Here is a 72,089-nt window from a genome sequence, read left to right on the forward strand (position 1 = left end):
GCATAGTACTCACTTCTCTGAAATTTCTTCCAGTAGTTCCATCAATTTAGCAGCCAGACCCAGCCGCCGAAATTCTGGTGCCACAGAGAGCGCAGTAACGTGTCCATGCCATTCTTCCCTAGCCACAGAGCCTTCTGCTTTACCCATTACTGTGAACATACAGAGCATCAGAGCAGTAGCACCTTTGGAATAATGAACCACCTACAGCCACACATCTTCACAAAAGAACCAAGCAGTATATAAACAAACACTGCAACGATTGTGGTAAAGGCTCAAACAGGGATGTCTATGGTATTACTCTGTGATTCAGCAACCACTAAAAATGTAATTTTGCTCAAGTACTGCAGTATTTTCCTAACTACTGTAAAAACCAAAAAAAGCCACTTTTCCAAATTCATTGCTGAAGGCATACTTTCCAAATACAAATTTGAAGCAACTCTCATGACTCTTTGAATGGAATTCGGGATCTGACTAAAATAAAGGAAGGAATGGAAGGCTAGAAGCCCCAGACTAACTCACCATCCTGGCAACTACTGAAGATTTTTGATGACTATGGGGAAAAAGAGCTTGGGAAGCTCTGCCAATCTTGCAATAGAAAGCTAAGGCCCTGCAAATATGCTATGTTTAAGGGGATAAAAAAAAAAAAAAAGTTGTTTTGGGGAGGCTCCTTTGTAGTTCTTACCCTTTCTACACAGAGCCAAACCAGTGTTAGTTCACTAATAAATATTCACACTTCCACATGGTACTCTTGTAAACATCAGTCACTGCTAATAAGCAACTGATGTGGTGAATATGGAGAAACCTTCTGTACAGTAAATGCTTTAAGCTTTACTATATTAAATACTTTATTTTCCAAGTCTCTGCAAAGACACTTATTCTGCCCTGTTCTCCCCCCCACCCCTCCCAAAAGAAGGGAAAAAAACCTGGCAGGAATAAACAAACCAAGAGTTCTACTTGGAACGGTTTCTAAAGACACAAATTTTGCACAGCAAATAAGCAAATGACATCTAGACCCAGCTCATTCATTCCCTTACATGACAATGCCAAACCCAAGCCCAGCACTTCTACTTACAGATGAGTGAGTGTGTGAGATCAGACCTGAGTACAGAGACTTAATTCCGGGATAAAAGAAATGCTTGTACACATACAGTCACCTGTATAAAACCTGGGAGGACGTTACCACAGTCAAGAGTCCTTGCCCTGCCAGGAACATCAAACTGAAAACTACTGCTGTGAGGTCTGTGCAATACCCTTTGGCACCTATGAAACGGGAAAATGATACATAACGTTCCTCTCCCCTGTTGGGTGTTTGGAAAACAAAAAAAGAGTAAGAAAAGCTCCCGCGTTCTACTATGACCACGCAACACATTATAAACACGAGATGCCGAGACGGCAACAGCCGGTGCCGCGGGGCCCGGCACACTCACTGTAACCCATCAGCTCCCCGCCGGGCGCCTCCGCGACAATGAAATACTCGGGCCAGTGCGCCAGGTACTGCAGGTAGAAGGGGATCCCGTACTGCGGCCGTGGGTTAAGGACCAAGCTGTCACCGCCGCGGCCACCCGCGCCAAGCTCCGCGCCTCGGCCCCGGCCTCCGCGGCAGCGGGAAGGATACGGTCTCCGTCAGCGGGTCCAGGTTGCTGCGGGGGAGAGCAACGCTCACCGCGGGCCCGGGCCTCGCCGGCCGAGGGTGCCCCGAGAGCCCCGAGGGAGGGGGCGGCGGCGCCAGGGGGAAGGGGGAGCCCCTCGCGGGCGTCCGCGGGCCGAGCGCGGCAGAGAGGGGACGGGGGGCGAGGGACGGGCGGGCGGCGCTCACATGTTGTTGAAGCGGAAGAGGTCGTCGCAGGTGAAGGCGCGGAGCGTCGTCATCCCGGCCCCGGTCCCGGTCCCTGGCGCTGCCACCGCCCCGGACGCGCTCCCGCCGCTCACGGGCGTCTTCCGCCACCGGGACCCGGCAGCGGAAGCCGCGCGCTCCGGCCCGCCCCGGCCCCGCCCCCGCCGCTCGCCTCCTCCATCGCCCTGGGACACCCGGTTCGTCTCTCTGCGCCTGCAAAAAAGGTACATCAAGTGACCTGGACGCTGACCCAATAGCTTCACAGCTCCGAACCGTCTTCTCTCCTTTTACAAATACCAAATAAGTTCCAACTACAGCCTGCAATAACAAAATAGAGAACGTTAAGCCCCGCACAGAAAAGCTCAGGCACATCCAAGATCCAAACCCGCTCGACCCCCGTGCAACCAGTCATTCCCAAAGGGCTCAGGTCCCCACTTCGACACCTGAGAAAAAACAAACACAGTGGGACCAACTCTGCACGACAGCTGCCAATAGCGACTGGTCACGAGATGGCCCCTATGGTCCCTGCCAAAACTAAGCAGATCTGCGGTAGCTGATCAGCCTGTTACTGCACCACCGTACCGCTACATTACCCCGACTGCACCATTGCTACACCCCCACGCAGGATAGCTCCAACCCAAACACGCACGCAGGCTGATGTGCACAGACACTACAAACAACATGACTGAAAGATGCGAGAAGATCACGTGTGAAAATGAAGGCTCCTGAAGGGAAGGCACTGCCGATCAGTGTACTAGTTTGAAAACAAACTAGTGGGAGACACCAAGTCAGAATAACAATTTAACAGGGAAATAAAAAGAGGGAAAAAAAATTATAAAGGCAGATAACACTGGGTTAAACTGACAGTCAGGATACAACCTGACACCCTGTTAATCGGGCTGGTGGTAGCAGTCCGGTGGAATGGTGGCTGCAGTCCCCCTGAAGCGTGATCCTGTAGAAAGAAGATCTGCTCTTCCTCAGATAGTCCAGTGGTGGCTGAGTAGCTCCTGTCCTCTGGAAATCCAGTGGAAAAGGAGAGTCTTTGGTATTCATAATCTGGATTATAACCAGGATGAAATGCTTGGTTCCTCCCTCTGGGTGGAGCATCTCACAATGGGATAATGAGTCATGAGGCCAAATGTTGATTAAGCTCAATAACAGAAGATGGTCCAGAGGGAGTTACCTCTGAGTTATGCTGCCTGGCATTGATGGGCCATTAACAGAAAGATAGTCTGGGGGGAGGAGGCAAGGAAACACTGCCCCACCTGATTTCAACAGCTCATGAGGCTGGTAATAGAATACCCTGCAACCCAGGACAATCAGGAAACCCTATGGTACTGCAATGGCATGGATGTTCCACAGCCACCCCAGAGAAAAATCTAATGCTACCGCACATGCAAGGAAGCCATTGTCAAAACAGGGGCCACAAATGTGAAGAGAGACAGGCTCTAAGACCCAAGACTATAAGGATATAAGGAAGAAACTCCTGTGAAAACAGAATTCTCAAGTGAAGAGCTGCTGACACAGCCTGGATTGCTGCCAAAGATAACTGTCCAGAAACATCTACAATGCAAAAGACACAAGACAGATCCACACTTTAAACGTCAAATGTAAGACAAAAAGTGGTTGATGGCCACATGGCAATGAGGCATTTGAGACCCTTGGGATGGCTACAGAGGTGCATGCTATGCTCCTTGAGCACAAAGAGCTACAGGGCTGCAAGACCTAGGGAAGGTGTAGGACACAGAACACAGATGTGCTAGGACACAGACACAGGCTGGAGCTGCTCACAACCATCTGTCCCCACTACTTCTACACCTCTTGAGTCATGGACGCCATCTCAAGCTTCCAGGGCAGCTGTTTCTCATCCACATGTTCTTTCATATCCTGCCCCCCAGTACCCCTCCTATTTGTCCTATACCAGGTAGCCAAGACATGTCATCCTAGTTTTCAGCAGCACACCCATTCTGACCTGCTCAGGCAGAGCAGAAGGCAGCGAAAAGGGTGTATTTCAACACAGAACATCAGGACACAGAGCACGACAGAAGCAGCAAGAAGAGACCCTGTGTCTGTGAAGAAAATCAAAGTGGCTTCAGTACGTGCTTGGAGGTGATCTGTGACTCTCTGTGCCCATGCCTGGTGCTCCTGCAGGAGAAGGTGCCTGAAGATGGTCATGTTGGGAGGTTGTTCCACAGAGTCTGTGGGGCTGCTGCAGGGAGTGAAGGGCTGTTCCAGGGTCTCTTGTACCATTGTAGGGTCCTTGGAGAACCACAGTGTTGTTCACGTTTCTCTGGAGACTTCCCCTTCTGCTCCTATAACAGGAAAGCTCAGCACAGTCCTCCTTGTAGCACCACTTCTTGCAGTGGCTGCCTTCCCAGCCCCAACCCAGGCAAAGCTACTGCTGCTAGGAGCACTCACAGCATTTCACATGCTCCCTGCGTGCCTTAACCCCACCCCTGTTGTTGATTTGGGACAGCCCCAGCCCCTGGTGACAATCGTGCCTGGTCCTACTAGAGATGGGAAAAAATGCTATCAAAGTAGACTCCGAAACATAAATTTCATTTGAGAATTTACTGTTTATTGAGAATGTATGTTCAGGAAGAGGTGCCAAGGCTAAATCATGCCTCATCTTTAGGTTTACATGCTTTTATACATAAGGACAAAGAAACCATACATGCTCTAGATAAGTGCAAAGTCATCGTTATTGGACTGGAGAACATCAACCTTGGAATAACATCAATATTGGAAAACATCAGTCTTGGTTAGTTGGTAACTAAGGATACTGCTCAGCATTAGTTTTGTAAGTGTACACATACTTCAGGTTACGATATGTCTTTGTGTGCTCTGCTTCCTGTCAGTTGTGTGGTCACCAAAATCGGGCATAAACCTCTCAACACCAACGTAGCATTGAGAAGCAGGCGTTTCTTTATTCAGTGGCGGGTGCAATGGGGGATGATTCCTCCTAACATGCACACACTAAACCAAAAGTTCATCCTTCATATACCTTAAAGACACAAATATTCATACATTTTCCAAGAAGTCTCTGCCTTTCTGCCTATCTACATTTACATCATGCTGGCATTGCAAAACTACACTACGCATGCGCGGGGGTCTCGGGTGGTTGGTGGTGGTGGTTCAGGGAGTTAGCCCCCTACTCCTTTTTCTCTTTTATGGTCACAAGTGTTACTGATTTTATTATCAATTGAAATGAAATTGTGTTTGATTTTAATATAAGTATAGAATTAATAAATATTTTAGTAAAAATAATTTATTTTATTGTATTTTGAATCTAGCAACCAACTGCTACTCTAAAATTCCCTGTACAGCCCCGTACCAAGGCCGAAGGGATTGGTCATAATCATTTGGTAGGAATGGTTAGAATCTAGGTAACAAAACACAGGATGGTTTGTAAACTGATTTATAATACATGTATAGGACTAGAAGAATGCAAGTAGTTGTCAAGGTCCAGGATTAATGGGAACTGAGGGAAGTAACTGTAACAGCTTGCAGGTACCTGCCAAGAAAACCGTGTCCTTTAGCAGAAGGTAATTCCGGCAGGGGGAGATCACGACCGCTGACCCACGGACCACCTGCTCCCATTACACCCCAGAGCCATTTCTAGACATTTCTAACCTCTACTGAGCAGAATCGGAAACAGGAGGAGAATATGTTAATGATTTCTTGGAAGTTGTGTGCTTATGTATGAAGACTTAATGAATACGTATGAGTAAGTTCTATAGAAGGTGTATGATTCTGGTGCCTGGCACGTGTTGTTGGTGAGAGCACTCCCCTACACGTCCGGCCGTCAGTAAAGAAGTGTCTGCTTATCTACATCAAATCGGTGTCAATAAGTTATTTTTATCCCGGATTTCGGTGACACAAGTGTTTTGAGGACAGTTTCTTCTCCCTGGATGTTTCCCAGCTCTGTTGCCCAGCCACGCTGTTCTTTCTTACCCACCTTGTCTGGGCAGTTCTGCCAGGATGCATCTGCTCTCAAGGTTAGGATGCCTTTGTGCACTTTAATCACTCAGGCCTCGTTAACTACAAGTTAAATATTGTTTGGTAAAAGAATTTCTCAACAACGTTGTCTGCCAACCCGGGAAGAGGAAGCTCTGCTGTTCCTGCCAAGGGTCGGGGCCACCCCCCGCTGGAAGCTGCCCCTCCCGGCAGGTGCCGGGGCGCAGCACGGCCGCCCCGGGGCCCGGACACTGCGGCCCCGCCGGGGCGGACGCTGCCCCGCGGCCGGCCCGGGCAGGGCCCCGAGGCGTCCCTTCCCCGCCGCCTTTCCCGCGGGCTCCCGGCCCGCCGCCCCGCGGGTGCCGCCGCGCTCGGGACGTTCCCAGGCGCGGGGCCCGCCCCGGCCCCCCCCGGCCGCTCCCAGCGCACCCCGGCCCCGTCTCCCCGACCGCGGGCAGCCGGCCCCGCTCCGCCCTGCAGCCCCGGGACACGGGGGCCGCCGCCGTCGGCCACCCGCACCCTCCTGCCCTGGCCCTGGCCCGCAGCAGCAGCCCCGGGGAACACGGGGCCGTGGCCGCCACCCAAAAGAGACACCCCGGTGTGCTGGGGCGGCAGAGGTGCCCCCAGATCCTGCCAGCAGCTTGCTGAACGCTAAAAGAGCCCGGGGGTGCACCGACAGGCAGAGTATTAAGGGGAGAAGAAAACAAATGCAGTGCTCTTGGGATGAAATAAACGGAAAACCAAGAAAATAGCAGGGGATGACAAGGGTAAGTAGAAGACCCTGGGTGCACAAGGCAAAGGGAAAGATGCACGGAAGGAGAAACGGCTGATCTTGAAGCACACCATAAAAACATCAGGAAAACTCGGAGACAGGAGAAAGCAGGAAACTTTGTGGCATGGTGCAAGACAAATGCACAGCTGGGGCACAGAGGAAGGCACTTGGAGGACTCTGGAACAACTCAAAATGTGAACTGAGGCACTCAGAGGGCAAATGGAGGGCTTTTGGGTACATCAAACTACAAATGAAGGACCAGGGCAATCCCCTGCAGCCCTGTGAACAACACTGGGGGTCTCCCAGAACCCCCAGGGACCCAAAGGCATCTGAGACACTTGGGGACCAGCCCCCATCCCCCTCAGACACAACGGGCATCCCCTTACCCTGCGCACTGTCCTCAGGCACTTTTTACTGAGTGCAGAGACTGCAGGAACTACAGCAAAGTGGTAGAGTGCAAAGAATAAGACAACTTTTAAATTAATGCACATAAGCACCACTCGGGAGTGACTGCCACAGCCCTCCAAATGCCAGCACCCTCTCCCTTCCCCTGACACCTTCAGAGCCATTACTGCAGTATCATTCCTCAGTTGCGTGGGTTCTTCAGCTCCTGCTGCTGCTCTTCATGTGACAACTCACCGAGTAACTTCGAGCCTCTCCTCTGCTTTTTCCTTCATGGAGAGGATTCAGTTCTGCTATCTGAGCAGAAAAAAGAAAACCCCTCTGATCATGCCTGTCTGCACTTCTGCGCTACCCCTAGAGCCCTGCAATAAACTTCCACAGTTCTCACCTCCCCACAACAGCCTGTCTCTGTGCACCACGGCTGCACTGCATCAAACCGAGCCACTGGATCCGAGCTCACAGCTGAATGCTGGGGCACAGGGGGAGGTTACGGCCAATATTCTGAACAGAAAAGTCACGTACAGTGAGGAGTTAGCAGTCAGCATAACCGTTTACCTCAAAAGGCGGAGGCCGGTGCTGTGCTAGGGCCTACGCTGGAAGTGCAGCAGAGCGGAACACACACACCAGAAACACTCTACGGTTGCTGACACAGGCTGGGTTTCGGCCGCCAGTCCTAAGTGACCGCATGCAGATGGCCCACGTCAAACAGACCTTGCTAGGAAGACCTATGACACAACAGCATTTCAGAAAGCAGAGGCAGATGCAGGCGAGTGCTGTGCACAGGTGAAAGAGGAGCAGAATGGGGCTAATGATACCAGTTTGTATTAAGAGAGAAATGTGGCTCAGTGACAGCATCACAATCACAATTCAAGACAAACTGGGTGGCAGTCCTGCCTAGGGGACAGAGGTCCAGGAAGCCTGGCAGAGGAATGTAAAGAGAAAAAGTGATGCAGAGCTAGACGAACACAGAGATGGATGAAGGGCTAGAAAAAGATAAGAATGTATAGCCAGACAGATGGACAGGGATACAGGTACACAAAGAAAGGGATGGAGGGCCAGAAAGATGAATGGAAGACCAGACAGAGGGACAGGGAGTGGAAAAGGGGAAAAGAGGGATGTAGAGGTGGACAGACAGATATAGGTCGAAAAAGATGGATGGAGAGCCGGGCAGGGGGTCAGGGAACTGGACAGACAAACTTGAGTGAGACAGAGAGGCGTACTGAGAGATGGGCAGAGAAAGGAAGGAATGGATTGCCTAACAGGAGACAGCAGGGACTGGGTGTGACAGCAAAGCATGAGGAGCTGACATAGGGACAGGGAATGGAAGAGAGGACAAGAGGGATAGCAAAGCAGAGGGATGGAGTGAGAAACAGATGAGGAGCTGAACAGAGGAATGGGAAGCATATTGTAAAATACGGAACTGAGTAGAGCTCCTATTCTGGTGCTAAGAACTGGTTTGACTAAATAAAACACGCAAGATTAAGTTGTGCTTGGAAGCAAAGATGGGCAAAATGTTGCTACAGAAAAAAATTAATGAAATTCTTGAGAATGAGGCAAGGGAAAATAACAGAAGACTCTGGAGGAGGATTGTAAACATGCCCAAGTAACTTGCAGCTAGTGTGCAGAAGATCACATACATCCTACTAATTGTTTAGTCTTGTGTGTTTGACAAGTAGAACATTTGTGTCTAGAGAACATATCCCTTGACAGACCCAGAGGCACTCTACTGACCGCGTTTGAGATTCCTGCCCTGCTGTGGGAAAGGTCAAAGCACAGTGGTGAGCTACGCCTGCGTGACTCCTTGGCATGCAGGCAGCCCCAGCAGGGCCAGGGATCCTCTAGCAAGGACCCAGCTCTGCAGTGCCTGTGTCCCCGCGTGTGTACCTCTGCCCAGGTGCTGCTCTGGGGATCCCCTGGTCACGAGGCAATGAAAGGAAATTTACTCTTTGCATTTCATCCATGGTTTTGAGGTTGTTCCTGCGTCCTGCCTGTGCCAGCTCACACAGACCTGGATGGCTTTCTGGTGATTCTGAAGGAAGATTTGCTCAGTTTGAGGTGATACTGTGGGTTCGAGTTTTGTCTTTGAAAATTCTGGATGGGATGCAGTGGAATGGGTTTAGATACATGTTTCGGGATAGTGAAAGATGCCTCTCTTGACCTGGAATTTGGAATCAGGAGATGCTGGCAAGGCTCAGGCAAACAGTGCATGGCAATGTGAGATATGTCAGATTTGTGATAATTCAAGGGACAGGGTTTTGGTAGGAGAAAGTAGATTCAAAGTTTGTCATGGCAGTGGAACTGTGATAAGGATTTCAGAGTTGCCAGGAGCAGGGTGCTTTTCAGGATGGTGGTGAAGCTGTGATGGGGGATATGAAAGTTGTTGGGGACAGGAACAGACCACTTTCAGGCTGGTGGTTCTCAGTCCTTTGAGGTGTTAGTAAATGGGGTATAAAGTTACACCAGTCTTCCATTTGAGATGTTCTTTTCCTGCAGACTCACAAGGATTATTTAATGACACACCCTTAAGAGGAGAAGCTCAGCTGCTCATTTGAATGCTGTGGTTATGACAGACTCTCCAACCAAACTGGACTTTGGACTGTTTTGCTGCAAGATCAAGCCTTTATTTCTGAAGTGCTAGACTAAAGGCACTTCTGTTACTGTGAGCAAAGTTGGTTCAAAAACTGGTTATGGTTACAGTAGGCCTTACTATGTATCAGATTAATTGCCAGTATTGTAGCCTAAGGCAGTATTGTCTATTCAGTAAGGTGTTTTTTTAATGATTACACATCAATACATAGTTCTCTTAGTATTAAAACTGTGAAGGTCAAGTCTTGGGTGGCCATCTCTGCTGACTGAAATACAGCTTGAAAATGTGTAGCCAAGTGGAAAGCAAATTTCAGAAGTAAATTTAGCCTTGGTCTTTCAGACCCAAGGGGGTGACAGTGAATTCTAGTGTCTTTTTGGTTTATGAGATTTTTGCTTTTTCTGCTTATCAATTGCTTTGTCCTTTTGCAGGCCTGTCCCTGCCAGAAATTTTGTGGAGGAAGAAATAAAGACCTTAGAAAGTGAGTGTATGTCTGTCTGTGTTGGCTTGGGACTCTCAATTCACACTCCAAATAACATTTCTTCTGTCAGGCAGCCTTGTCTCATAGACAGGTGGTGATAGCAGCCTTGGTTCTGGGGAAAGTCTGCATTGAAAAGCTGAAGTTAGTGCAGACAGTAAATGCACTGCATACTTTTCTAGGACAAAACGTCTACAGACTGTGCAAAATAGGAATCTTGTCAGAGAGGTGAGTGGTCTGTTGAAGTGTCGGGGCTTTGTCTGACAATGTTGCACACCTTTTGACTTCTACTGTCAGCTGCTGACCAGGCTTAGTTTAAAAGCTCGCTCTTTGTGTTTGTCACCGAGACTGGCACCTTGAGTGAGGAACTGCAGGAGCAAGAGAAGGGCATCTAAAAAACCAGCAATCTGACTTGCTACTCATCAAGTTGTGGAGAGGGGACAGGAAAAGACAAGCCTTCTGTCGCCCTCTGAGCTTTCTGCTTCCCTGCAATTCCCCCACTGTAAACTTCCTGAGACCCCCTTTGCTTCAACCAGCATTCTCAGATTGGCAGTGAAGCTCACTGTACAGCCCTCGGAGGTTTTTTCTTTTTTTTTTTTCTTTCTCCATGGAGTTCTGGACAGTGCTAGCAAAGACCCTAAAATTAAAGCCAATTTGTCTACTGAGGACTGTTTACAGGTGATGCAAAAATGAGTCTGAAAGTACCTGTATTATCTTTTTGTGTTCTGGTCCTGCTCCTTGGCATCCAGCTGTCATTAAAAGAAAAAAAAAAAAAAGCCTCCATATTTAAAATCTGTTTCAGGAGAGCAGTATGCAGAGCATTTGCACACACAGTCCTTCCTGACAGACTGACTGGAAGCAACCCAAAGTCTCTGAAATAAAGTGTGCAAAAGAGGGGAACAGTTCTGACAGGGTCAAACTACTCCAGACTCCCTGGCACGAGCCCCTAGCAGGGTCCTGCTGGGTGCTGTGGTGGCTGAGCCCAGGAGGGAGACACACAGCCTGTCCGGGCACTGCCCGAAATGTGCATCCCTTGCTGCCCGGCTCCTCTTAAGAAACCTGAATGCAAAATACTTTTTTCTGCCATGATCCTTACTGGGGTAGACAACAAATATGGTATTTTACTGATGGATATGAGTGATACAACTGGCAGCATTTAAGGCCTGAAGAGAGGGGAATTGTGGTTAATAGCTTAAATCAATAAAAAAGTAAAAAACCACAATGCACCCACTACAAATGTTATTCTGTTGCAGTGGTATGTTTACAAAGGTAGATACATTAAAAGGAAATATATATTATAACTATATATAAAAATCTATCTGTTGTTACAGATATTGCACTGTTGTGCATTACCCATTTTAAGATATATGCATAATAAACTATACACACATAATTTTTACAGATAAAATAAATATATAAGAACTCTTGGTCAAAGTTGATTAGTAGGAAGTGAGGAAAGAATTCCTTCAAGCTGGACTACATGGCTGTAGCCACTCAGTTAAGTTGTACTTAAAAAAAAAAAATCAAGGAAGGAGGATATTCAATTTTATTGATTTCCTGTTACTCACTTTCTAAACAAAAACTGACCAACAGTGTCAACACTACAGTAATTTGCTGTTACTGTGTTACAAAAAAAGCTATGGCTGCCCAGTTCTGGAGAAGCAGCAGTCCGGGACTGCCTACATTGTGCTGGATTAAATGTAATGACTGAGAGAGCCAGAGCCCTCCCTGAGCAGGGAACAGCAGGACTCAGGGATGCCCGCTCCCGAGTGCGAGAACAGCTCGCCTATGCAAGGCGGGCGGGAGGACTATCTGCTTCAAGGACTGCTTTTTGTTAAGCAAGATCTTCAGTACCAGATGTAAGAGCTGTAATACTGATACATCGCCTAGAAAATACTAAACATTACACAACTTTTTTGTCTCTAATCAGACATATAGTTCATTATCAGAAAGAACTGTGTTCCTTAGACAAAGTAAATGCTTTTATTTCAGGTATGTTTTGGGGTGAAAAACCACGAAGGATGTGGTCTTTCAGTAGTGAGTATAATTTAGATTAAGAATTTTAAAACATCAAAAATCGGTGTTTTCTAATACTAAGAAAAAAAATACAATAGTCTTTCAGTCACAAAAATCTGAGCAACAGCCTATGTTACACATCACTGTTGCTCATCATTTTGGCCAGGTGCAGGACAACTGGCTTCATACTTTTTCTTCAAGCCTTTCAAATATATACGTAAACTGTCGGGATCCAATCGAGAATTTCTGGCAGTCTGAACCAATCTCATTGCTAAATGGTATACAGCTCTCTGTTTCATCATCTCAGGAGTACTCTTCTGTCTGTGCTGTTCTTGAAAACATACACATGCATTAAAATATGAAATCAATTATGTTCTATTACTAAAACACTAGCATTAGCTATTTTCTAGCCTATTTCTGATCTCCTGATTCTTGGTTTGTACACCAACATTACAGCCAATACTCCTTAACCCTAAGAAATGCTTCGTGTTGTCAACGAACTGTGACTTTCAGTACAATCTTTTAGAAATGGTTCCAGAAATACCAATTTTAATTAAATCTATTTTCATAAAACCATAGGCAGTGCTTATCCTGTATCTTTTCAGAAACTGAAAATATGAGTTTTATAAAAACTGTGAATTACAACAGTATAATTTTCTACTACATACCAAAATTTGTTTTGTAATACGATTTGTGATTTCCTTTGCATCCAAAATTACAGATGATGGTAGGGAGGAAACTTCTGCAGCTTTTAATCCTAAACACATAAAACACAAATCAGAATTTCTGATGTAATTTTATTTTCCTGCCTTCCACACTATGTTTACCAGAATTAACTTAGTCTATTTTTTTAAAGGGTGAAGTTTTAATTTTTATTAAAATAACTTTGATATAGATTTTCTCTTTGTGTCTTTTTTTATTATTTTTTTCTTCTAATAATAAACAACATGGTTTTGAGAGTTACCAAATAAAATGTCTACTTTGTTGCAATGCTACATCTAAGATACACTTCCATACGGAGTTACTGCTGGTGCTAATACTGTAACTGGCCAGGATGAGACACATTAGAGGGTAGATGAAAAAAATGGCACAAAGGTGTTAACAGCCTTCTCTGTTTAGTTTTTTTAATTTGACAGGCTGGAAAATACTGAGGTTGTTCTAAATATGCTCTCCATTAAATTCTGACACCCAGCGGGTATGGATGTCATGTTCCAACTTCCACTCTGCTGCCAGTAGCCAAGCTGCCATATATTCAGGGCAAGAAAGAGATGTAAAATATTTTTTTCTGCCCTAACATTTTTTTTTTTTACTTCTTCCTTTGCCTGTGGCCCTGGCTGTCCTGAGGAGATTCTGTGCTTCATCATGTGCTTTAATACTGTAGGGTTAAAAATGAAAAAGGGTTAAGAAACACCCTTGCACTCTTTCTTAGAATCTAGCTCTGCTCAAGTAAAGTAAAGCCAAGACACCAAGTTACTAAAGGTCTCCTCTGAGAATACTCTCTAAACATACAGTTTTTCTGAGTTAATGGTGTTGTAGCATCTGAAATTGAGCTTGTGCTGCCAAAGGTAAAGAAACTTATTCTGAAATTCTGATAAAGACACATCTTAAATCCAGTTAATTGAAGCTTGACTGGGATAATTGGAGTCCTCAGTTACCACTAGCTTGCGAATGTCACGTGTAGCTAATTTCCTATTGATTAGATGTCACCTAACTCAAGGATCCAACTTCAGAATCCAGTATCTGGAAACATGGATTTCAGTAACTCTTTAAAACATGCAGCTATACCTTACTGTCACTCACCCATTTCTTTATTGACCCATAATCCATCAATCTGTACAGTCTTCAGTGTGATTTATTCTGAAGTTAGAGGATAAGTAAACCCACTTTCTAGAGAACACCGATTTGTTAGTGGAACCTCTCACAGCAGCCTTAGTCTGATACACAGTAAAATTCCTGTCCTTTTTTAGAGAAACTTGATTCATTTTTGCTAATCAAAAAGGACCAAGCTGCCATGTAACTGATACATCCTTACTTATGGCAGACACGTAAGAGTTTACATAACACAAACCTCAGAATTCACAGTTTTAAGTCTCTTCGAACTTTCACTCACTTCCGTAAGAGGAGATTAAATCAACTCAAGAACTGTGTGCTCAGAACGGCTCATCTCCTTCAAACAGAGGTGAATCAAGTATCTACTGGCATTACTAAAATCTTTTTTACTATGAAATTTCATATAAGTTCTTCATACTACCCCAAACTACTATCCCACTGCATGGTTACTTAAAACACACAAGAGGTTGGAACATGTTACAGATCAGCAGTTGTTACTCTATGAGAGAGATACAAACTCACCAGAAATCTGTCATCAGAAAAATATAGTTAGATGCCTAATAACTGAAATAATATCTTATACAATCTTTACTAAGTTGAAGTCATAGTCATAGTGGAATCCATTACCATAGTTCTTTTCCTCTGTATATCCTCTAGAGAGTGTGTAAGTGTAAGCAATTTTCTCCCTATTTCCAGCACTGCTTCTCACATGTTGCACTTCAAAATGGTGATTTTCCACATTGGGATACAAAGCATCTATATGACACAATTCCAGGAAATGTGTAGCAAACAATGTAAATGCCTAAATAAGGAAACAAGAAAGAAAATTTATTTTGGAAATGAACCTGGAATAAATGACAATAAATAAGAAAATTAAAAGTGATCTCACAGATGTCCAAGTTTTTCTCCAAAACATTGAAAAGCTGTCTTTAAATTACTAAAGCAAATTAAAATCTTTAAGTGGTAAGTTCTACCACTGGCAAGGATATTTCTCCCAACTGGGAATTCTCCCACTCCTTTATCAACAGAAGGAAAAGAATATCAGAAGTAACAGGAAATCCATGATGCTCACAAAATTTGACTAGGGTTAATTTGAATGACTGTCCAATGGTTGCATTAATACTCTGAAGGACTGTTTTGCCAAAAGTACAGGCTACAGAAAATATCTGAACTTTTCAAACCAAACCACAGAAGTACTCTGAATAAACTCTGATGAGAAACTGATCACCTAAACACTTATCTCAAAAAGCTGACAACAACTTGAGGTTGATCACATAACTAACAACAGAGGTGAAACTTCCAATCCATCTAAACCCATCTTCCACTCTTCTAAACAAGCCTCTACCCTCTGTGAGCAATTCCTAAGTTGTGTGACACCACCACTGTACTTTGGGAAGGTAACAGCCAGGTAAAGACATTCACCTTCAGCATTCAGGCATACAGAGCTGTGCTAAGCAAAACTAAAGAGACCCGGTTATTCTCTTTCCAGACAGAAACACAAGCTTGCAAGCAAGTTGGAAAGAGACTGGCTGGGATAGTCTTAATTTTCTTCTTAGCAGCTTGTGAGGTGCTAGGTTCTGGATTTGTCACCAAATCAGTGCTGGTAACACAGGGGTGTTCCCTTACTGCTTGCACAGCGCCAAGGCCTGTGCTGCTCCTCGCCCTGCCCTGCCAGCGAGGGGGCTGGGGGGGCGCAGCCCGGACGGCCGACCCCAGGGACATCCCACACCACACCGCGCAGCAGTAAGAGCTGCGGAGAAGGAGAAAGAAGAGACGTTCAGAAGGACAGTGTTTGTCTTCCCAAGTAATCACTTTGCGTGACGGAGCCCTGCTTTCCTGGGAATGGCTGAACACTCGCCTGCTGATGGGAAGGAGTGAATGAATTCCTTCTTTTGCTTTGCTTGTGTGGGTAGCTTTGCTTTACCTATTAAACTGGCTTTATCTCAGCCCACACATTTTTACACTTTTACCCTTCTAATTCTCTCCCCCATCCCACTGTGGGGGAAACGAGTGAGCAGCTGGGTGGTATTCAGCTGCCCACTGGGGTTAAACCACAACCACCAGTGAACAGAAGCGCAGGTTAGGCAGCATTTTTTTCTCTATCATTGTGATTTTTACTATTCACTAGTTATGAAAAAATACCATATTTAGGCAAGAAATATCTACAAAACTGAAGTTAAATTATGTAAAATACTGTATGACAAACTAATTATGAGGTTTCTTTTTTTTCAAAATAGAATTACCTTTAAATTCAACAGATATTCACAAGCAGCGTAACAAATGCCAATACCTTCTTCAGCACTGGTACCTCTACCCAGTTCATCAATTATGATGAGTGATTTGTCATTAGCATTTTGTATGATGTATGTTATCTAGGAAAATATTTAATATGTGTTATCAGTCCTATAAATACATTTTTTAAAAACCCAAATAGGAATACTGTTACTAATAGGAATACCTTGTGTTATGAAACAATGCATAAATTAAAAATCTTTGTCACATCCACAAATTTTACCTTTTCACAGCTTTCAAACAACTGTCATCTCTAATCAGGCAAAAAAATCACACTACAGCACTCTTTCTCTTTCCCATTGAACATATATCCCTTTCTCTCAAAATCGTAAGAGTTTGGGAGAGGCAACTGACAGGGCTTAGGCTCCTACAAATAATCATTTAAGGTCTAGGAAGTAACAAAATGTTGATACTACTATTCAACAGAGCACTGGTTTTCACTTGTATTGGGATATCTTTTTATTTAAAATATGCCTGCCTTTCTGTGGTTTAGCATCAAGGTAACAGATGAAAACTGAATTTTTGACTGCTTTCTGAAGTACGCTCTTTCACTGGAAATATACTATGTAATTTCTATTAGCTTAGCAGTAAAAATAGGCCTTGGACCATGGATTAGCTATGTTAAATACCTCTTTCATTTCCTTCATGAATGTTGATGCATTTGTTTCTATATCATCATCCATACCTATTCTGGTAAAAATTTGCTCTGCAATTCGAAAAGAACAATACTCTGCTGGGACATAAGAACCTGCAAAACAAGTAAAGTATGAGTTTTCTCATATGGCTGTGACAAATGGCAATTTGCCTGACTATGTCAGCAGGGGGGAAAGAAAGAAAAAAATCACTTTTACACTTGGTCTTTATGCACTGTAGAGAATGCATCTTATTCTATAAAGTTTCACAAGATTACATTCTACCATTACTTTATAAGAAAAAATTATTATGTAGATACCATAATTAAAGAAGCTTACCAGTAAAACCTTAAGAAATCATATGCCTGAAGCTGTGTGTCAGTCTGAAGGGATGCAAAAGTGTAAATAAACACCAGGACTAATTTACATTTCTGTAGCCACTACATTACAAATCCCAAGGAATCTTAGTCTCCCCAAAACAAGATTATATTATATTGCCTTTATCCAAGTTTGAGGCGTATTAGTTTTATTGAATAGAACAGGAAAACTGCCAAAAGATGTTACAGTCTCCTTTATTCATATTAAACTCATGTTTTTGCAGGCAATTCCTGAAGAACTTGCAGTTGTTGGGGACTGGACCAACAAACACATGGTGGACAAATTTTATTCTCCACTGCTAAGCAGTTTCATTCTAGTAGAGTTAGGGTCAGCCTTCTGAGGACTTTTTCCTGTGCTACCAGACTTAATTTATCTTCAAGGTAAAAGTCATGAGGAATTCCTGAGTATAGGGATGAGTCTCAGTTAGACTTTACAAACATTTGTTTTACTTTTATAATTTTAGTGACAGAACCTTGAAGTATTTATTACTACTTTTATTTTAAGTAGTTGTTTATCTATTAATTCTACATGGCTGCAAGCATGTTTCTCTACATAACTGAGGTATGCTCAAGTTCATCTGTTCCTTTTGGATGACTAACACATACATAGCCCAGTGGGCATACTTCAAGGACACTCGCTACCAATCTAGCATAAGGTGCTCTAGAGAATTACAGCATACAGCTGTGCTTCTCCTAAAGACAGACTGGGGAGGCTTCCAGACACACAGACAGGGCGCCGTAAGTATCCAGTGGCAGACCCAAAACCTTGCAGTGCCCTCTGTCAGCAACACAAGAGAGCTGGTAGGAGCAAATAGACCAAAAATTGCCTGTTACTATTTAGACAAAATGTTATTCTAGAAGCCAAACCATTCAACCTCATCAACATTTTAAACTAGAAAACACTAAACGTGTTGTGGAAGATTACTAATATGGTACGCTCCTACTCACCAATCTGTGCCATAATTTGACAGAGAGCTATCTGTTTTAGATATGTTGACTTTCCACTCATATTTGGTCCTGTGATGATGACAAAATTGTTACCCTCTGTCAGATACGTGTTGTTAGACACAGGTTTTTCCACAGCTATCTTTTCAAGAATGGGATGCCATCCCTGCTTGATCGCTAAAGTATCCGTAAATTCTGGACGAACTAAATGAGAAGAAGGTTATAAAATATTGCAGAGTTAGTATGGAAACCTTTACATTATTAAACTAGTGTATTCTGAAGTTAAGTAATTCTTGCAGAGCAGAAATCAAACTCTGTGGTCCTGACTCCCTGATTTTTACTTTCATGTAGTGAGCCAGACTAATGTTCAGCATTTGGGAAGAATTACCAGCCACTTTCAGGCACAGATTCTGATTATATGCAAGTCTTCGTGATTTATTACTACAAAAAGAATCCCATAACTAACAATTTCCAAATTAACATTCTGTGCTTGTGTTCTGTAATAAGTAGGGTTATACTCCAGTAATAAAATACTAAGACCGAAACTTGAAAAGTAATTAAAACAGAAAACCTGCAAGCCAATTTCACAGTTAATATATTTTTATTAATTTATTTTTATACTGCTATGAGTATATAAAGTACAGGGGTCATGAACCCTGTTACTACTAAATATGTACCTTATTATATAAGCACGGGAAACAAGGAAGTAGGATTCCTTCTGTTTTTGTTACATTTCATTGTATTGATTATTTGGGTGTATACTATGCCTGGACAGATCCATTCAATACTGTGACTATCTGTATGTATTTCTGTCAGAATACAGTTACTTTCTGGACCTACTCCGTATGCCTCCTCTTTGTCTACCTCCATGGCAGTACCCCAGGCTAACAGAGAAGCATTGTTAAATGTGGTGGTCTGTTTAAATGGAGCAGCCTTCAAGCAACAAACGCCAAAACAGTTTTTCAGGTTTAAACATAGGGGAACTCTTAATTACCTGGTGTAGGTTTTAGTCATTTAATGATTTTGATGAGAGAATCAAGTGGCAACGAGGACTGAAAGCTACAAACAACAGTTCATTTCTTTTGGTGGACACACATGCATGCCTGGCTGTGCAAACTATAGGTGTAGATTTACGGGAGAAACTATGTGGCTTTGGTCTCTCTCTTACTGCTGAAGAAAACTTGTGCTCCGTTTCATTTGGTGGTTAAAGGTTGTGATGCCTCAAGCTCACCAGCTACTGTTCAGCTACATTTCAATTCACATGCTATGACTGGAACCATCAGTACGTGAAGATTCATAGGACATACTGCAAAGTGAACTGATCCTGCTCACAAACTGGAAATTACATTGCTGCATCCATAATGATGAGCTAATGTACCTCCTGAGATGGCTTCCAGATCTGATTTAGTATCTACACTGTACTGTACTGTAGATAAGTATCTCACATCAACATTAATTGAAGACAACGTGCTCATCTGTATATTGCAGAACTGGGCTAAGGAAGCCTGGGATGAACAATATGCAGGTAAGCACATGATTCTGGACTCCTTTGAACACTCTACTTCCAAAAACGTCTGAAAGTGCAACAGAAATTGAAGCAGATAAATAAACGTAGCCACACATTTTGTTTTACAGTATATAGTTAATGTTGATCTGCTTGTATTATTTTGTGCCCTTTCAGAACAGAAGTGTAAACTGAGAACGTTCACAGACTTCATGCTTTTAAAGAGAATATGCTTAAACGGGCTGTCTTGAAAAGACGGGCTGTCTTGAAAAGACGGGCTATGAAGGCTTACGGCAGCTGGATGTCAGAATGTAATTTCAATAAATGGAAGCAAAAAGAACATCAGCACAAAATGGGCAATGACAGAGCAGACACACCCACCTAAAGCCTACCAAGACCCAGAAAAATAAGTCACATGGGTTTCGCAATTGGAAAAGTAGAAAAAACAGCCTGGATATTCTCCAACAAGAGGGTCGTTACTTGGCCCATGACAGAATCAAGGAAGAAACTTACCATAATCAGAAAGAGTGCAGGCATGGGCAAACGAAAGCAGCATATCCAGCATTGACACGATGTCAGACAGCTTGTACAGGCAATGGACGTGTTCATAGATCTCGTTCAGTAGTTTACACACTACTCTGAAATAAGACACTGATTTAGTTGCTGCACAGTACATACTGTCATTTTGTACCACTTACAGAAATAAAGGAATAATGTTCATAATGCATACATTATGAGTTTAGTCCTAAAATGCAACCATCTCTACCAGATGCAAGCAAATGTATACATTTCTTTAAAGCAAATTAAGTTCTTATACCATCATCTCAGATCAAATTCTGCTATCAGATGCAAGACACAGAGCTCGAATACCAACAGCTCATAAGAAAGCTTCACATAGAGAATTAACTAAAAATATAGCTATGGAATCAAGTACATTTTATTAACATGTCAAATGTAACTAATTCCCTCAGGCCTTCATGTTAATAAAAACCCCACATGGTTTCTAGAAAGAACTTCCATAAAATTGAGATGCAACGTTACACTTAGTAAGTCTTCTGAAATAGAGAGCAGAGCAACATGACATGCAGCAAGGACAAAATACAGAAATAGACAGTTCTACTGTATAGGCAAGGAACTGATGGAAAGTAATGATCCTGCGTTACAAAACTAATGCATTGTGTCATTTTGTGTAGATAATTCACCCACAAAAATCTAATAAAGATGGTGGCCACCCTTATTAATAAATGCCTATGTATTTGTAATCACATTTAATCCAATACACATTTTGTCTCCAGAAGTACACTTGATCAGTGTCACTCGGGATTATTTCTGCAAGTAGCCATAACTTAACAGAAAGATAGCTTTAAGAAGACATGTAATGAGCTGTTACTTGGACAAAATAAATGTAGTTAAGAAATATTAAATACTTTTAAACAGTCTTACAAGTAGGTCATGTGATATATTTCTCTCAGAGACTCCTGACATCTCTCATTCATTTTTATTAAGTCTGCTGAAGTGAAGCTATATGTGTTTTTCATTTTAGTGATCTACAGGGAATTCAAACCAACAGTAAGAACTTGTTGTATTATCAGAAACAAAAATAGTTTCTTAAAAAGCTAACTGGAAACAATACAGTTCAAACAAAAAAACCCGCCTCATTTCATTCCTCCCATATAATTTTTTCTGAAAAATCCACATAAGAGAACGTAGTTACCAGCAAGATATACAACTTCGTATTTACACACAACGTAATTGTGTGTAATTGCACATTTCTGACTATGTTAAGTGTAAGTAGAAATAAGGCAGTTCTAAAAACACACCAATTATACCTTCATTTACTGCTAGGTATCGTCACTGAAATTATTTTAATTGTTGCTTAAATTACTGTATAATGTGTACTTTTAATGTATTACACATTTTATAGACATTAAGTATACAAACATATTATGAAAAAACATCTAGTACAGATACCTTTGTAAATTCTGAAGGAAGTTGGCCATTGGGTAATGTTGCACAATCAGCATTCATCTGGATAAAAAATCCACGGGCAGAGCTGAAACTTGTTTTCATTGGTAGGTTGTACTTTTCTGCGAGCTGTGTTATCATACCTACGTACCACAAATAAAGATTTGATCCAAATTACATATATTCAAGTGGATACACATACATACTCTTTCGTGCTGGTACAACAATGCCTACTGTTAATTGATTTATAGGCACTGAATGTGTCATCTAAGAGGAAACATGACAAGGCCTTAGAGGTGAGTGTCCACGGAGTTATTTAAATAACGTATTAATGTAACAAATCTGGCTGCATGAAGCTATTGGGAAAAAATTCCAGTGGGGAATCAGACAAATTCATGTGTTCTTTAAAGACAGTTCATGGATTTGACCAACTCCCAGGTGGGCCTAACTATGGAAAGTTTGCTCAAGCACTTAGTGTCAGTAGACAGAACATGAACTGTAGACTAGGGACTCAGTTTTTAACCAGTTCATGATTCTAAGCCATCTTCTTTCCCCAGACTGAGGGTAACACTCTACATTTCTAATCTGCCCCTTCTTAAGTCCATTTTGTTCCTAGCTGAGAAGATACCATATGTGGGTAACTGTTAGATGACAGAAGAATAGGTACTGTTAAATCATGGACATCATTCTCAATACTGCAAAGAGGGTAACAGAGTAGCACTCCTGTGATAAGAATGGAGTTACTCACTGGTGTCTCCCTGCTGCTCATTGCTCTAAACTTGCCCACCCTCATGTTCCAACCACTCACAATGTAGAGTAGCAACTTGGGACATTCTGGATATAGAATCACAGAATAGTTTGGGCTGGAAGGGACCTTTAAAGATCATCTACTCCAATCCCCCCTTCCACAGGCAGGAACATCTTTTACTAGATCAGGATGCTCTAAGCCATGTCCTACCTGACCTTGAATACTTGCAATGATCCACAACTTCTTTGGGAAACCTGTTCCAGCATCTCATCACCCTCATCATAAAACATTTCATCCTTACGTCCAACCTAAATCTACCCTCTTTCAGTTTAAAACCATTGCCCCTTATCCTGTCAATATGGGCCTTGGTTTAAAAAAAAAAAAACCCAAAACCAAAAAAGTCTTTCTCCCTCATTATGAGTCCTCTTTACACACTGAAAGGCTCCCCAGAGCCTTCTCTTCTCTAGGCTGAACAACATCAACTCTCTCAGCCTGTCCTTAGAGCAGAGGTGCTCCAGCCCTCTGACCAGTTTTGTGGCTTCTCCTGGACCCACCCTAACAGGTCCATGTCTTTCTTGTGCTGGGGAATCCAGAGCTAGAAGCAGTGCTCCAGGTGGGGTCTCAGCAGAGCAGAACAGAAGGGGAGAATCCTCTCCTTCGACCTGCTGGCCACGCTGCTTCTCACATAGGCCAGGACACGATTTGCTTTCTGGGCTATGAGTACACATTGCCAGTTCACGTTCAAGTTTTTTGCTCACCAGTATCCCCAAGACCTTCTCTTCAATCCATTCATCCCCCAGCCTATATTGATACTGGGGATTGCCCTGACCTAGGTGCAGGGCCTTGCACTTGGCCTTGCTGGACTTCAAGAGGTTCACACAGGCCCACTCCTCAAGCCTGTCATGGCATCCCCTCCCCCTAGTGAATCAACTCCAGCACTCAGCTTGGTGTTGTCTGCAAACTTGCTGAGGGTGCACTCAATTCCACTGTCTATGTGGAAGACATTAAACACTATTGGTCCCAGTATAGACCCTTGAGGGACACCACTCATTACTGGTTTCCCCTTGGACACTGAACCATTTGCTGTAGCTCTTTGCATCCAGCCAATTCCTCATCCATCTCATATCCATCTCTCATTCCTTACTCCATGCATCAAACCCGTCTCTCTCCAGTTAAGCAACAAGGATGCTGTGGAGGACCGTACCAAATTTTGGAAGGTTTAGGAAATAAAACCCAGCATCTGTACTTTTCACTGCGTACTATGTAGAATGGAAGACAAGAAAGAAACAGGAAGTTCACAACATATGACAGATGCTGCAGTTTCTGACACTCTTTTAAGTTTCCAATTATATAGTAAACTAAGAAGATGGTCCTTTAGCTACAAATCAATATTTTATACTTAAAAAAAAGGAGATCCATTCCAGAAGGTAAGTATTTTTCTTCTATTTTGACTTAATGACAAACAGGAAGGTTACTAAAACACAGTAACAGACATTATGCTAAAATTATTTTTGTTTGTATTTTCCAACTGTTAATAGCCTGGCTAAAAAGTAGTCCACAGATAGATCAAGTCTGCTTAAAATATAAAGAACAGGTACTTTAATTCAAGAAGCTAAACCAAAGATTTACACGTTTTATACAGAATGTTTTAGCTGGAATATTTCTGTTATGTTACTTTAACTTTTTTTACTTTTAGAGGATAAGGATAAGCAACAGAGTTTTAAATATAGGAATCACAATATAGTTGTTCAACTTGATTAAAATAAAACAGATTTTATCAACAAAATGAGAAACTCAAAAGTACTTCTGTTACTTATCAATGACAATCAGTTTATACTAAATACTTTTTACATATGAGAAGTTTATAATAAATATGCCTATATGGCTTCTATATGCCAGGTGCAATGTACTTTGAACTCCAAATAAATAAAAATATTGATTTAGAAATACCTGCTATGTCATCAACAATTTCTGTGTATGTCCTACGAGCTATGTCAAGGAATTCATTGATGTTAGGCTTAACAGCATAGCATTTCTGGGTCCTCATACTCAGACATCCTTTTGTGTATCTTGTATCATCATTAATTACAGTTGTAATCTTTTCAAGTATCGTTCCAAATCTGCAATATTAGTTGTATCATTAATTTGCTACATTATACTTTATGATTTTTATTTGCAATATCATCCCAAAATTACAAATAAGAGTATTACAAATAACTGAAGCAAATTATCTATTGTTAAAACCAAACACTAAATTTCATGGGTATTTTTGCCTCAAAATGAAGATGACTACACCCAAGTCTGACCAAAGATATCATTCAAATCTGTGGGAGATACAAATTATTTCTCAAATATGCAGACAACAGTTGATTTTTGCATTATTATGAAGACTCTAGGAAACCACTACTTTTGTCTTTTCAGAATTATTTCTAATGGAGTGCAGTTCATCAGCAATTGCAGCATCACAGATAACTTTCTGGTTTGCTTTTCTCCCTGTATTTGTTAGTTGAAAATTAGAATTTTTGACAATTAAAATCAGCTTTTACACAAAAGAATTGAGCTATACCTATAACTACAAATAAGTAAAGACACAACATATTTAATCTTACAGACATTCTGAAGAAAGATGAGAGTTTCTAACATACTAGCTAAAGTATTATGATAAATACCTTGTATCTTCAAGAGAATTGTAATAAGCCTTTAGCAGTGGTGTGTTACAGCTACTTAAAGCAGCCTGTTGAAAAAAATGGACATGAGCAGTTACTGCTTTTAGTAGCTCTTTTAAAGGACTGAAAGTTCTTAGATTCATTGAGGCCTATTAGTGGTTGCATAAGCATCTTACAGAATACAAGCAGGTGTTGCAGTTAAATGTTTGTTATAAAATCAATTATTCAGGTAATGGTAGGAATTCAGTTCTTAAGAGTATTAGACTCAAACATGTATTTTCAATTGACTTAAGAATTAGCAGACTATGTTGGCAGTGCTGTGTTCTGCAAGACATAAAATTTTTTTTTGGACTTGATGATCCTTATCAGCCCCTTCCAACTTGAGATATTCTAGTCTACAGTCTATGAAATTTAAAAAACTGCACTATAAAAAGACAAAACGGTCTGTACTTTATTAAAAAAAAATGACAGAGACAGCTTACTTTTAGAGGTTCCACAAGTTCTAGAGTATGCTTCAGGTAGATTAAATTAGTTATTTTTGATTCAGCAGTTTTAACCTGTTGGAAAATTTAACCAATATTGGAGTGTTTATATGTCTGCCTGTTTAAAAAAGTACTTAAGAACTAGCAGAACTCATACTGTTATTCGTAACTGGTTTATTGCTAAAATACTTTACAAGCTCACTTTAACAACTCGACATGTAACTGCATATAAAAATGTTTATCTAAATTTCATGTTGCCTACTGTGACAGTTTTCCCACCAGTAGCTCATATTTTCACAGGTCTGCCCTGATAACGGTTGACTCTGAGAACACTCTCCAAACCCGAACCATGAAAACTTCTTTAGATCTTCTACATACACATAGCTCTATACAAGCTCTACATAGCTTGTAGGATCTTTGTACATGCTGCATTTTAGGGTCAAAAGGAAAAAATTAATGAATACAACCATAGTCAGTAACTCTTCTATATAATGTTACTTCTTTATTATTCATTAATGATGACAATGAAAGCCTATCCTTTATTGCATTTGCAATTAATTTGTTGGCAGTCACTCTGATATGTAAAGCATGACGATTCAGAGAAGCAGTTGACTTTGGTTTTGTGCTAGAGACATAAGTCCTACAGATTTAAGTGCTATGGTCAGTGGATCAGCCCTAGTTTAACTTTTGTATTTCCTGGAAATGAATTTAAACCAAAAATACTGGTACCTCCTCTCTGTGAGAGAAGGAATCAATCTGTCACACATCTGGAACTTCATCAGGCAAGAATCTACTGAATTTTGTTCTTCAGATGGGTGACCAAGTAATCCAGAGCAGGCGGTCCTCGTTTCCACCGTAAGTTGGATGTTCATCCAACTTCTGAGGATCTTCCATGACTGAGACAAGAGGGTCTTTAAGGAAATCTGTGGAGGGTTTTTTAGTCCAGATACCTTTAATTTGCTTATATATACAGATTTCATGCTCGATTTTACTGATGACGTGATTTTTCAAGTAACGCATCTCAGTAAGATGGTCAGTTGACAGTCCTCCTTAGAATGAGAGAGTACTTACGTTGAACATACCACCCACACTTCTAGTGATTGAAACTGTAGACTTCCAGATGAGCGCCTCATCTGTTAACTGGTGGAACATTTTGCAGTGAAAATATTTATGGATAGTGGGAGGGGAACATACTGAATAGGTTAATCTAGCATTTGATAAAAGCAACTGAGTTAGCACTCGAATGAACACGTCTGTTGCATGCATAGTAAGCTCTGCTATACTAGAGCCAGTCAAAATTGAAAACACTGCAATTAAAAGTCTGGTGTACATGGTCCTGGGTAAAGGCATCCAGCCTGACAGTTTTAGTCACACAGCTGATGCTTCATTCACATTACAGATCTCTACAAGGAAAGCTGTGGGCAATAAGCATTCAGCTTTTTGGATATGGCGTTAAAGAGATTTATCTGCATTTACTACAGTCCTGGACTCTGTACCTGATTTCTTTAACTGGCATCAGAAAAGGAATTTATCTAAGCAGGTTAGTCAGCAGACAAGCATAGAGAGTCCTCAAAAGCACTAGTGGAAATATCCTACTCAAGTACAGTAGGCAAATGTAACTGATAATGGAATGGTTACAATATGCTTAGTAGAAAAAAGTTGAGGTTCAGTTATCTCAAGCTCATTGTGGTTAACTGTTGTGCCCCATCTCAGCCAAGATGCAGTAGTAAGTTACATGTATTTATCTGTTTTAATATTTGTTACATGTGTTAATGTACAGATTGAAATACGAGGCAAGGTCTGATTAAAAAAAGAATAAAATCTTTCTTTGAAACATGTTAATAGTCACTAGGAGAGAGAAAGCTTTTATACCACTTCTGCAATTTTTATTTACAGACTGCTTAAGAGCAGAGCTGACCTCCAGTCTAACAAAGACACCCTGGCACACTGAAGGAAGAGAAACCTTAGTTTAATTAACCACAACTATCTCCTGATTAAAAACGTTACAGTGTGATTTTCAAGGCAAAAGATTAAATCTATCTCGAGCTCCTAAAAGACTTCAAAGGGCAAATCCGCTACAAATGCTGAGGAGGAAAGGGGTTCTAAGGAACTTGAATCTGAAAGTACATTCAGTAATTCTCCCAAAGGTGAACTGTGATGGAAGCTTTCTCTGTTCATCGAGTTCCTGAAGGCACTCTAATGGATGCAACACGAGGCATAAGGCCCTCGCACAGACTGAAACCACGGCTGCCAATGTCCAGAGGGTAAGGGATAAAATACCTTCCTGCAGAAGCCTTAATATAAGCAGATAAAAGTACTACTTGTCTTTCAACTAAACAATGTTCTTGTAAGCATTTACAGCTTTATTGTCTACTTATGCTTTTATGCATAAATGCTTTTATCTGCATTTCCTTTTGGTCCACCTTGCAAGACATGTGACTTAAGGTAACAGATGAGAGCAGGGAACTCTCTTAAATCTGCAAGACAGGACCCTGAGAACATTTAATAGTAATCAATTCTCCAATACATTACTTATTCAAAGGTTAAGAGAGAAGCATGGCTCAAATTGAGAACTGGACACAGAAGGGACTTCCAGACACCATTCACAGCCCAGGTATCCCTCTGTGGGCTCGAGACAAAAGGTTCTCTGCTTATGGGAACAGTCAGTTCCAGGGAAACTTCTACCTCATTTGGTACTGCTTATGCTGTCAAGTGAGTATATTGTTTTCTATAAGATGGTGGTTGTTCACAGGAAATAACTCCCGCATGAGAGTGTTGCCCTTAGCTCATACAATGTCTGTGTTTTAACAGGTAAGTCCCATTTTCGGCTTTGCACATTTACACGATTGACTTAGTAACTGAATACAGATTTAAGCTGATCTGTATTATAAGCACAGCTAGAAAAGTCAGAGTGCTTCTTAAGAACCTTTTTCAAAATAATTTTTCAGGCAATAAAGACTGATTTTTATTGATTTGTATTACATGAAAACTAAGAAATTATTTCATTTCCAGTAGGAAAGACGCTCCAAAAATAAGAGAGTAAGTTTCTGTTATACACTTCTTCCTTTTATGCTGATGTGAAGAAAATCCCTCTCTCATCCTAGTACTGTCAAATAGGATGTACACTTATGAAGAATGAAGGTGGGGAGTGATGAAAAAGTAAACATTTTTGGAAGTCAATTTGCATAAATTAAGATGAATGTGATACTGAAGCAAACCCAAATTTTTCTAATGTTCTCCTATGAGAATCTTCTACTGCTGTAAAATAAGATACACTCTCAAATCTACAATAACATTATTCCATGTATTTTTAAGGTGCAGTCTTTTTCTTATCACATTATGTGTATTCATAGAGATCACATTTATATATTACATGCTATAGCCAGAAAACTGATCAACTAAGGTGTATTTCAGAACATACCGTATCCTGCTTTGGAATTTGTACCAAAACTGAAAGTAGTTGCTCTGTATCCAGGAATTTTGAGATAACTATAAAACAAAAGCAAACAGATCAGAAACTGAAGTGAAATTGTAACAAAATCTATTTTTTTAAAATGCACACAATTACTTAGTGATACTTATGCTAATCTTTTTCTCTCGTTCTATCTTCACAAATTATTTGCCAGGTGAAAAAAACAGGCTAAAAATAGCTGCTAAATTATTTCATCATAACTATACTTACTATACCTAAGCATGTAGTGATTACTGTACAGCTGGACACATATCAATTCAGCAATATTCTTTTTGTTAGATTGAATCCTATTTCTCTTGTCATAAAGATTAAGATCCAACTTCAGGTGGACTAATTCATACCCTGATATTGTATTTTTTCTACATTTGTCTGGACTACTATGCTTTATGAAGCAATGGGGAAGAAAATTAGGCATACACAACAAGTAGCACATCAATGATGCCTCTGTTTTTCATGTATACATTATGTGTTCTTAAATACTTCAAATGTAGTGCATATTTAGCTGTAGAGGTAAAGAGAAAAACTCAAGTTCTTCAAAAAAGCTATTGACTCACTAGCTTCTATTCACTTTATCAGAGAAATTCACTTTTCTTAGCGAAATACTTGAGAAAAATACTGCTATCATAATAAAGATTATTTTAAAAAAATCGTGTCCACTATGTGTCACTTGACAAATCATTTAAAAAAACCTTTTCAAACATACTGAATCACACTGCATACTTTCATAGATTATAAAAAAAATATTTTAAAAGCAATATAGTACTATGTATTAAAAAATAAACTACTACCTGATTGCAGACTGAAAAAGAGCTCCTCATCCTGGAGTAATTCCTGAACACAGTCCAGTCTCATATTAATTGTTTCAGCATCAACTAGTGGCTCCAGGATATTGGATCTAAGTCTTCGACTTCCACCTGGAGTTTTAGTGTAATTTAGGACTCCAAAAAGTGTGTGACCATTCCTTTGAAACGAAAACAGATGCAAAGAATACACTCACAAAAATAAAGATGGTAAATGGCAAGTGACATTTTCAGGTAAGAGTATCCTACAAATCCGAGGCATGCTTTTGGGATGCTTAGCACCTCCCTATTTGTCATGTATATTGTATGAACTACAGCAGTTTGGGAAGTCAGGTAATTTAATATAATATTAGACCTCATTATATCATTTTCCAAAGCACAGGAATACATTTGTACTCAGTATTTGCCTCATTTGTTATAGCAGTATTCCACTCCTACTGCAGTGATGCAGTTCACATTTTCCCTCTCGATTGAACTAATTAAAATCAAACAGACTAACCCTACAAAAGGAGACGAATTATAATCTGAGATCAAATACTAATCAGAACATTTTAATTAAAATACATTTCTGAAAATTATTTAAAATAATTAGAAGTCCAAGAGATAAATAAGCTTTGATTTTATTTTAAAGAACTGACAGTCAATACAGGAACCAAATAACAGGTTTCTGCTTTATAAATACTATTTTCCTGTTCATGGCTTTTACATGTTACACATCCCAGGCTCTCACACTTAAGGGATCATTGTATCTGTTTAAAATAAACAGTCTATAATGTTTATAACCAGTACATACGTAAACAGTTTTAGAAACCTGGAACCTTCAATGCTATTGTCTTGAAAGGCAGACAATGAAAACACTGAGGCCATACAAGCATATTGACTGAAAACAGAACTTGAAATAGAAGAAAACAGCTACAAGTATACAAAACAGCATAAAAATATATAGTACAGAAACTCCAGAAATACCATGGTATAATAGAAAAATCAACAGTCAAGAGAATTAAAAAAAGGGGGAAATTCAAAACCAGTTTTATTAAGGACATATTCACCATAAGATGCAACTTATGACAACACCTAAAGGAAACTCTACATTTGGGGGAGTATCCACACCGCCTACCTTTAAACAGCTGAGGGCTTCACAGGGCTCGTTTCCCTGTACCGTAAACGAAGAAAGACAAGCCCCTCCAGAATTAATACTGGCACCATAACCTGATTTAGGTGTTTCCAGTGCATGCCTGTACTATTAACTTTTACCTGTTAATATCTGATACAAAGACATCTATAACCAGGCTTCAGGGGTAAGATCTATGCCATGGAAATAGCTCTGTGTGGCCTGATTCAAACTTGTCACTAGGTCAGCAAAAATTACGCAGCAATAATGCTAAAAAAAAAAGAGAATCTTAAAGCAGTTCACTGTTGCTCAGTTCCTCCCATGACCTCCTTCTTCTCAAAACCACCCGTGGAATTAGGATCAGCTTTCAGAGGGTACCAATCTTACGAGTGGCTGGCTCCTGCAGTTACAGAAGCAGCACTGGAGCAAACAGGAAGGAACTAGGGGCAGAGCATGACAGATGAACAGAAAGAAACGACAGTTACCTCCCACTTCTGAAGAACAGATCTGTGTACTCTGTGATCCCCACAGAATATTTTAAAAAAAGAAAAGAAAAAAAACCACCAACAGCAGTGGCAGAAGGGTAAGGACAACTGATCTAGTCAAAGATGTCCCTTCCCACAGCAGGGAGGTTGGAACTAGATGATGTCTAGAGGTCCCTTCCAGTTGAAGCCGTTCTGTGATTCTATGACATCTCTCCTAGTGGAAATACTTGGAGTGAGGAATCTCCAGACTCCGCTTTTGACAGCGAGGTGATGAACGGACTTCTCAACAGAGGTGGATCTCAGAACTTGGCAGGCAGCAAAGTGCCAGTTCCAAGCCTTTCTAACCTGAAGCGTAAGAGTCCTGAGAAGGTAAGCCTTGCGGTGTCTCTGCCTAGAAGGCAGTGAAGGAAGCGCTCCAAGCACTGTTCTCACTGGGGAGAACTACCATGCAATCAAGTATCACGCTGCACATGACCATCATATTATAGAAATTACTTTCTATTACACTATTCCTTGGAGCTGAAGGAAAACAAAACCACCTTTTGAGTCTGGCTAGTTTATCTTGTGTAAAATGAATAAAGCCTAAGCATTTTAATCCAACATAAGCAACTTCCTGCAGAAATATTGCCTCTTTCATTTCACAATCTGTGAAATTTTGTATCAGCATTATTTACAAGTTTGAATAAAATATATACATCAATGTAAAGATGACTATGTATCATCTCTTCCTGCGATTCACTTTTAGGATTTCCTATGCTAGAAATTTTGTGCTGAATTGTAATGCATTTCTCTGTCCAAGTATTTCTTTCTTAAAAGCTCTGTATAGTATATAGTTCTGTTATACAGAAATAAATATAATGGTCACCTCTTTGACACAACCATCCAAGAAACCTGGTGAAATACAACTTTATAAAAGTGTAATATGCAAACTTCAATATTCTTACCGAGAATCTCTGTTATTAATTACTAGCTCAAGATTTTGTGCCGATGATGAATCTATCATAGCTGTTTTCTCACTCCCCTGGAAACGCACCTTGAGTGATTTAGGAGCATAAACTGAATTTTGAATAAATTCCACATATTTTAGCAAAGCTGCAGCAGCTGCAAGGCAGTAATACCTTGGAAAGAAGCAATCTGTAATAAATGCTCAGTAGTGCTATTTAAATACCACAAAGCCAAGCGGTGCACTACAGAAATCACACTCACACTTCTACTTGACAACCACTGGACTTGATAGCACTGAAAAAGCAGTATGTTTTAAGTATGCACTAACCCATGTGTAGTGCACATACGTGCATGTACATCAAATAATCATGGATGTTTGAGTCTCTGTACACTTGCCAGCCCACACTAAACAGCTGGTATTGTGAACACACGTATTTCAGCAGTTACATGTGACTTGAAACGAAGACCCAGGTCACCAAGTATAACTACTTGAAATTGTTGGTGCAAGGAAAACATTTGTTGTGGAGAAAGTCAAGCTATCACAGCTGTTAAGTTGTATCTTTAAGGAAAGAATGAAAACGAAAAAGTGGAAAGTTGTAAAAACTCAAAAACCCCCATGTGTAACGGGCTTCCTATTTAAGTTTCTAGATATATCAGAAACAGTGGAGAGCAAAATAAAAGAACAGCTCTATTATGACTTCCTAATTTTTGCAACAAGCCACAGACTTGTGTACTAAGTATGTAAACAGCTGTTAATAACTTATCTGGACACAGTATGGGGTTTTTTCCATATTTTTACATACTTTGACTGAACCTCCATGAAAACTGTGCTGAATTCAGACGCACACAATTGTTCTATGTATTCCAAACCCTTGGTTTCATTGAAGTATTTTCTTTGGACAGTTGTAAAAGTCACATTCTGTGAAGATGAGGGGAAAAGCAAACAGTTTTTCATCATACAGGCTTCTCTATTTTTCTAGGGTTATGTGTTTCCAAGAAAATCTATCAACCAATTCAACAATCTGCCTTTGTAGAAGTATTCACTCCAGCTTATGAGCACATGCAGGCCACACAACTCTCACTCATCTTTCCTTCTCCCTGGTAATGAGTACATATAAAAAGGCTCACACTAGTGTTTTGAGCAAATTCACGTAGGCTTTTTCTTGGATATTGCTTTTCCTCTCAAGAACTAGCTACTCCAAATTTTGAATTTAACCTGGATTTGGTTAAAATTAATGACTTTTCAGGAAGAGTTATCTTCATGATAGCATCGATGCTCACAAACTGTAGTTTTCCCTTGCCACAGTTTAAGCCCAAGGGATTACTACCAAGTCTTCAATGGTAAACAGGGAATAAAGATATGCAGGTCATTGTAACTGAATCGGTGCAATGCGTGAGTGATTTATGCAAGAAAAAGAGGAGAGAGATCAGGAAGTAGATAACTTGTGAAAAAGCCATCAGCAGTGTAGGCATGGAAGCAATTCAAGTAGTAATTAATATAACTTTTTTTAAGTTCTGAGGCTTTACTACTCATAAATTACATATACTAGTTCACCTTACCCTCTTTTACCCTGCCAGTGCTGTGTTTCCTATTCTGTGATACATTATCCCAATTTATTTATCAGGTTGAAAGAAAAAAGAAGGAGCAAAGGAAAACACTTGACTTTTTCATCTCTCAATCTTATCCTAGGTTCAGTATTTCTCAAATTACTTCAATGCCAAAAATTCAAAACTTTCTCCTTTAATCAGTAATATACTTATTTCTGTAATTGTCAGGATTAAAACTAGCAGCGTTGGAGCTGCCTTTAGGTTATTCTTTACCATGGCAAAGTTAGGACTGAAAATTATAGAAAACACAAAATCTGACTGCATTTAAGGTTTCAGAAGTTATGGAAAACCCTCAAATCACCAATCATATAAAAGTGATCAACAAGAACTCTAAAATAGGGAATGAAATTTCAGAATTTACCTTGAAATGTTCCGTTATCAGACTGAACAATTTTGTTGTGTTGCCTGCATCACAAGCAGTGTTTGACATTATTATTTCTAGGGGTGTTAAAATCTTGAGTTTAGTAATAACCTGAACAAAAAATTCAAAATAATTCAATAAAAATTCACATATAATCTAAAATATTTTACACGATAATTAAGCAGCAATGAAGAATTACAGAATCCTTGTATTTTAAAGTCACAGTTCTAGCCTTGTAAATAAGGACAAAATTTTCTTCTAACTTCTACACCAATGAGTCAAATTTATCTGTATCTATTGATACATATATATAAATATACATGAAACAAAATTCAAACAAAACCAGAGGTGTCTATCCCCGCTTATTTAAATGCAAACACATGTTTATTGTCAAAGCAAGAGATAAATATCCAAAATTATATTCCAGAGCTATGATGAGAGAAGGATTTATTTTCTACAGACAGCGGCTTTCTGGGCTTGCAGCTGAAAAGTTAATGGTGCTCTGGAAGATGAAGAAATGCAACAGCTCTGAATATTAGTAATATTTGGATTGAGACCTGTTTTAGACTCTATTCTAACCTCTTCTTATAACATTTATCTCAGCCTTATCTTTTTCAGTATGGCTCAAAATGCACATATTTAAACCAGCTTTGCTTTGATTATGTTTAAATCCCTACAGCAGGTGTGTATAAGTGCACTATATGCTTTTCTATTTGTTTACTGTATAAGAAAGGACAAACATCATTATGCATTTATATAATCATCCACAAATTCTCAGGGGAGAAACATGAAAAAATGCACTATATTTTAAGTGCTTAGAAGTTAACATGTGAAAGGACAGATAACAATGAAAAGGTGAACAAGCATAAAAAAATACACAAAAGTAATCATCTAAAGGTATTGGGGGTGGGAGGGAGAGCTGTCACTGCCTGTCATATCCGATAATCATTAGGAAGTTTTTTTCAGAGGCATCATAGTTAAAGCAAACCTTAAGAAACTTAAAGAATACAAGAAAACTTTACTGAATTAATTTACAGAATATTCAAATATAAAAGTGTGCAGAGAAAAAAAAATACAATAAGCTGGATATCAATCACTAGCAAAACACAGATAGTGACACTGTAAGAAAACAGATGATTGGCAGACAGACAGTACTGTTAAAGCTGTTAGAGATAAAAAGATAAAAAACTAGGCCATGTAGTGCATTTGGGAAAAAGTAGTTGTATACTAGCAGTGTTTTGGGGGGGTGGTTTTGGGGGGTTTTGTTGGACTTAACGGTTAATCAGGTATGCCCACAGAATGGAGAACTCAGTAATTGAGATGTAAAATTAGGCAGATGTGTGTACATTTCTATTTGTACATCATTTGGAACGGTAAGGGAGGAAAACACTGAACTATCTGCCCATGCCCTGACAGGCGGTTATGAAAGATGTAAACTTACCAAGTTACAAGCCTGAGTAAGAGATAAGAAAGTCATGTTATCAGAAAGTATGAAAGACTTAAGAGAAGTAACTGCATTTTATCATTAAATTCAAGACAAAACTGAAAGTAAAGAGGTGGGGAGGGAGTTTGGGCAGCTATTCTCAGTTTGAGAAATAAATTTCATGGCACAGTAACAGTTCTTAACCCTGATGCAATAGAACAAGGGGAGCCTCTAGACTTACAAACCCAGATACTGCGTGCTAAAAAGAAAGCCTTTTAGTTTTAGAAGTAACTTCTGTAATCTTTATGAAACCATTAAAATTAGTAAAAAATTTCCATAAAAATAATATTGTTTCCTTGCAGTAATCTAGTCTTCTCCTTCTTTTTATTACATGAAACTTTTCTGTCCTAGGTACAAGTAAATCAAATTTTCACTTTCAAACCTTTCAGTGAACTGTTATTTAAGTTGCCACATCATCACCTGAATGTCTACATTTTCTTATGCACCCACATTTTCAAGGTGCAGGTCTCATTTTGATTTTTAGTACTGTATATTACAGAAGTATTTTTCTAGCTGGCAGGTTCAATATGTACTTATTATGTGTGTTAAGATCAGGATAAGCTATAAAGTACTAATGATCAAAAAAAAAAAAAATCATAGAATGGTTTGGTTGGAACAGACCTTAAAGATCATCTATTTCCAACCCCCCTGCCATGGGCAGGGACACCAAAATTACATTCTACAACATATATTTTAGTGAATAGATTTGATAGCTGTTTATATTCTGAATCATATCTGTTTATCCTCCTAATTAAATTTCGGTTTTATTGCTTTGAATATTGTAAAGATGCTACAAGCTACATTATTTCCTAGCATGTGTAACTGCAACAAAACCATTAAATACGATGTTTTATTAATGCTGGTGTTGCATCAACCAGAGAGCTTACTCTCCAAATTGATGTAGAGGACGCAGTGCTGGCAGGCAGAGCACCTGGATGTAAACTGAGTGAATTTCATTTCCTGAGAAGGGATATTTATGCAACCATACAAAGCGAGCCCTACAGTTACCCTACACACACACCCCCCTCCACCCACCCACACTATTTATGCAGCTCTACTCTCAGAGTGGTTCTGCCTGATGAAAAATACTTGCAAGTTCTACCACCACGTATTGCCTGATACTCCTCAAAACAAGGCATCTCACTCCCACATAGTTCAAACACAGTATTTTTTTGCAGAAAGGCTATTTTGCAAAACATTATTTCCTCTTAATCTAAAACCTGAGGCACAGTAAACAGCAGTCCTTTCAACACTGGACATTTTCTAGAACTTGTGACCTTGAATTCTGATAAATTTATTCCACAAACTAAAAATATAATTTCCCATTAGTCATAAGCTTTTTTAAGAAAGTCACAATAATTAGCCTGTAAGGGATACAGTAATTAAGTATGCAACAATACCTTGGCATAAGTTGTATTGTCTGCAAATTGTGATAAAATCACCTCAGGATTTTTTAAGTCAATACTGGCCATTCCTACTTCACCTCTGGCAAGGCCTCTTCCTTCTACTACAGCTACAATAACTGATGCAACGGTATGAGAAGAGACTGCAGATGAGGATGTAACTGTAAAAGAGTTGCACACATTCAGTTACGAGCCACATTCACAGAATCATACTTTGACATTCCAAGTGAAAAATGTGTCTATATTCCCATATCCATGGAAAGCCCTTTCAATTTACCAAACTTAGTTAAAAATTGAACATGCTGGTTGTTGAACTCCTTACTTGCCATACCCTACAGACAAGGCATGCTTTCCAAAGTACAAACATCATACTCTTACATTAAAAGGCTGACTGAATGCATTCATTTAAGACTGTCAGAACTAACCACATTTCTGTGAAAATACAGTTTGAGTCACTATCTTTGTGCTAAACAAAGAAGATGGTTAGTACCTGCCAAAAGGCAATGTATTATTAAACATTTGCCAATTTAAATTCAAAATGATGCATAGCTATTACTGCTACTTAAAACCAGGTGTATTAATTGCAGAGAGATACTCTTAATATTCCACTAAAAGCACAACTCTGAAGTGTCTTAGGTCTCATTAAGTTAGGGGAAACAAATGTCTATTTTTAAATATGTATTTCTTCTAATTTTATGCTAAACTTATTAAACTACTGTAAAATATGTATCTCTACAGTATGCTTGAGATTCAATAATTTGATTCTCATTTTGGTTGTTTTTTGAAAAACATTTTTAACATCTTAAAATTGGTTTGGCTTAAATTTTCCCAAATACCATCACAAATTTAACTAATCTCATCACCTTCTTCAAATACCCAGCTATCTCTCCAAGACACCCCTTACAAAGGTTAAGTGTGAAAATTAAGATTACAGCTCCTTAACAACTAATGTCTTTCTTTCCGAAGACCCTAAACCTCATTTTCTTATCTAGTCTTTCTTTTCCCATGTAGGTAAAACCTCCAATCCAGCTCTCTAGCAATTTGCCCCACATAACATCAATCTACTTTGAGATTGTATACTACAGACCTACAGTAAACCTGATGCTTATACCTAAATCGAACTCCACAGACCTATGATTCCTAATCTCGTGTCATTCAGATCCAAATAGCTAATTTTGAAAATGGGGCTATTTTGTGTTCAGCTGTGGTTTACTGCAGAATAGTTGAATGGAGATGAATTTTGACATATTCCTTCATCTCACTCCTCCCACACCACTGAACTTTAAATAGCACTGACTTAAACCCCAAGTGTCTTCAAGCACTACTGCTCTGATGCCTAAAACCTAAGAACTGGGGGGATCTGGGGGGAAAATGAGCTGAGCCTCCCACCTCCCTCTGGGTGCCTGGCATCACAGATCTGTGCAACTATGTCTTAACCACAGTAATAGAGCCCACACACACCTAAATATGCTCAGCTATTTAAGCAGCACTGCTCTGAAGTGTTAAGTTACACTACTTCCTAAACATGACATTTAACTAACGGAGTGTACTGAACTTCCTTTAATCTATAAAAGACCAAAAATATGTATACAGTGCTTCTTTTATTATCTTGGCTAATTTTCATTTCACAATTGCAAAACGGTATTGCATTCTTCCAAATTCTGCTGGAGAAGCTATCAATGACAGTTTGTTTGGAAATCTGCAAGCAAAGATTATGAGACTGTGCTATTCAAATGAGCAAATGTATAACCTGATGAGCAGTACTGAAGCAATTACCACACTGAAAAGCAGCAGCTACATACACTGGTACAACTTCTCAGACAAACTGGAAAAATCTTCCATCATCTCTATCTTCTTGACTTTCATCTGAAAGCCAAACTAACCTTAAAACAGCTGCACTGAACAGATTCTTCACTTAATCCTTCTTGAATTCACTTAAATATTCAGAAGAGATGCCATTATTAAATAACCATTAAGTCTAAAGTATTCAAAATAAGACAAAATACTTCCATATAAAAAGCATGTCCCGTTTACACTTTCAAAACCATCTAAACCAGTATTGGATTTTGATAGCACAGACATATTTGCTGATCTGAAACACCAATAAACTCTACGTGCTTCGTAATGATTATTTACCTTCTTTTCCACCATTACCTTCCCTTGCTCCTCACAGAACTTGCTCTCAAAAAGCAATGGAGTATATTCTCAAAAGAGATGGATCCTGCTGAGAAGGCACAATACGCCAAACTTGCTATTTTCCTCTGAGTAAATTCAATTTGCACCCTAAGAATCAAAACTAATCCTACTAGGAATCTGGAAGGGCAAGATTAGAATTAGAGTTTATCCAAGAATTGAAGATTAAAAGGCTTTTTGAACTGCAACTGGCTACCACCTGAGCGAAATCTTTGATCCTGCACACAGCGGAACCTACACCTTCATTTGTTTGACCTATGTTCTGTAGGCCACAAGATGCCAGCAACAGCACTCATAAAATTTCATCTGAAGTCTGCTGAAAACCTAATTGTTATTCTGAATCTTCTATTCAGAACAACCCTAGCCCATCATCAGCTGATCACAATACTAACTCTTATTTTAAAAGCAAGTAAAAGGTGAAGATAATAAGTACTTTAGATTAGGTATGGTAATTACACAATTTTATTTGGAAGACTGTTAGTTTTTCAGTTTGTCACACAAAAAACCCCACAGTGAACAACCAATGTTCTTCAAAAAGTGATATTCCTCATGTGGTGTCTTCAATACACATCCATGAAAGACTGATCAAGGGATGTCACATACAATACATAAGCTTAAACAAGTATTCAGACCAGCACACACACAAACACAGAGCCACAGAACCGCTTAGGTTGGAAAAGACCTTTAAGATTATGGAGTCCAACCCTTAACCTGACACTGCCAAGGCCACCACTAACCACATCCCTGAGCACCACATCTACGTGTATTTTAAATACCCCAGGGGTGGTGACTCCACCACTTCCCTGGGCAGCCTGCTCCAGTGCTTGACAACCCTTCCGGTGAAGAAATTTTTCCCAATATCCAATCTAAACCTCCCCTGGCAAACTTCGGGCCATTTCCTCTTGTCCTGTAGCTTGTTGCTTGGGAGACCAACACCCACCTCACCACAACATCTTTTCAGATAGCGGTAGGAGAGCGGTAAGATCTGCCCTCAGCCTCCTTTTCTTCAGGCTAAACAACACACATGTAAAAGCAAAGAAGACTGAAGATGTGAGTTTGTTTCATTGTTAAATTGCATAAAGTCTAGAGAAATCTGCTCTGTGGGTTTCAACATCATAGTTACTCTGACTCCCCAATTCCTGGAGTAGTCACAAAGAAAACTGTGGATCACAACAGCTGTAAGAAATTACAAGCTTCATGTTACTTACATTTTGCAAAACAGTAATTCAAGTCAGTGGCAAGTGGAGAGCCAATCTGTATTCTTACCGGAAATAGGTAATTTTTTAAAAAATAAATTTTTAAGTAATTTAATCGCTTCAGAGAATTACCATTAAATAACTTTAAGAACACTAAATACTGAACTGATAATGATTAGTCAGATTGTGAAAGAACTCTGAACCCAATTACTTCTGCACTACCTGAGCACAGAGACACATAACATGGCACAAGGCATCATTACCCTGCAGAACTACTTTGTTCATAAGCAGCACTACAAAATATTTACCCGACATGCTACTGTTTAAGTGTTCTTCTGAAGAACTAGCTTTCTACACCTCTGAAGATACCGATGGAAAATGCATAAAACTTGCAAGAAGAAACTGGAGAATGACATCATGATATGCGATGTACAATGCACTACAAGCCTTAAAATAAAACCCTAATTAGAAACATGCATAAATCTGAGCTCTTCAGTCACCACACAAACCAACACGCCCACAAAAATAATCCAATTTTGGACACCTTGAAAAAAGCCTGACTCTAACTACGTTGATGATTTATACATGAAGGCAAAGTAAGTGACAAGAGGTTGCAGCGCCAGAACATCTACCCAGTACCTAAAGCAGTATTTTCCCTTATGGGCCCATCTTTCATTAGCAGGCACCCCCTGCACTACAAAACACACTATCTTTTGTGTTTTGAATATATTTCAGTATCTTACTGTATCACATTAAAAAATAAAATTATGTTTAATAAAATAGTGTTAGAAAGGTAAGTAGGACTATTTCCTTTAAAAGCTGTTAACCTTACCTGAATAGCCCATAAGAGGGGTATGGCTTCTGCAAACAGATCTACTACAAGAGGCAGGTGTTTTTGCTACACATGCGCTATTCAGGCCTCGCACAGAAGAACTCGAGACATTCAATGTGCTAGCATTCTCTACACAGGAACTCCTGTCCCCAAAATATGATTCTGGGGGAAGGGGGGGAAGAAAAAAAAGTTGTGAAAAAGACACATTAAGTTGTATATCATTCAGCTGAAAAAAAAAAAATTGAATCAGTTTTTATTCAGAAAACAATATATAAATATACAGCTTAGAATATTTCATTTTTCTTACTAGAGATATCCAAGCAACCTTTAATGCCATTCTATAAAAACTCTCCCAAAGGATAAAACGAAATAAAAATCAGTCTCTCTCAAAACAAGCTTGTATCAAATTGGCTATTTTTCACAACATTACTTGAAGCTCCAATACAAATCTTTGATTACACTACTGAAACAATACAACAGAAGTCACTTTACAATGTATAATTTCATATTCTAATGAATTCTTCATTTGTGAAAGAATGCTATACATCGGCTCTATTTTGCATTTGCCTACGTTTTAAAATCTGTATCTGAAACTGCACAGGGTTGGGTTTTTTTTAAGTTGAGGACAAAAGAAAATCAAGAACCCTCCTCAAGAACTCATTCAGCTGAGAATCATCTTCCTTTGCATTTATAAGATTCAACTCTCAGAAATCATACAATAACCTGGGATGTGTTATCCGTTATCCACAGTTTCTTTTACACATGTATCTTAAGCTTTATCTACATTTTTAAGTCCAGTAAAATTTATTTTTCTCAGACCATTCTCTAGTTTCAATAAATTATTTAAAGTATTTTACTTATTTTCTGTTCTCTTGACTGAAACAACATTATGTCCTTAATCTAATTTGGATAATTGCTTTTTAAGATAAAAAATAAATTAAAATATAAACAGTTTTTCCACTTAAAACTTACAACATTCCAGGTAATGAAACATGCAAACCCAAAGGTTTCTGTTCCTTCTATTACATTAAAAATTGATCTACAAGACAAAATACTTGAGTATTGTTCTCACATGACCCATTAACTGTGTGACATTTTCTCATGGTTGGTACAAAAATATTTACAGCACTGGGGTTTTGGGGCTGTGTGGTGGTGTTTGGTTTTTTAAAATCTTACAAAACTGTGACAGCTGAAAAAAACCCCATTATTAGTTCAGACCGAAATATTTTTTTTAAGACTGGCCAAATCAGCATTGCAATGCATACAGATGATTTTTAAAAATAGCATTCACTTAGATTTTGGTGTAAGTTCACTCAGAAGTTTGGCAGAAGAGACTTTTCTATTACCTTAGAGTGTACAGAACCTCACAATAACATGGGGAAAAATGTAATTTTAAAGACCAGATGAACCAAACCATCTATATTTTTTAAAACCAACATTTAACGATAATTTATGCCCTACTCAAATCAGCATTCTATGTTTTGTTTGGTTGTTGTTTGGGGTTTTTTAGGATGACTGATCATGTAAATTACTCAAAACCACGCTACCTTCTTTCCCAATTCAAACAGAATGGACATGTGTGTACTTCAGAATGCATTTCAGCAAGTGTTTAAAGAATTTCCAATTCTTTTACACTTTTTCCCAGTGAAAAAAAATTGCATTTGAATCATTTTCTTCAGCCTGCTAAGATACAGACTTTGACAGTGGGATCAAGTCTGATGAACCAACAAACGAAACCCAAATCCAAACCCGTAACCAACTGAACGTGGTTCAGCCTCTAGCAAACCTGTGTTGCAATTCAAACCAGTCTGACTCCTGCAGGGAACTCGGATACTGCTATCTAGAAAGCTTACACAAAGAAAGTAGTAGTTATTTAGAGAAGCGCGAGGAACGACTACCGCTGCTCTGACGCGCTGAACGAAAAAAAAGTTGCTCTGACGAAGAGCTGCTACTGCCCCTTCCCAGTACAAGCACCGCTTGTGACAGCTCCTTCGAAGGCCGGAGGGGGGCAGGAGGATAAAAAAAAAAAAGGGGTGAAGACCCGGACAGCGATGGCAACGCCGCGCCCCACCTCCTCTTCCGGGAACCGGCGGCTGCTGCCTGCTACCACCGGCAGCCCGGCCGGGAGCGAGCCCTTCCCCGCTGGAGCTACCCGGCCTCGCCCCGCCGCTGGAGAGGTCGCCGGTGCTGTCGGCCGTGCTGCGCGGCGTCTGCAGCAGCCCGAGGGTATAGCGAGGCGCGTGCTCCGCCCGGCCGCCCAACTCCGGCGTGGAGGAGCTGCGGCCCGTGTAGGACTCCGAGGCGGCCGCCCCGCCGCCCGCCCGCAGCATGGCCGCCAGCCCAGGGCGAGCACCGGCTGCGCCGCGGCACCCGCGGCCCGCCCCGCCGCCTCCCTCAAAATGGCGGCACCCGCCGCCCCCCGCGCATGCGCGCGCCTCACGCCCACACTGCGCCTGCGCACCCGCGCGCGGCGCTGCCTGAAGCGAAGGCGGGGGCGCGGCTGCCGCCGCGAGCGCGGCCGGGCAGGCGGTACAGACACCGGGCACGCACCGGCGGCGTTACAAACACGCCATTACAGACAGTAACGACAGGCTCTGCTCTTTCAAACAGCAGTAAGGCATTTGAACATCAATTGTCTCACCTTCATTCTTCAACATTCAGAAACTTCTAGCCTGAGTTCACAGATGTTTTCCTCCTGCTCAAGAGTTTAGATACAAAAAATCCCCATTAAAGCCATAAAGCTTGTTGACATCGAGTTGTGTCCTTCTGTGCATGTTTTACAACACTATATATTACCATGGAACATACACCACTAAAACTCACAATATCTTGACAACATTTTGATTCTGGATTTTAATATGTCTGCATTGACAAAACTCTAAACTGAAGCTAGGCCTTACCAGGCCACAACTCTTTGTGGACAGGTGTAGTTTGGTGGCTGTTCAGCTTCACAGGAGTCTTACCCCGTTGCAGCTCCTCAGCTGGCATCCGGACCGCATCGCCCCTGCCTCCTTGTTCAGGGCAGGCCGGGCTCTTGCCAACGAGCTTTACAAATCTGAGCATCAGAAACTTAACGTTCACTGCAAACGATGGAAGACAGGAGGTGCCAATTCCAGTTACTGTCCTGAATTTCAAGTCCTACACTGAACTTCCCATATGCATTCAGACTCCTGAGGCTGCTGTTAGACCTTCTCCTCTTCTCTGACAGAAATCCAAGTGAACGGCAAGAAAACCAGAAACAAAAGGAATGTTCATCTTCCACCTTCCTTCCTTCCTTCTGGTCATGAATCGTAAGGCTGAATTTGCCTAACCAAGCTATCTCAACAAAACCAAAAGGAAACCGCTTTGGAATAAAGCGCACACCTCTGGACTTGATCATGTTCTTTGAGAGTTGTTGATTCACCCGCACCCACACCCCCCCCTTTTCTTTTAATAAACATACCCACAGACACACAATTTTATGTACCTGAATTACTCATTATTCTTTTGCACATTCTCATACAGCATCCTGCAAAATTTATTTCTGGGAATGCTGGCTACACTACAGTACTTAAGATCAAGTACTAAGACAACATCAGGATCTTTCCATATAAAGATTTCCATGGGAAAGAAAAGTTATGAAAGTACAAATTTCTGAAAGCCTTTAATAAAGGTCCAGCAACTCAAGACTGAGAAGAGCAAATTAATTACTGAAAAGTTTCTAACCACATAAACCAAGAAATTCTGATCAATACTTTTAACAAAATAGAGGTAGACACTAACAATGTAATCTGCATCAAAATGACGTAAATTTTAACATAGACACACGGGGCAAGTAATTTTTTTCACAGTCCATTTAACAGAAAATGTAACTTTGTTTGCATAAGAAAAATTGTGATGATTCTCCTTGTACAAATACAGCAGTTTGAAAAACTGATGTAAAGAATGCAAGAGTATTCTTTAAAAGTTCTTAGTTTGTGTACATACTCACCCCTTTAACCTATAATCTTACAAGATCCTTACAAATCACAGCTGATGTAGGAAATGAAGTTGACCAGACCTTCTTCAGAGAAAAACTCCAATAATATTAACAGGATTTCAACCTACAGCGAAGTGTCCTACACTGTCATGCAGTGTCACGCACATATTAATTCCCAGGGTGCGTGAGTATATACTAGACTAGAAATTCTGAAGAGGATTCTATTTTGTCTACACAAATTCCTATGTACTGAACAGTGCCTTATTAGATGAAAAGAAGCATCACTTGCAAAGGTAACCTGGAATGAGAAAAATTTATTTTACGATTTTGTTAAACTTTGCCGTTTGATAAAACCTGATTAGTGCTCATTCCCTCAGACTCAACACGAAGCCTACTCTAACTTTTTTCCAAACCTTGAAAAAGAAATTAATTCCAGGCTTTGACCATCAGGCAGCTGGACAGCTAAAAAGAGTAGGGTTTTACCTTACCTAAAAGCCTGCTGAGAAGGGTTAAAAAAAATCATTAAAAATACTTGAGCATTCAAACACGCATTCTCTCACTGAAATTCCCTACAAGTAAAGGTCTATCAAAACGCTACTTTGTCCAGTTCTAGCTTACCCTCCACTAACACAAATGGGCTGAATAAAACTAACCAGCTGGCTTTTAAAACTGTGGTTGAAACAATTTTAGACCTTCCTTAAGCGTAAGTACAGAGATTATCAAAGATTTCCTCCCCTTCACAATTACCTTTTACTGTATATTTCAACAGGAATATCATTCAGTCTCAGCCAGGGTGTGCAGAATGTAAATTAAGAGGCAATTTTAGGGCTTCTGTGAAGACAAACAGGACTTCATCCTTGAGAGAACATGTATTTTCCATGGCTAGTTTTATTCTCAATTACACCACAATCATGTGTTGGCAGTTACTGTCTTAAAAGCTATGAAAGCAGGATTTCAACCCAGCAACAAATTTAGGATCAACTCTGTATTCAGTTACAAGTCACTGACCTACAGGGACCTTCCTAGAATGCTTGATGTTAGCAAGTTTCACTATACATACTCAAGGTATGCCCAACTTCAAATATCAGCAAAATTTTATCTAAAGGGACTCATCAATAAATGAAGACATTTATATACTTGAGGGAACCATAATTTCTGTTTTCACTGGTATCAATTACTATCAGAATGTTTCTCAGTATATAAAAGTGAGGGCAAATGTCAACAACAAGAATTGAATACACAAGTGTGTGGCATTAAGTGCATGGCTTAAGTAGGGTTCTGTTTGGGATTTTTTTTATATTCTTTTAAAGTGCTTTGTGTGACCCACCATCAAAACATGCTTGTGTAAAGACAGTTGCTAGCATTGTTGATATCACAGGAATACAAAAATTAAGCATTCACACTATTGCTTTGACTTGAATATTCAAAAAAACTGCAAAGGCCCATATATTTAGATACAGAAATGTTTCTACATCTCTTATATACAACCAAAGAACACGTTACACTCAGATTATTAGAGTCAGCCTGTTCCGATACAGTTTACAAAGTGACAAAGCCCACAGTAAAGCTATTGCTTTACTTTCGCAATGTAAACACATTTCAAAGAAGAATATGCTAACGGTTTCAGAGATGAGATTACTTAAATCAGTAAAACCAAAGCAACTGGGCATGTCAACCTTTTGTCTCTATGAGGCTTAACTCACAAGCTCAGGCTGTACATTAATTCTTCGAAGGACATCTTCTGGCATACAAAAGACAGGGCTGACAGCCTTAATTTGTTCTTCTCCTAATAAAGATAGTCCAGCGATTCCAAATAAGGTGTGAAATGGATCCACCTGGGAGAAGAAAGAAACAATTGCATTTCCAAAAGTCAATCAGCTTTTCATTTGTATGACATAAAGCTTTTGTTATCTAGCAAGAGAACTGCAAATCTCTATGCTGGAAAAGACAAGGCAACTGAACAAACTTTCACTTGTGCTGACGCATGTTGAGAGGCAAGACAATTTCCACAGCATGCACTTACAATACTATGATTTACTTAGAGATGCTTGTCGATAGTCTGCTGCTAAGATGATTTTCAACTCTGAATTTGGCAGGAAGCACTCATGTGTCCCTATTAGCATGCAATGTCATAGGGCAGCAGAAACAAAGATTATTTTAAAAGCAAATTTGATCATTTACAAGTACCACTTCCATAAATTCCTCATGTGCTCTTTAGCAACATTATAACGCTCTTTAATGATAAATACAAAAATCCTCCCATTTTAAGAACATCAAACACTTTCCAAATGACAGACAAGAGTAAAGAGATTTCTCCCCCTCCTGAAAGTGGGAATAATGTATCAGCTTGCAAAGGAATAGAAAGCTACTTCCGTTTTTAATGCATTGCTGGAGAGAGGAGAAGACATAATCATCTAAGACTTCACCCTGACCGTTGACAAGTAAGCAGACAAGTGTTCTATAGGAATTGCACTGAAGTTTCATAATACTTTTAATTTTATCTGTCCAGCAACCTTTGAAAGATATGAACTTTATTTGCCATTTTACCTGGACAGTCTCAATTATTTCCACTTGAAACCAGAGAGAACAGACCAGCTAAACCACAACTGCTCTCTCAACCAAGCAGAAAATCCACACCTCCAGCCTCTTCATAATGTTATCACAAAAGCTGCTTCCTCCCTCATCTAGACAAATGCCAGTGACCGTATTTATTCAGTGGGCAGGCCAGCACACAACACAAGTTAGCATATAAGGATTCTTAATAAAAACTTATGACTCATTTAGATCAGGCAAAACCACCAAGAGAGTTGAAGACTACTTATCCTGAGCTGGACTCTAGCTTGAGTATTGTTTTATAATACAAAACAACCCCCCCAAAAAACCACCTATTCTCCAAAAAACACCAAACAGTATTTTTACAGAGATCTTCCAAGTGGTCTTGTGAGAAGAGGTTTGTGCAGTATGTGTTACGGGAACCAAACCAGAATTTGTAAGGAATGGCAACTGACTGCAGTGGGGGATACTACAGGGCAAGCACAACATAAAACACATGCTCCCGAAGTTAAGCCTTCGAACGTGACCCTACCCTACTCTTTCCTTCACAGTAAACTGCAGCCTCTGCAAAACGCTGACACCTGGATCACGAGTTGTTACACTCTAAGGAGGAAACTTACTTTTTTGAGTTGAAATTGTCACTTACGTATATTTTATTTAATAAAGTATTATTTACCATATCTCCTGGTCTGTCAGCAAATCCTCCAGTCTCCTCATCCTGGCAAGCCAAAATAAAACAGCGCAGTTTCTCTCTGTCAATCCAGTGTAGCCTACCAATCATCTTCAAAGATGCTAGCACCCACCATGAATAACACACATCAGGTAACTGCCAAGTAGAGGAGCAGATTATTATTTGATTTTGTTTTAAACATGACACTGCAGATTTTATTGGTGATTCTGCAAATTACTAGGTGTGCTATCATAATACTGTTGCAGAGAAACAACATAAAGAGTTTCTTTGGGGTAAACGAGTTCCTGGATGCAGTATCTTTCCAGAGGACTTCCCTTTTTCAGGAAGGGAGTGTCTTTTTCAAATCTCTTCCCTTCTTAAACAAAACCACAAGAATATGATTTTGAAACGGCCTCCACCTTCTTTGGGAGAGACTAAAAACACCCAGCACCTCTTCCAGGAGTAAGTACAAAGAACTTCATATCAACTAGTTCCATTTAAAAAAAAAAAATCTGTTGGTTGGTTATCTGTTTGCCAGTGGAGATTATTCTAGGTTACACAATTTTCTAGTGTGATGAGGAACACTACTACACTCAGGATTTATGTCCAGTAAAACAGTAATTTTTGTACAAATCCTACAGGAGTAATCATTCCCAGTGTCAGAAAATATTCAAGTCCTGATTTAACCGGATACTGGTTCAAATGATCAGCAAGACGTACTTCAGCATGTGCACTTTCCTAAACTGAGGACTCAAGCTAAGCATAGCTGAGGACTGCCTAACAAGTATTAGTGACAAAATGAAGAATCAAAATGAAGGCCTGACTTCTTTGAGAAGTTTACTAATATTTCATAGAAGTCATGACATTTTCCAGAAGTAATGGAAGTAATTTCCAGGTTTAGAAAAAATAATCTCTATTGAGGTTTGAACAAAGAAAAAGAAGCCACCTAATACCTTCTCTGGTCGTCCATTGAGGCCTCCAGAAGGTAACTGACGTTCACAAAGCCACCAACCCAGTAAATCAACATTGATTTGATGCAACTGGTCTGTTATAGCCAGAAATCCTGTGCAACAATAGATCTAAAATTACAGACATAAATTTTTTGTGTATTTAAAAACTAAGTATAGTTTAGCAGACTAAATGCAGGAAGATCTCAAAGGAGGAATACTGTCATGCAAGCACAACACAAACACACATTTCAACTTCTAGTTTCAAATTCATTCTACTTTTCCATTAGAAAAGTATGTTATTGTTACAGTTGCTTTTGCATAAAAGTACCAGTTGCACAATGTAATTATAGAACAGGAAGATTTTACTAGTGTAAGACACTAATGCAAGTTTTGGAAAAAGATCATAAAAGATCAGGTAGAACCATACAGTTTTATTTTAAAAACACAGACTCTCAAGCCAGAGTACTCAAACTGATTTCTGCAGGCTGGGTACTTTATGAAAAATTTGCATCCAGCCTATGGTTTGCTCCTGTATGTGCCTCACCCTAAGGCTTGTGGAGAGCAAACTAAAGACCAAGTGAATTCTCTAGCAGAAACAGATTAACCCTGGTCATGAACTATCCTGGCAATCCCACATATATCTAGTCATGTCAGGGTTACTTTTAATTAATTAATTAATCCCCATTTTATTTTTTCCTGCACAATAACATCTATAGTGCAACAGCATATTCCGGTCACATTTCCATGCAGTCACTAAGAAAGCAGCTAAGCACAAACTGCAAGAAACCACAGTATCAACTGAAGACTGCTCGTAATAGCCTTTTCCTAATAAAACACATCCCAGAAAAAACAAAAAAACCCAACAAAAGCACACATCAACAGGGATGTGCCTATCCAAGAATACTGCAAAATAAATGGGCTATTCCCAGAAAACTTTTGAACTACTGTGCAGGGGAAGGAGCTGCCCTTTACAGCATTTTAAGGAGCATATGAATATGCACAGCAGATCTAATCCTCCCAGGAAATGCCAGCTGCAGACTGGGTTCAGCTACTTAATCTGACTTCCCTGAGTACTAGAACATAGTCCAGCCATTTAGACTGTACGGGCAATGCTACTGTAGATAAAACTTGTAAGATAAGATACATGTACCAGGTTTAATTGTTTTTTTTTTCCCCCCTGATTTTAAAAAAGGATAGGGGCGGGGGACACGACACACCCAACACTTTTTCTCAACAAAATACCTCTAACATTTTCATGTGCTGATGTAAATCCTGGCTATGGCACTGCTCACCATAATTATGCAAAATAAACAGGTGATTTCAACAGCATTAAAATATTTATTAGAAGTTGATTTCTATTCACAAATTCAGGTTAAGCGCAATAATCCCTTCCATGAAAAAAATAAAAATAGGAAACGTAGTTTTTTTTGTAACATTTTTGCTGGAAGAAGTCATTGAGATTCTCTTCCTTGAGAGATCCCTTAATGTGTTCCAATTACACTACTGCATCCTCTTCTCAACTTGAGCATTTTCACAACTCACTGTCACTAGCAAAACACTCTTTAGTGCCTACAACAAAACATGATCAGTGTTCCCATGCCTGAGTTAAGCATCTCATCCTAAAACTGGCCTTCCTCAAAAAATCAAGCAAACCTCCCCTTGAGAAGGTTCAAGTCTTTTTTTTTTTTGAGTTCATCAGCTGATAATTATCAAACATAGTATACAATTGACCTTTATGTGTCATTATGATTTATCAGACGCAATGACAGATCTAGTCCAATGTCTCCATTAATATCAATTTCAAATTCTCTAAAAATCCTCATTCTATTGCAACTTCACTATGTGAAGATTGAAATACAATCCTAAAAGTTCTTCCCTTACGATCTTTTGTTTCCCACACTACAACCTCCTAAGTCTCTACTCATCTCCTCAGATTGATCTACCTATTTGTTAATTTATTTTGACTAAGGTACTAAAATTAGGCATTTGGGAAACAAGAAAGGTTCACCAATTGACATCACTGATAAATGTTGCAAAGAAACATCTGCAGGGAGTACATGACACTTGCTAATTTAAAATATCTCCATATAAAGAAACACTCACCTGTCCTGCATGTGATTCAGAACCCGGTCTACAACCAAATCCTCCGTCAAAGTTCATACAGGACAAAACAAATTCTACTGCCTTCTCCACATCAATAGCATCCAGCTTTCCCTGCAAGTCAGAAAAGCAACTAATGCACTTTATATTCTACCAAGCTCATAACTGCAGAAACTTCAGCAGTATTTGTGTAAGTAATACGAGAGGACATACCTATATAATGATACAGGACTTACCAGAAGCGCAAGAGTTGCTGCAGCACAGAAGGAGAACCTTGTATCTATTTCTCCTAGAACACAGGGAGCAGGGAATGAAATAAGAGAATTTTAATTACCAGTAACAAAAATACATTTAAATCACCACTGAAAATATGCAACAAAATGTTAAAGTACTAGTTAAAAACTGCCCCCATACTATTTCCTTTTCCAGCCCATGTATGTTTACTGCACATAAAAGTGACAACTCATTTGAGCTGGTGTGTAGTCAGATCTACATCCAAACCAATTCAACTAGTGATAATTTACAAATAAGTACATAATTTTAGAGTTTACATGTAGTGCTCTACTAGATAACTGCAGAGCAGTGGACTCAGAAATACTCAGACACAACTCGTGATCTGTCTTAAATCCAGGCAGCAGAAGACATTTTTGGTTTTAGAGGAAGACTGGTGAAAGTTGTGAGTTTTCTTTTGCATACGCACAGCTGGAAGCTAAACAGAAAACACTGCCTACAGCAGAACGGCTGCCTGGCAATTCCACACCAGTACAACTCTCTTAGCACAAACTCCAAGCAATTAATACTTGAAGTCAAGATTTAAAATTGAACCCAGCCACAAACATTCATTTTTTTTAGTCAAACTGATGCAAGACTTTTCTTCTTAAGAAAACCACAAGCTGAGACGTATAAAACAAACACACACTGTTCTGTACTACATCAGGTGCAAACTCCTTCAGCTGCGCTGTGACTGCCTTTCAGAAATAAGGTAAATCCACTGTGCGTTCAGTACGTTTGTTCAGTACTGCAGCAAAAAGGATGCAGCAAACTACGAACCATTTTAACACAGAACTGCTACCTTTACAGCAGCGTACATACGCTGCCATGATCCTGACTGATGAATTCTACCAGAACAATAACATGAGTGATATGCAACACATTCTATTAAATTTTAAGTGTTCCATAGGGACAAGTATTTTTAGAGTGACTAAATATTTGTGTTGGCCTAAAAATCTGTTCATAAAGAATTTATGTGCAGAAACAAAATTAGTATTAAGAGAAGTTCATAAGAACAAAACTAGTTTTTTCTCATTCCCATATAGTGAGAGATCCTTTCACAGCCAACATGGATAAAGACCGTAACTGACTGACATTAAATAGCAAGCACGAAACATCCCTTATGGAATAGAACAGCCAGTATACCAAAGTACTGTCAAGTTACAAATGCCCAAAAGCTTTCTTTTTTAAGAGCTAGACAATTTATTTTTAATACAAGAATGGAAATGAAGTTTAGAATATTCATGAAAGAATGAAATACAGCTCTGTCCTTCACAAAACCTCATTTTTCATAACTCGGAAAATAGAAGTGTTCACATGCAAAAGTGTTCATAAGCAAAAAGATCATCCAAAGAAACATTAAGTTCACTGACTTACACATGTTAACCTAGTCATTAAATTTAGATTTAGGTATCAAAAAATTACCCCATTTGTCTCCAGCAAATGATCCATCTTCTTTTTGCAAGTTCTGTATATATTCAACAATTTTATTTACATCAACAACATGGAGACTATCATATAAGATAAGAATCTGGAAAAAAAGACGACAGCAATAATCAAAGAGGCAAAAATTTTAAAAATTTAATTCTTTAAAAAGAAAAAATCCTAGATTCATAAAAAACTTTAATTGACTGTGAATACTATTTGGTAAGGCTTATTAAAATAAATTTTCATTCACTGCAGTTCATCTATCTCTGTCTAAAAACTTTACGAAATTCTCAAATGAAAATACAGGCAATTCAAGCTGAACTCTTTCATGCTTTGTTACTTTCCAACTTCCAGCTCTCCTTTCAAAACCATGATCAGGTTTATTTGTTTTTATGCTAGCATTATGTAGAACAGTGACTTGATTATGGTTAAATTTTGTAATGAGGCAATGACATCCTAGACTTAAAAATCTGTAGTTTGTACACTGCTGCTACTTGAACATGTGCAAGTGTAAGTTAAGCAGTTAGTTACTAATACCACTTACAGTCCAAGCGTGCAGCAATTACTAGTTTTGAATTATAAGATTTTTATTTACATTTCATTTTTAAATATAACAAGGAGAACCAAATTGCAGTAATTTAAGAAAAAGTATGAATAATATAGTTAGACACAAACTGTACAGTCAATATATTCTGGAAGAAAAATAAAGGTCACAGTAGGGGATACAAAGTTTTCTGAGCTAGCACTGATTTGAACCAGTAAACCCACATGACACAATGTCATGCAAAACCAGTACTCCTTCTGAGCCCCAGCTGCCTTCCTGTTTTTACTCATAATTTGCATAATTTGTATAGACAGTAATTATGAATTTATTACAAATAGCATAATAGAAGAACAGTTGAAGCTAAGCAATATTATAGTGCAATCCTGAAAAATATCAACATCTATGACTTCGAACACTTAAAGTTAGCTGCAATCTTTTAACTGTTAGATAAAATTTAAGTCTTACGGCAACGCAAAAAGAATTTGAACTCCAACAGAAAATACATAATCATAGCATGCTTCTTAAAAAGCAAATCCGAACAAATTACTACGAACTGTGATCGAAGGAAGATGCGACCTGACCCTTTACCCATTCTGGATATGCAGACAGGACTCAGTGGTGTTTGTTCACTAAGACCATGCATGCTCACTAGGACACGCTGGTTAAGTTCACCACAACGATTTTACATCAGCACTTGCTGACACTTCAACTGTGCACATCTAGAGCTGCATTCAGTTAACATGAAAAATCTCCTAGTAACATCAGGTATTTAGAATCACAGAATCATCTAGGTCGGAAAGGACCTGAAGATCATCTAGTCCAACCATTAACCTCACAGCGAGTGTTTAAGAACTAACATCTCTAATATGTAAAAGGAAACAAGCTGATAATTGTACCCCATTTTCCTTAGACTGGATTAGAACTCGTGAAAGGAGCCTGATGGGACAGTCTGGAAAAGTTCAAACCTCACAGCCTAAAGAAATTTTAGTTTCCTGGTGCTCAGAGTAATTCTTGAGCTAAAATGGTGATAAGTATCAATTTCAGAGCAGATAATACATGCCAACACTCCTCACTGACCCAAGAAAACAGCGTTCCTCTGTTCTAGCTAAGGGTTTCAAACCTAACACTTTAAATCCAACACCCTTTCCTCCTAAAACAGGATGCTATCTTATTCATTTGTAACACCATTTAAATATTTCTTCCCTAAGACTGGACTAGAGATATATTATGCAAGCAATTGTTCAGAAGCATTTGAGCCTTTTCAGTACTTTTTTCCACGGGGGTTCACATGAGATGAACAAAACAAAAACAACAAAAAAAACCAGACACAAGAAATAGTGAGAAATTAAACCTGTAATGGTGATAGTGTAAAAACTTCTTGGGAGAAGAGTACACACCAAATAAATAAATAAAATGCTGAACAGACTGACATAATTTGTAAGTTATATCCAAAAAAAGCAGATTGGAGGAACACAAGAACTGAGTACTACAATGCTTTTTTGTACATTACGGAAGTCTAAACATAATTATACACTTCACATATAGTTTATATAAATATTACATAATTATGAATTAATATGCTATATAGCAATCATAATATATAGTAATATACACAAAATTAAAATCCCAAACTGTACTCTTATTCTGGACATACATATCTTTCACCTCAGTGTAACCTAAGAAGAATAAAGTCCAAAATTATCTACAAAAAACTCCAGTAAAACCTGTACCTAAGAAATATTTCAAGAAGACTTACAAAATTTATCAAGAATGTAATCACCATTAAATGATCATTAAAAGCACAATGCTCCCAAATCTGACAATTTTTTAAGAAATGATACAGCCAAATCCTAAAGTTTTGTACACTAGATTTTTTTTTTTGAATAAGGTACCAAAATAGTTTTTGTCATTGGCATCCAACAGTACCTGGTTCATAAACCAGAAGTCATCAAAATCATTCATTACAAATGTTTTTCTTCTAAAATTACCCTGTTACATTTACCTGGACAGCACTGAGGGTATACAGAAGATGAGGATCATGCCCTATGCTGGCACTTATTCCACCACATTCATGTTGACATGATTTGATGAATGCCAGAATTTCTTCTTTGTTCATTCGGTGCAGCTGCCCCATGAGATCCATTGCTGTCAGCCCCCAGTAAACACCACTCATCCTCAAATACTCCGACATACAGTATTCCTAAGTAGTGCATTATTTTAGTTCTTAATCAGATAAACAGATCAGTATAGAGCAATGAAAACACATCAGTTAACATTTACAAAAGCTTTCAATACATCAACCATCTTCCATTCCATTAACAACTTACTATGGATCGGCCACTCGCAAGTATCCTGTACACACGTACACAGAGACACACGGCACACGCGTGTATCTGCACATACTACACACCCTTCCTCCACTCTATTTTCTAGTTCAAAGCATCAAGCTCAATGTCAAACACATACAAGTAGTTAGCCAGCAGTTCACTTCAGATCACCAGGTATTATCCTGGCGTCCAAACCACCACTCAAATTACCACCCCAACTAATCTAAAAAATAACAAGTCTAACATTTAGTGAAACTTACTTCCAAGCGTCAGAACTGCCACAATCTAAAGTTGCACTAAGAAGTGACATTTCACGTTGAATTCTCTTACAGTGATTACATCAGCTACACTACCCGTAAACATTTTCTACATGCAGTACTTTTTAAGCGCAGGTCTTGTGGACAGTAAAGGTAACTGCAACTTCAGACATAAGCAGTTATTGACATTTTTCATCTACTGGAACTGGAATTCAATTGTTGTGAGCTACATCTGATGACCTACGACTGTAAAGCTGATGTTTGTTAAAGTGTTTATCGAACCCAGCAAGCACAATGCAGTGCTGTGGTGAGATTCCATTGGTGATCCCATTGAAAGAGCAATGTGTAAATGCAGCTATACTCCTCGTGCATTCTAGCACATTAAGAAGCAATAAGTAGTTAATTCCTCAGGTCTCAGAGCTAAACCGATAATCTTCACATTTATACTCAGATAATACATGCCAGAACTCATCACAGACCTAAGGAAATTAACAAAGACATCTTTCTTTTATAGTTTGGATTGCAGGGCAAGGAACAATTAGCTTGTGAGCATGCATATAACCCTTAACTCTGAGCAAGTAAATAAGGATTACTATCGCTGTAATAAAACCACAGCTGTACTGAAACAAATCGATACCTACATAATCGTCTTTCTTTGTTCCGTATGAAGCTATATAGTCCGCATGTTTCTCTGAAAGCAACGTGCTCGGGGCATCGGGTTTTATTACAACATCCTTTTGCGGCGTCCCCTGTAAAAAGCACCAACAAAACAGTTGTATTGTCAGTTCAAGGGGTTTTTCCACCTCGGCATCGTTCAGGCAACACCAGCAGCAGCCACTGGGAAACGGACGGCTCTGTCCGCTTTGAACACGGGGCAGATCGCGTATCTCTCATCGTCGCTCTTCAGTCTGGCTAAATCCTTCCCAGGAAAAGGCTGCGAACGAAATCTTTCTGTAAAGTTGAGAAAAAACACCGATTCGCCCGAAAAAACGGGAGCCGTCCACCGCACGCGCCCCACCCCGCGAAGGCCCCGCCCGGACGCCGACGCCGACCCCGAGGCCCCGCAGCCCGGCCCGGCCCGGCGGGCGCGCCCCCAGGCCCACTCGGAGCCGCGGTGGCCAGTGCTGCCCCGAAGGCGCGGCCGGGCCGAGCCGGGAGCCTCTCCCGAGGCGGGCAGCGGTACCCACCATGTCGGCCGCCTGCACCGGAAAGGGCGTGGGGCTGCGGGCGGGGCAGGAAGTGACGAGGCAGGGCAGGAAGTGACGGGCCGCGGGGCAGGAAGTGACGAGGCAGGGCAGGAAGTGACGGGCCGCGGGGCAGGAAGTGGCGGGCCGTGCGCGTCCCGCCTGCCCGAGAACGCTCCCGTCAGGGCGGCGGGCCGCTCCCTCACGGACGGACGGGCAGCGCCGAGGGGCCGCGGCTCTCCCGGGGCCGGGAGGGTCGGTCCGAGCCGCGCTTCCCCTCCCCGAGGCCGTGCTGCCGCTCCCGGGCCTTGCGTAGCCTCGGAGGCGCTCGGCCTCGCCGCAGGGTTCTCAGCAGGGAGCAGATCCCACGCGGACTCCAGCTGCGCGCTTCCTCGCACCACAGCGGACAGGACAACGTTTAGAAACAGCTTCTTTCCTTATGTAATCTCAGTTTGTGGAAAAGCAAATTTAGTCACAGAGTGGGTAGGGATGACTGCCCCTTTGCTCGGACAAAAACCCTTTGCTTCCTAATTAAAACCATCTAGGATGATTATGCTGTTGATTACCCACACGATGCTGGCACATGTTCCCCACAGACCCCTGCCAGGGAGGAGCAACCATTCTGACTCCACAGGAAATATTCTGTATAATGCTGGCTCGCATAGGACAGTCAACTATAAGCTTATTTTTTATGTATGTCAAATACCGAGGATGTTGCATTTTTGGTCTTCCTTCAGGTAAATAAGTGGTGATTTATAGTCATTAAGCACTTTATTTGTGGCCTACCTGAGAAATAAGCACTGGAAAACTCATAACAGTAACTGTACCATCCAGCACTAAATTCAGATGATGGATGAAAGAGGCCACAGCAAGGCAAGGGCATTTTGGTAAGAAATTATAAATGAATTCACAGAATTGTTGAGGTTTGAAGGGTTTCTTGAGATCATTGAGCGCAACCCACTGGCCCAAGCAGGGTCAGCTGCACCCTGGTCAGGTTGTCCAGGACCGTGTCCAGTTGTGTTTTGAGTGTCTCCACAGATGGGACGCCACAACCACTGCCAAGAGTACAACATCCCTCACAATAAAAAGTAGTGTTTTCTTGTGTTCCAGTGGAATTTTATGTGTTTTAATTTGTGCCCATTGCCTCTCGTCCTGACCCTCCCCTGTGCTGCACCCCATCGGGTATTTATGCACATACACGAGACCACCCCTGAGCTTCCTCTCCTCCAGGTGAGAGAATGAAGATGCTCCAGTCCCTTCAGCCTCTCTGTGGCCCTGGGCTGGACTCCCTCCAGTTGAGTCTGTATCTTGTACTGGGAGCCTAAAACTGGATGCAGTACTGCAGGTATAGCCTCACCAGCTCAGAGTGATTCGCTCAAGGAGTCCAGGGACTGTCTTTTGCCAGCACAGCCAAGAAGGGGCTCTCCAAGTTTTTTAAAAAAAAAAAATCTCACAACAATTCCTTCTTCTCAGCTGTTCTTGCTGCAAGCACAGTTAATACACTGATGGAAAGGAGTAACAGGTTTAATTATACGGGATCTGAAATAAACACGATCTCCTAAGTCTTTCTTAAGGAGAAGCTACAGACTCACTTGAAGTGCATCATCCTAATTGAACATTTACTTACTTAAGTGTAACAGTGCAAAAGGGCACATTCTCTCAAGCTGACGCTGTTCTGTTGGAGTGTCCAGCCCTCAGAACAGACAGACGTGCAGCCAACAGCAACGCTGAATGGAAAAGGCTCTTCAGCTGCTGGAGCAGCAGCACACTGGGAACTGAAGTACAACTATTCCCCTATTTCAGACACTGGACAGCTTACCCAAAACACAATTTAAGCAACGTGACAAGCAAAATGAATAAAAACCAAACACAGTTGTCTTAAAAAAATTTATTAGAAGGCACCAATGACTCAGAAAACAACATTCTGATAATCTAATTTTATAGTGAGAAAACATTGCATTGTGAGGTTCTCATTTCTTGCCTGTTTTGTATTGGAACAACCAATCACTTTGGAATTCAGAACATTTAGAAAATACCAGCTTTGTTAATGTACAGAAAAGATTCTGAATGGCTTTTTTTTCCACCATACCTTTGTAATTCTATTGAGAAATGCAATAAAATCCTCTTCTGTGAGAACAGAGAACACTATAGCAGTGCCACGCTTTATACATTTCTTTAAGCTTTAAATTTGGCAACATGTTCACGAGCTATGATCATCCTTTGAATCTGAGCAGTTCCCTCGTAAATCTGAAAAGAAGAATTGGAATGATGTTAGCTGATGATTTTTTAAAACGTTTTAACAGATCTACACTTTAAAACCCTTAAGGCACTAAGCCAGTGTGGATTAGAAAGAGAGAGAAAACGGGAGAAAATTCCAGTGTGACAGTAACTACAGTGGGCTAAACTGAATAAATGACATAAAAGATACTGGGAGACAATCTTGTTCTCTCAGGTGCTCTTATCTAAATTCAGTAAGGTTCAGAAAATAAACAGATATGGTGGGTGAAGAAAGATGAAGAAAATTTATCTGAGTAAGAAAATACATAATTTAGGTTTTACAAAGTAGGATTTGAAGCAACAGGCGGAGGGAGGGAGGTGACTTGTGCTGAAGGTGTATTTTCTTTGACTAGCCTTCCAAGGTCATGCCCAATGTTCCCTTTGATCCCTTTATTTCCATAGCTTCGTGTTAACTAGTACTCTGCCATACAGTTTTGTCTGGTGTTTTGGTTTTTTAATCACTGTGGGAACACAAAGACTGGAGAGGGGGACTTGCAGCTGGGGTGTCAAAACCCACATATACCACTCTAATTGTTGCTTAGCTTTGTGTGCCTGAAGGGTAGAACCTCTGCGTACAGGTAACAGAGGCCTGTGACAGACTGAGAGGCACCGTACCGACCACCCTGGAGATTCCTGCCCTGCTGTGGGAAAGATCAAAGCACAGTGGAAAAGTACACCTGCGAAAATCCCTGGCATACACAGGGGAAAGCAGCAGGTTCAAGATCCTTTTCTTCCTTCTCCTTCTGGGCAGCAAGGCTGGAGCTCTGCGGGGCCTGCGCCCCCGCCTGCGTGCCTTTGCCTGGGTGCTGCTGTGCAGATCCCCGAGCACGAGGCAACGGAAATAAACTTACTCTTTGCATTTCATCCATAGTTTTGTGGTTGTTGCTGTGTCCTGCCTCTGCCAGCTCACACAATCACGTATTGCATTTTCTGCTAGAACCAGCCTGCATTATCCCTCTGTTCTGTTTGTTTCCCAACAGCAAAGTCAAAGACAGACAACAAAGCATCTGTGAAGCTCTAATGCCCAAGGAGGCCACACGCCCCACGGCTACACAGCAATGTGAGGTGAGGCCCCGAGGCAACATCGTTTAGGGGTTTAAGTGTTTCAGCTCCCAGTTCTGCCAGAACTTGGTCTGGCCAATTGCTCAAATTCATGCAAATCCACTTTCTCATTCACTTACAGGAATAATCTTCCCAAGAACCTTACAAAGCTTTCTGAAAATAAAGATGCTACAACCTCTGTTCACAATAGGGTTTTTTGTTCAGAAGAAATTGCTCATTCCCAAGAGGAATTCTCAGACTGCTGCTGCTTACCCCACGTCCACCCAGTTCATAGAGCAGGCGGTGCCTTTTGGAGCAAACTGAAATGGAATCTCTGCTTTATATACCAACTACCCACCAGTCCCTCGTGAAGTTATGATGGTCCAGGCCCACAACTGGATCCTTACAAATACAGGCGTAGGGGGGACACACAGTCCCAGGGACCAGGGAGGCTTGCTCTGAACTCGGCCTGCCCAGACTGCTGCTGGTGTAGCTGTCGGGGCCTCAGCAGCTCTTCCTGCAACCTGCTCCTTTTGCACTGAATTACTTGCTGATAGAGACAGCCACGGAATTCAAGTGTAAAGACGTCAAACCTCACAATCTTCTTAAGTAATTACAAAAAAGGTTCTGGTTTATAAGTTGATGGAAATACTTTAAAGAATCACTGACAAAGAAGGGAAGTTTTCCAAATTTGAGAAAGGAAACTGAGTTAGAGTTTCTACCAGAGTAGCCTAGACTTGTAGCTGAACAAACCTAGCGCAGAGTAAGGACGTGTAAAAATGTTACCAGTGAACACAATATTACAAAACTGTGTAATACTGAAAAAGATCAAATACATGGAAGAAAAGTTTTTGTACATGAAACCTATGACTAAAAGCATGTATCATCTGGAACCAGGCAGCAATACAGTAATGCACAGTGAAGCGTAAGGTATCAGAGGCATGGACAAAATAATTGTAAAGACAAAAGCCTTTCCTGAATTCTTTTGGGGGTGAAGTGGAACAGAAGAACACAAAAAAATTAATACTAGATCAGATTAATCTTAACAATTCAAAGTCATCTACTTAGCCATGCATTTGTGATGGAAAATCTACATAACTGGGATCCTGAAAAATCAATCTCGGCTTTCAAATAAAGTTCTGTTCTAACTCTCACAGCATCTTTCTCTAGAAGAGCATGCAACCTGGCAGGAAAAGAGCCCAGTCATAGTAAAGTCCAATTAATCATTCATTTCCTCACTCACAGAAGTGGAATTAGTTCTAAAAACCTTTAGATTCCAAAATAGTGGTTGTCTTTCCTTACACAGAGAAAAATAAATTCTTGGCTAGTGAGCAGAATAGTTTTCATTTTAAAGTCAGCTGTAAGAGAAATATTAACTACCTAGAATCTTAAGAATGACAGCTGTTATAATAGCTAACTAACACTACAGGTCATGGTCTGCATGCATCTCTTGATATCATCTATTTTGATCTGTTTTATCTAATGTCAATAAAGATTACTGGTTTTGCTAAACACATTTAAAATATTCTCGCTGAATAAAGAACTGTAGCATAGTATACGCTACTAGAAGAACTGTGACATGACATGGAGTAATTTCTTGGCAGTAACACTGCAGAAAAGAACCTGGGGATTACAGGTGGCTATGGGCTAAACATAAGTAAATATGAGAGGGCTTTGTGTTAAAAGAAAGGCTAATCATTCCAGATGGTGTCACACTTCCATGAATACAACATATGCAAGATAAATCATTCCATGATACTCAATACTGGTGATATCTCAACCAAAGTATTCTACCCAGCTTATCATAACAAAGTTTCGAAGAGAAGGTTTAGACACAGCAACAAATGAGGAAGAGTCTGGAAACAGAAAGGAAAAAAAAAAACCACAACAACCAAACAAAAAACCCCACAACATAAAGAAAAAGGTGAAGAAGCTGCTTTAGTGTTCAGGCTGAGAGGAAAGCTAATCTACAGGCGGCACCAGGCCAGGATACATATGGAAGGTCAGAGGATTTCCATCACTGAAGGTTTTCGAGAACAGCATTATATGTAAACTCACAGAATACCAAAGCAAGCACTGGTATTTTGATCAGGTTCTTTCTACGGTGTTTTTTTTCTAAGAGTTCAAAAGCTTCAAAATTGAGTCCAAGAACTTCAAAGAGTAACCACATTGGGGAGAAAAAAAAAGAAAAAACATAATTTACTTCTCTTATGTGGGTTCAGTTGTTGGTCCAGTGCAATGACACTTATATGCAAGAAGTTGCCTGATATGCATAACTCTTTCGTTAAACTGAAGGATTATTGCTTTCATTCTAAAAACTTTTTTTTCATACATGTACATTATGATTTGAAATAAGTAGCCATTAGTTTCTTTTATATAAAATTTATCCATTAATATAAAGATCACTCTCTCTTTTACTTACCTGGTAGATTTTAGCATCTCTCATTAGTTTTTCTACAGGATATTCAGTATTAAATCCATTTCCTCCAAAAATCTGTACTGCATCTGTAGCAACTTGGTTTGCAACATCACCAGCAAATGCCTTTGCAATGGAAGCATAGTAGGTGTTCCTGCGACCAGCATCGACTTCCCACGCAGCTCTCTGGTAAGCCATCCTCGCCAGTTCCACTTTCATCGCCATTTCAGCAAGCAAGAAAGATACTGCTTGGTGCTGTCAATGATGAAATAAAGGAGGTTAACACTGCCCGCTTAAAATTCTGTGACATCTAAGAAAAACATCTTCTTAATACGGTGTTCTCTTCAACAAAGTCTGCAAATTGTGCTAGAGGAGCTCTACAGAATATAGTAGATGAGGCTCTTGTAATTGTGTGTTGAATTAGACTTTAAAGTTTTTAATTCTCAAATCCATTTAGTCACTGGGATTAAATACTGAATTATGCATTTCTTCTTTACTATTTATGAGATTGGTATTTACCTTGCTGTTTATTCATACTTCTTTAAAACTGGTAAGCAGTGTGATTGGCAATGTATTCTATTACTGTTAATACTGTGTGTCTTGTTCCACATACCTCAGAGGTTTTTTCCTTTCCTGAAAATCCCTGTTTAGTAGCACTGAAGAACTTAAGTATGTCCTGATAGTACATGGGTTCCCAGTTTTTGGGCAGTTTACTTTCTGCTTTTACTATTATCACCAATGATAAACTACAGAAAAATGCCTGAAGTTACCACACAGATAAGTTTACTCAAATGGTGCTGACCTACATACTTGGAAACCCCAAAATGGCAGAGTTATAATATAAAAATTAAGGAACTAAAAAAATCAAGAAATAACCTTGAAAAATCAGTAGTAGTACATCTGGTGTGAAAACAGATCTTTTATTTATAGTCTCTCTCTCTACCCCCCAAACCTCCCCCACTTACTTCAACAATTGCTTTCCCAAAGGTTTTTCTCTCCAAGGCGTATCTAGTGGCTTCATCAAGTGCTCTTTTTGCTAATCCAACAGCACCAGCTGCTACCTGAATTGAATACAGCACAGGATAAAAGATCAGAAATTCCTGCTATATTTTATAAATTTTATTTCTGATACTTACAGGTGGTCTGGTCTTATCAAAAGCTCCCATTGCGATTTTAAAGCCAGCTCCCTCAGCTATTAATACATTTTCTTTTGGAACTCTCACATCTTCAAAGACAATACCTCTTGTATCTGAGCAGCGTTGACCCATATTCATTTCCTGAAACAGAAAATTTACAGAGGTGAGAGTAAATTGGGTTATTCAAAGGTACAATACGTTTTCATTCTTTAGTTTACTCTAAATATGATTTTTCCCCCAAAACACTTCATCTAAAAATTACCACATAGCAACAAATAGTAGTTTTGCACTCGCAGACCAGCATGCCCTTCCTTATTTGTCTAAGATGGGCAGTTTACCTTCTCCTTATATGAAATCAGTTCTGTAGCTGTAATCAGTCTTGTCAACTCTATCCTTTGAGATGGGAGTGGAAAAAGTAAAGAATCTAATATGCAGGCAGTACAGGTGTACTACAAGTAAATAAAGAAATAAATGAGCTTTTCAAGTTTTCAGATTCCTTTCCAAATGTTCAAGATCCGTTTTTGCATACTACTAAAAACAGTATTTTTAAAAAAATTATTTTTAGAGAGAAGTAGCAGCAGTGTCTCCATGGCCTTGTCCTTGACCAGCAGTAGCTACAATTAAAGCTCACTCCATGTGTATTTGTGGTTAAGTTGTCCAAGTTGCTTCTTATCCTTCCACGGCATACTACTACTCATTTATTGGCACTTGTCAATAAAATAGTTCTCAAAGATTCTTTTGCAGCTGTTCAAAGTCAACTTACTTTACACCATTCTGAATAATTCCTTACTGAATTAACAGCATCATAATTAAGTATGTCTTATGAATAGTTTCTGTATGTTGTGAAAATGAAAAGATCATTGTACATGAAAATGTTGAGTTGCATAACAGTCTTTCTCCTTTAATGGTAATTTGTTGCATTACTGGTTTAGAACTGAACAGCAATTTCTGGCTTGTCAAGGGATACAGTCTTCACCTTTCTCCCAATTTGGATTCCAGGGCTATCTGCTTCCACAATGAATCCAGTAAAGGCTTTGCCTGCAGGGGCTTTTGGATCTGGATCGGAACGAGCCAGCAAGAAATACCTAGCGTAAAACAAAGAAGAAGGATGCCGTTTATCCTCACAATTAACAACCAGATACTTTTTTAGCTAACATTTTAGATGTTTTTATGTGTGTTTCTGCCATGTAATAAATTTTATCTGTAAGTTAACAACCTTTTTTTTTGCCCCTCCCAAAAATAAACTGAGAAGGTGTGAGAGAGGCTTCAAATATTCAAGATTTCTTAAAATTTATGAATTTATCCAAGAAAATCAGCTTTGGGATAAATGTATAAAGATTTTCCACTTGAATTAAGAAGAATTTGTGTGTTGCAAATCAGTGTGATTACATTTGCAAGATGTAAAACACAAGGAAAGAGGTATATATTGTAAAGCATGCTCCACAAGACACCACAGCGGTATCTGGATTCTTTGATAGCTAGAAGATGTCTTCCCTTCAGAAAATAAAATTCACAATCAACAGTGTTTCTAGCTTCACTAGAAGTGAGAGGTGCTTCTAGTACAATCAGAAGCAACTGATCTTAATCATCCCAACTACAAAGCAAGGTAGCCAGTAATGTGAGCCTCTTGAGTGCTTTGCAAGTGACATCATACTGTTGCTGTCCTGCCCTGAAGAAAAAGCGGAATTAATTTCGTTTGATAGCAGCAAGATTCAAGAGGTCTTCTTCAGCGGGGAGTTGTCAAGTCATTGCTCATTTTCCTTTTTAGGCTTTGCACAGCACTGAGACTGCATTCTTCTATCTGTCCCGATAAACTGGTCAGAGATGAAAGTGTAGTGTGTTGAAACATGATGAACCTTCACATTTATAACAGATCTTTAAAGACTTTGACTCGGGATGGGGGACAGTGAAGCCACTATATAACATAACAACAGAGAGTATAACATGAGTTAACAGGTAACACACCAGTTTGCTTTCCCACCGTTTGTGATCCACATCTTCTGACCATTAATAACATATTCATCTCCTTTCTTCTCAGCCTTTGTTTTTATACCAGCCACATCAGAGCCTGCTCCAGGCTCTGTTACACAGTAAGCCTAAAAGAAAATAAAACGCAAAATCTTGAGGAATAAAAGTTCAATTTCTAGGCAACCACAAATTATTGCAGACTACGCGCATCAAAATGATCTGTAAAAGGAACTGAATGGTAAAACCCAAAAATATTAAATAAAAAAACCCCAGAACAACCCAACCTGAAAACCTGGACACCAGCTGACTGAGCAAGAATCCACACATACAGAGGTGAATTTTCTATATAAATCCATAATACAACATAAAATTGTCTTTTAATCAAACAGAACCATTCTGTAACCCTTAAGTCATTACTTTCCTCAGGCTTCGCAAACTCTGATGTGAAACCTGAGGATCTTTAAAGTCAGAAATAAAAGCACTGAGTAACACTTTCTTTACTGTGTCCTTCATTTTATGAGGCTTAGTTGTTCAGACTTTAACGCACTGCACACGAATCTTCTTTCTATGTAACAAGTACTGCTTATATAATATTTAACATCAAAAATAGAATTTAATTCCCATCCAAGTTTCTCCTTACAAACCTCATATTTTTCTTAAATGCCTACACCCCCTCTTGAAAGGAAAATAAAAGCTATTATTTTTTGATAAGTGACTTCGGATGGGGATGATTTTGCAAGTAATATCTTCTATTTGCTTACTGGATGTATCTCATTAGCTATTCCCTGACTTTCAGTAAAAGCCACTGTTTTATTTACAAACCAAAATGTGCTAAGTTTTGAGTACATGTCAGTGTTTTCGGGGCGGGGGGGGAATGTGAAGAAAAGAGTATGACTATGGTTAAGAACGTTCTACAGCGTAGGAGTTACACTTACACACATCATTGGTTCCTCTGTCATTCTTCCCAAGTACTTTTTCTGCTGCTGCTCATTTCCCGCAATGATTACTGGCATTTGCTGAAAGAAAATATTTAGATCTTTTAAAGTGCACAGATTCGAGTTTAAGGGACATAAGAAAAGACAACGTACCCCTAGGGAATTTGCTTCGATGGCGGTCTGAACCCCTGTACATCCATAAGCTAACTCTTCTGTGATCAGGCATGCTTCGAGACTGCCCAGGCCAAGACCACCTGCAGTTGAAATATTTCACTTACTAAAATGGCTTTAAATTGTAACGTATTAGTGATTTACACAAATTAACAAAAACCTATTCCCCCACATACCTTTGATTGTGTACCGTGTTTGATTATATATTCCCATGCAAGCTTTTTAAATAAAGTTTTGTCAGAAGAGTAACAGGAGATTTGAAAACTACTATCGCAGTTCCAGGGTTATTGTGTGATTCATGTGGCACAAACTGCACAAAGTGGCAAGAATGTACCCCTCTGATTTTTCTACTACTATACTTTTGAGAATTAAGAGTTCTTAGGAAGCAGAGAAAGGGCTCCTGAGCTACCACAGCACTTAGGGGAAAAAAATGTCTGTATTAGTCAGACAACCACCTCGGCAATCTGTTTCTCAGAGAAGCCAAGACTTTGTGAAGTACATATAAACACAATAACAATACAACTATACTTCCTCAAAAATATTTTTCCAAGCCTTCAGGTGGCTTCCTCAGCCAAAGAGATACCTCTCTCTGGTATCTTTGTAATGCTAACCCTTGACAGGTATTACTAATGTGAATTTGCCTAGTCTCCTTTTTGAATTTATGCAAAATTTTAGCATCAATATCATCCAGGGGCAATGAGTTTCACAAATTAACTACACACTGCATGTGGATACATCTCCTTTCATTATTCTGAACCTGCCATCTGCTGACTTAATTTGATGCCTTCTAGTTGTATTGAAAGGGACAGTGAACTATCAATCTCTTTTCACACTCTCCATGACACCAACGTTTTAGTCATTTCTCATACAGAAGCTACATCTCACAGAGAAGATTCATCCTTTATAATCTCTGTCATCCTTTTAGGAACCTCTTCCGTTTCCACAACACTCTTTTGAGATAGAAGGATCTGAGTATACAATGAATTAAAGAGGCAAGGGCAATTTGGACTCAGGCAGCACCATAATTATGCCTTCTGCTTTTTTCTTCATTCCCTTAAAGGTCCCTGCTGACCTTAAATTTTATGATTTTGACCACTCCTGAGTGTTATGCTGACATTCACAGAGCTATATATTATAAACCCCAAAATAGCTTTTTTGAGAGGCAGTAACTAGTTCAGAAAATACCATTTCTCTGTGAAGTCTGGATTGCTTTTTTCCCTTCATGTGTGCATCACTTTTCCGTTTTTGAATTGCATTTGCCATTTTGACAGTCACTCAGTTTCACGACCTTCTCCTTCAGCTCTTTGTACCAGCCACATCTTTTCTACACTGAATAACTTAGTATTATCAGTAAACTCTATCACCTCAGTATTGACCCCCTTTTCCAGTTTATTTATAGATATTCCAAATAGCACAAGACCCAGCAAGGCTGTGCTGCTAATTTTTCCACTATGAAACCTCATTATTTTTAAAATTCATTTTGGATGTTCAAGCATCGTCTATCAACCAGGCATCCCTTATTCACACACTTATTAGCTATTTCAGAGAACTCCAATGATTTTATGACGCATGGCTTCCTTTCACAAAAACCCTTCTCTAGCACATCATGTTTATCTGTGTCTACTATTTCCATACTTCATCCTACTTGCTCTTAATTTACATGCTGTATCAGATTTACTAGTATGTATTTTCCCAGATCTCCCTTAAAGACTTTTCAGAGCAATGGTGACCAATTTGCCACTTGTAATTTTTTATTTAATGATCAAGTGATTATACACTGCAGCAGTTCAGTTATTTCAGACTTTAGTATTTGTAGAATTTGTGGCTGAATAAATCTAGCCCTCACAATTGCTCCTTTGGTCTCTTTGTTCTTTAACCTCGTATATCAAATTTTTGATACAAGATATACCTTATGATTAGTCTTCCCCAAAAAACTGTCTGCTATGGATACTTCCCTAACTTCTTTTTCAGGTAACAGAAAAAAAAAAAAAAAAAAAAAAAAGCCAAAAAACCCCCCACCAACAAAAAAAAAACCCACTATATTTTTTCCATGGTAACTCATACGCCTAAACACTGCCAAAGCACTGCTGTACTGCACCTACTCTAAACGAAAAACTGTCCTTCTGGAATAAACTCTTAAATTGCTCCAGCCGGTGTCGGAGACCGGAACAAAACATGACCTTCTAATTTCTCTGCCTAATCAGCCGACACAGTGCACCAGGGGAACATTAGGCAGTTGTAATCACGGTAGGAAAATCTGGGCATAAATTACTAAATCATAATCTGTCTAATTTGTCTCCTGATTACACCCACACCTAGTAACACTTGTATGTATCAACCTGGCTACTGATTAAATTTAGATTATTCAAGTATGCAACTGTTTATTTTATACAGAATCCATAATTACAGATATAAATCTCATCTAATGTCTCTTCTTTGTTTCATTTTACAGGCTAAAAATAATGTTTACTCACCACAGCTTTCTGGTATGTGTGAATTCATAAGACCAAGTTCCCAAGCCCGTTTTATAAGTGGAAAAGGATACTGAAATACACAAGGAAAAATAATCTTCTGATTTATCACAATCAACATTTTAAATTTTATGCAGGTTAACATAAAAGTCTATTTTTTTGCTCACATAATGGTAGATTTACCTCTCCAGTTTTGTCATATTGTGCAGCAACAGGAACAATTTCCTCCACAGCAAATTTACGAGCAGTAGCTTGAAATTCTTTCTGTTCATCAGTCAGTTCTATTTAAAGAAAAAAAAAAAAAAAAGAGGTCACAAATTCTCTGCTACCTTTAATTTTGCCAGATGTCAGACTATGAGAAAAGAGAAAACAGGAGTGTCCTTCCAGGACAACCCAAACCACTGCTTCCTGGGCCCCTCCAGGAAGCAAAAAAGCCTCCTGGGAAGAAACCTCCACTGATCTCGCATCGACATCTACAATGCATTGACTTACTTCTGGTTCAATTATCCACAAAATACTGAAAATGGAGAGGACTGTGTCATAGAATGCATTACCAAAAGAAACAAGAAGAATGCTATGCTATTAAATGGAGTAAGAGAAAGAGGTAGATGTCATCTAAGATCCCAGCTATTCAGTTTCAAACATCTAGCTGCTGATGGACTATATTTGCTTTATGTATATAACAGGCCAAGATGAGGATGAAATTCTTTATAACATTTCTTTATAACCAAGTTCAACTATGATTACACTGAGTTATTTTAACATAGTGAACAGCAATGTGAAATAATTATTTAGAGCTCAGACACTTTGGCAATAAAAAAAGCTCGACAGACATGAGCTTAAAAAGAAGAAAATCTTATACACACTACACACATACCTGACTGGCCTGAGCTGAGAAAGAAAGCAATTTTGCTTTTCAGTTTTTTTTTTAAAGAGTAGAAATCTATTTAGATTAAACATATTAATTTTAAATTTGTGAACTGCAATACAGGATTTTTTTTAACTCTGCAATTTGCCCTTCATTGCTGTATTTCTCCCCAAAACTGTAATACCTACCAAAGCTGATGCCAGCTCCAGGTTTGCCTACATGTAAGTTTTGAGCAGGTTTACTAGAATGTGACCTCCATCCATGCCCTGCAATGACTGGAAGCATTTGCTAAAGAGAAAAAGAACATGAGGTGTAAGATCTTGACAGCTCAAGTCTCCTAAAGCTACTATCCTGACTGCAGCACAACTTAAATGTACAACTCCTCTTTAGAAACAATATCACATCAAGTACAATACAATTCCTGCAGGGATAAAAGAATTCTTGGGTACCTGAAGTTTTGTTCCTGTGGCAGTCAGTGTTCAGATGAACTGACAGCTATACCAGGAATCCCAGGCTTCAACAGCACTGAGCACGAGTGAACTGCCATATCCACTTTTAAGTATTGTGCATTTGATTACTTAAAAATAATTAAGCGTAATTAAAATCTATGTTCACAGAGACATAGCAATACATACTTCTTTCATTCATACACACAGTCACCAAACCTGATTTTCTCAACCACTAGTGAATACTCTAGCCAATGTTTACCCACATGCTGATTTAGCAAGACTTTAAACCCAACCTACCTATTAACCAATGTCTATCAGAATATTTTGATAACATCCCAGACTCATGTCTGCTTTCCTTTAATAAGCTGATGCCATGGACACTCAGAGTATAAGAACAGTCATCACTAAATAGGATAGAACTCAGCAGACTATTTGAAGTTTATTTTTCCTAATACTTATCACAAATTAATTCTTTTCCATTGTAAGTGCTTTCTTTGCTTTTTTAAGTTTAGTGCCTGTAAAACAAGCTATTTTCAGAATGCTTAAATACTGTGCAAAAACATGTCTGAATTTGATATTAAAAAGTTTCTTTACTCTCATCTTCAATAGTTATGAATCTCTGAAATGTTTGGAAGAAGTGAAAAATATTTAATTGGATACATTTCTAGAAAGACTCAAATCAGTACTGTGCAGAAACAAATTAGCCTAAACACCGAGAAAAAGCTTGTTCTTAATTTTCTTAT

General features: G+C 39.6%; 4 protein-coding genes and 2 non-coding genes across 6 annotated transcripts in view; all 6 read right to left on the reverse strand.

Annotated features, from left to right (window-relative positions):
- NAA20 (N-alpha-acetyltransferase 20, NatB catalytic subunit) overlaps positions 1-1,964 on the reverse strand; it is a 7,788-nt gene extending 5,824 nt beyond the window's left edge. Inside the window, exons 1-4 of the mRNA XM_074905954.1 lie at positions 1,817-1,964; positions 1,616-1,640; positions 1,428-1,518; positions 14-149 (exon numbers count right to left, since the gene is read on the reverse strand). Coding sequence (XP_074762055.1) covers positions 14-149; positions 1,428-1,518; positions 1,616-1,640; positions 1,817-1,869 — 305 coding nt within the window. The 5' untranslated portion in view covers positions 1,870-1,964. The remainder of the gene's footprint in view (positions 1-13; positions 150-1,427; positions 1,519-1,615; positions 1,641-1,816) is intronic.
- A 9,603-nt stretch (positions 1,965-11,567) lies between these two features.
- Positions 11,568-43,761, reverse strand: MSH4 (mutS homolog 4). Its single transcript, XM_074905956.1, has 20 exons — positions 43,445-43,761; positions 41,374-41,535; positions 37,150-37,313; positions 34,267-34,377; positions 33,101-33,216; positions 32,297-32,470; positions 29,745-29,917; positions 28,906-28,973; positions 25,485-25,559; positions 25,006-25,070; positions 24,287-24,456; positions 21,595-21,731; positions 21,067-21,170; positions 20,137-20,261; positions 18,123-18,323; positions 16,795-16,913; positions 16,117-16,245; positions 14,501-14,675; positions 12,712-12,800; positions 11,568-12,369 (listed from the first exon to the last, which is right to left on the reverse strand). The coding sequence occupies exons 1-20, from the start codon at positions 43,701-43,703 to the stop codon at positions 12,184-12,186; spliced, it is 2,802 nt and encodes a 933-aa protein (XP_074762057.1). The 5' UTR covers positions 43,704-43,761; the 3' UTR covers positions 11,568-12,183.
- A 1,281-nt stretch (positions 43,762-45,042) lies between these two features.
- On the reverse strand, positions 45,043-57,653 carry RABGGTB (Rab geranylgeranyltransferase subunit beta). Its single transcript, XM_074905957.1, has 9 exons — positions 57,618-57,653; positions 57,072-57,179; positions 55,849-56,046; positions 53,300-53,405; positions 51,841-51,893; positions 51,608-51,718; positions 49,508-49,633; positions 48,561-48,710; positions 45,043-47,166 (listed from the first exon to the last, which is right to left on the reverse strand). Exons 1-9 carry the CDS (start codon positions 57,618-57,620, stop codon positions 47,026-47,028), a joined length of 996 nt encoding a protein of 331 aa, XP_074762058.1. The 5' UTR covers positions 57,621-57,653; the 3' UTR covers positions 45,043-47,025.
- On the reverse strand, positions 54,839-54,924 carry LOC141961553 (small nucleolar RNA SNORD45). The gene has a single exon (XR_012633785.1). It is a non-coding gene; the product is annotated as a small nucleolar RNA SNORD45 (small nucleolar RNA).
- Positions 56,839-56,910, reverse strand: LOC141961554 (small nucleolar RNA SNORD45). The gene has a single exon (XR_012633786.1). It is a non-coding gene; the product is annotated as a small nucleolar RNA SNORD45 (small nucleolar RNA).
- A 1,834-nt stretch (positions 57,654-59,487) lies between the features above and the next one.
- Positions 59,488-72,089, reverse strand: part of ACADM (acyl-CoA dehydrogenase medium chain) — a 15,026-nt gene continuing 2,424 nt past the window's right edge. The window contains exons 2-12 of the mRNA XM_074905958.1: positions 71,086-71,185; positions 70,213-70,310; positions 70,033-70,102; positions 67,541-67,641; positions 67,388-67,468; positions 66,450-66,580; positions 65,461-65,569; positions 64,485-64,625; positions 64,314-64,409; positions 63,355-63,603; positions 59,488-59,861 (exon numbers count right to left, since the gene is read on the reverse strand). Coding sequence (XP_074762059.1) covers positions 59,790-59,861; positions 63,355-63,603; positions 64,314-64,409; positions 64,485-64,625; positions 65,461-65,569; positions 66,450-66,580; positions 67,388-67,468; positions 67,541-67,641; positions 70,033-70,102; positions 70,213-70,310; positions 71,086-71,185 — 1,248 coding nt within the window. The 3' untranslated portion in view covers positions 59,488-59,789. The remainder of the gene's footprint in view (positions 59,862-63,354; positions 63,604-64,313; positions 64,410-64,484; positions 64,626-65,460; positions 65,570-66,449; positions 66,581-67,387; positions 67,469-67,540; positions 67,642-70,032; positions 70,103-70,212; positions 70,311-71,085; positions 71,186-72,089) is intronic.

This window comes from Athene noctua, chromosome 5, assembly GCF_965140245.1.
Source record: "Athene noctua chromosome 5, bAthNoc1.hap1.1, whole genome shotgun sequence".
Lineage (NCBI taxonomy): Eukaryota > Metazoa > Chordata > Aves > Strigiformes > Strigidae > Athene > Athene noctua.

Coding starts and splice junctions, on each gene's coding strand:
- MSH4 (XM_074905956.1), bottom strand. CDS start 43,703: ATGCTGCGGGCGGGCGGCGGGGCGGCCGCCTCGGAGTCCTACACGGGC. Junction 33,217..34,266: donor TGATAACGGAACATTTCAAG/GTAAATTCTGAA, acceptor TCATCTTCACAG/AATGTGACTTTTACAACTGT. Junction 32,471..33,100: donor TTCATGGAGGTTCAGTCAAA/GTATGTAAAAAT, acceptor CTTCTTTCCAAG/GTATTACTGCCTTGCAGCTG.
- RABGGTB (XM_074905957.1), bottom strand. Junction 51,719..51,840: donor CAGCAACTCTTGCGCTTCTG/GTAAGTCCTGTA, acceptor TCTGACTTGCAG/GGAAAGCTGGATGCTATTGA. Junction 47,167..48,560: donor CTGACAGACCAGGAGATATG/GTAAATAATACT, acceptor TTCTTCTCCCAG/GTGGATCCATTTCACACCTT.